This window comes from Sylvia atricapilla, chromosome 3 (assembly GCF_009819655.1).
Source record: "Sylvia atricapilla isolate bSylAtr1 chromosome 3, bSylAtr1.pri, whole genome shotgun sequence".
NCBI classification, from domain to species: domain Eukaryota; kingdom Metazoa; phylum Chordata; class Aves; order Passeriformes; family Sylviidae; genus Sylvia; species Sylvia atricapilla.
In genome coordinates this window covers 53,075,730-53,135,176 of record NC_089142.1, presented here as the reverse complement: position 1 = coordinate 53,135,176, position 59,447 = coordinate 53,075,730, and the positions used below count along the sequence as shown (strand labels likewise).

Genomic DNA, 59,447 nt, shown 5'->3' with positions numbered 1-59,447 from the left:
AGCCTGCTCCTTCCCCATTTGCGCTGTAATTTCACCATGTGCGGATAGATGAAGGGACGTAATTCTGCCTTCAGGCCTGGGCGGGGTTCTCGCCGTTTAATCTTTTCCTTTCTCTTCCCTTCGCTGCTTTCTTCCCTCCCCTCCTCCCCCCCCACCCTTTCCGTCTCCCAGGCTCAGTGAGGTCAGCTCATGAATATTGCTTCATTTTCCTGAGAGGCTCTGGCAGCGGCGGGTACCTCGTGTGCGGTGCCCGGCTCTCCGTGCATGCATTTCGCCAGCCGGGCAGCGGACAAAGTGGTGGTGAGTAATGCAGATGCTTTAGATTCAAGCCCTTTTTTTTTTTTTTTTTTTCTTCCTTTCTTTCTTTCTTTTTCTTTTTTCTCTCCCCCCCCCCTCCCCCAAGGAGAAACATTACTCCTGAGCCAGATGCAACAAACCTACCAGGTATGAGGGAGGACCTTTAAAAATCCTCTCCGCTCCTTTAAACCAGGACAAAAGGCAGAAGCACTCCCAGATCTTAAGCCGCGTTTGGGAATTCTCGGCGGGGCAGAGGCGGGCGCCGGGTGGGACGAAAGGGCCAGGGCCGGGAGGATGCCCTGCTCGAAGTTCCGGGCACGGGAGAGCCCCCCGCCGGCGCATGGAGCCAGCGGAATGCTCCCTTTTGTTGCTTCCATTTATTTACACCTTTTTCCGCCTGGACAGCTGTTCCCGACAGGAAAGCCTGCGGAGACGCCGCGTCCCGGCGCCACGTGGGTTTGACTCTGGGGAGAAGGTCGAGCTGCGGAGTTTTGTGAGGACAGAGATTTAGGACTTGGTGTAAACTGGGGCTTTCCTTGTGCCAGTTACAAATGCATATATATATATATATATAAATCGGCCAACTTAACCGCAGGCCGAACTTGGATTTTGGGGCATCCAGGGTAAGGGTTGTGTTCTGGCAGGTCGCGGTTGAGTCTTAGTTGTATTGAAAGTTCCCTAAAAGATTCAGGTACACCATAGGGTTCCCGACAATTAACTTGAATATCAATTCTTTTCTTTCGTACCTGTATAGCTCCAAACAACGGTAGGCTGGGAATTCTGTTTGTGTTGGCTAATAGAAATGCAAAGCAAAGCTTTTATAAAGTGCTGTCACGCAAGTTTTATAGCTCTACACTCCCATGCTTTCTTTTTACTAACTAATGCTTGGGAACTGTCTGCCAGATTGCGTCATTTTGAGCATTAATTTGCAGAACATTGGTTTAAATCAGGTTATTAATGACAGTGCATTTGAGAGGAAATGATGCCTGCCAGTGACAGCAGAGCAAGCACAGCCTCATTGTCTAGTATGTTCCAGGGAGTAAACCAATTGTCAGGGCATGGTATAGTCTCTACATTGATTTTGCCCAGTCGCGCTTCTTTCTTTATTCCCTGTTCTACCGAGGAATGGTTAAGCCATGTTCTAGGAGGGAATGGGCAGGCCATGTTAGGAACGCTGTCATTTTTGCTGATGCCCATATCTTCTCCCTAAGGAGAGTTGAATAAAAGCTGTGTGAAAACAGCTTGTAGATCATAGTCATTATTTTCAGAATATATTTGGGACATTAACAGCATGATATGGTTTTTAACAGCCCTTTTTCATATTCTATTGTGGTCATGAAAGCTCTGGTTGTGTCATTATAGGGATAAAATGCCAACTGAGCATCCTTCAGAGAATGCTACATAACATTTTGTTCTGGGTTTGGGTGTTTTCCTTGTTTCCTCTGTTTTGAAATTCTGCATATCTTAACCTATCGATCTGCATAACTGGTAACAAACATGAATCGGTCTTAAATCCTGGCAGCACCTCTGGATAACTAACTGGGGTAAATGTGTGTTTAAAAGCTGGTTTGCAGAACCCGTTTCCTTTATGACCCTCCATTCCCGAGTCACCTTGCCCCGGAAGAGTCGCTGTCAAAGCTGAAGGGGAATCTATAGCTGCTTCCACGTGTGCAGCCCTTTGTACAGTAGCTTTTCCCCACTCGGCTGTGATAGACATCGGGACGAGGCCTTTTGCCAGGCAGACAAGTGTATTAGCAACACAGGCTTGTTGGTGAGGACAAGGGCAGAGGGAAGTTTGTGTGTGGAAGGAAATTCATCCCCGGTATAGCGGCCCGGCGGGGGAAGGTTCGGCATCGGGGCTGGGGAAACGCCCCTAGGCGCGGGCGGAGTGGGAACGGGCCTCGGCGCAGCCCTTCGGGCGCTTCCACGAGCCGCTCCGGTTGGCTCCGGGCTGCGGCCGCGGCCGGGCTCTCGCCGGGGGACCGCTCCGCCCTCGGGTGGGCGCGGGTCAGGGCTGGGGCCGGCGGGGCTCCGCGGCGGCGGGGAGCGGGCAGGCCGGCCGTCGCCTCGGCCGGAAAGCCCGTCTCCCCGTCCTCCCCGTCCCCACCCCGACCGCTTCTCCTGTTCTCCCCCCCAGCTCTCGGGGCGGCGGCGGCGGAGGAGGCGCAGGAGCCCGCCGGTGATGGACGCGGCCCCGAGATAGCCGCCGCCATGAGCCAGCCGCCTGCAGGGGGCGCCGCCGCCGAGCCGCGCCTGCATCCCGAGGGCAGCAGCGGCAGGAAGCAGCCGCGGGCATCCTCGCCGGCCCGGGCCCGCGACACCGCCCCGCGCCCGCCGCCCGCCGCCGCCAAAGCCGCGCCCGCCGCCGCCAAAGCCGCCTCGGCGCGGCCGCCGCCCGGCCAGGCCCCCCGCGCCGCCCGCGGCCGCGCCGCCGAGAAGCCGGGGCGGGGAGCTGTCCAGCCCGGCGCCGGTGCTGAACCTCCGCCCGCCGCCGGGAGAGGAGCCGCCGCCGCCGAGGAGCCGCTGCCGCCGCCGGCCGCCGCCGAGGAGGCGCCCCCTGCAGGGGCCGGCGGGGGCGAGCGGGAGGGGGCGGCGGCGCCGCCGCCCAAGCAGTGGCGGGGGAAAGCGGGGCGGTCCCCGCTGAAGGGCGCGGGGGAGGCGGCCCCGGCGCCTCCATCTTCCTCGGGCGCGGGGAAGGGCCGCGGTGCGGCGGCGGGCGGCGGCGGGTACTGGAAGGAGGGATGCCTGCAAAGTGAGCTCATCCAGTTCCACCTCAGGAAAGGGCTGGCGGCGGCCGCCCAGATGCAAACCAAGGGCAGCAACCACAGCAGCAGCGGCGGCAGCGCTTCCTCCGCTGCCTCCGCCGCCTCCGCGGCCGCCGCCCCGGCCGAGCCTCCCCCGGCCGCCTCCGCCTCCTCGCCCGCTGCCATGGCGGAGGCCGGGGCGGAGGGGCTGCGGCAGGGCGAGACGGAAGGCGACGGCAGGAGCTGCGGCCCCGAAGGCGCCCTGAGCCCCCACCTGCAGGAGGAGATGGAGGAAGAGATGGAGAAACTGCGGGAGGAGAACGAGAGCCTCAAGGTGAGGTGCCCGGGAGGCGGCAGGGATGGGGGAGAACCAGGGCCGGGCGGGGGCCGGGCTGCCTCCCGATGCGAGGACCTTCCCGGCCTCCCTCTGGCGGCAGGAGGGCTGGAGGCAGCGTTAAGATGGCTCTGTGGTGGGGCGTGCGGGCAGTGCCACATCCCTGCTTCGTTGTGGTGCTTATAATGAGCTGGATTGTATTTACCTGCCGTCCCTGCGGGGCGGAGCTCCATTTTGGCTGCCTTCCCCTGTTCGTGCTTTTGACCCACCTGTTGCATCCCTGTCCTCTTCTTGCCCTCGTGCCAGAACGAGATAGATGAGCTGAGGACAGAGATGGACGAGATGAGGGACAGTTTCTTTGAGGAGGATGCTTGTCAGCTTCAAGAAATGCGCCATGAACTGGAGCGAGCCAACAAGAACTGCCGGATCCTCCAGTACCGGCTGCGCAAGGCTGAGCGCAAGAGGCTCCGCTACGCCCAGACCGGCGAGATCGACAACGAGCTCATCCGCAGCATGGAGCAGGACCTCAAGGTACTGACGTGAGCAGGTGTCAAGGGGAAGGGAGCATCTCAGATAGAGACATAACCGTGCTCTTGGTCCTCATGACTCAGGCATTTCCATCCATTCCACTATGCACCCAGTGTAGCTCATGGAATAGCCATGGCCAAGATATTCTTGGTAATAGGAGCCCTTAGTGTACCTAAATAGGCTATTATCAGCTTCAGTCCTTCTTTTTTTGTGAAGGTAATGTGCAAGGAGTTACTCAAAAGCAAATTAGGAGGGGTTTTTAAAAGGTTTTAGACTCTTTATGATGAATGCAAAACTAAACCACTTCCACTGCAAAATTAAACCAACCTCACCAAACAGCCCCATTGACTTCGAGGGGATTTTGTCACCCTTAGTGAAAGATTTTAGGAGGCAAGCAGATTGAATACTTGCAGTCCCAACACTAAATCCTTATGCTGTTACTGTCAATAAAAAAATGCTGTTATGTTCAATGAATCCAGGGCTTTTCAGATCCACCTGAAACCTTAGACAAAACTCATCAAATTTCAGTGTGTCATCAACTGCATTTCATCTGTAAGATCTGAACGAATCACAGTCTCTTGCTGAGGAAAAGTTTCAGTCCTTGTTTAAAGATTGTCAATGGTAAAATACCCATCATGTCCATTCTAGATTGGTCTAATTGCAGGGAAAAAAAACCCTGTCTTAACACAGTTGGAAGTTTAATTTCTTCCTCCATTCACTAGATATTGAAGGACTCCTGCTGAATCAGGACACCTAAACATTATTCAGTTGACTGGTCTCCCAGTCAACTGACCGTTTCTCATGGAAGTGCAGACCTCTGTACAGCAAATGTGAGCTTTATTGGCCACACTTTTGCCTAGGACTCTAGTTATCTATGGCACGTGGACTCTGTGGGCACAGTTGAAAAGGTGAATTTAATGCATGATTACAAACAAGGTTATTTTTTAACTTCTTTCTGACAAATGTAGTGGATCAAGAGCGTGTTTTTCCCAGGCCTAGTTTGGATCATCTTTTCTGAAAGTTTTCCACCTTGTCATCACTATTATTAAAATTTCTATTTGATATTCCTTTTCTGTGTGTATTCAAAACCCACTTTTTCTGCTGTGGCTGTGACATTTCTATAAATACAGGTGCTCATGAGGTTCTTGGCAAAATAGAGTCACACTGATCAGAAGCAAAAATGCTCCCTTTTCTTGGGGATTTCTGTTTGAAACAAGGGTTATTTGCATGCTCAGAATGATGCTTAAGTGACCAGTTGAGGCACACATATTTGCAGGCAGAATTTGAAGGTAGGCCTTCATATCCCAAGTGAATTGTGATTCCAGTTTATAGAGTTGGCTTCTTTGTTGGCTCAGTGTTAGTTTTATTAGCAAGTCTACAAATGCAGGCTGGGGAGGCCACCTCTGCTGAGGTGCTTGTCTGCCAATATGGGAGGTAGAAGCAAAGACCTTGGATTTAGCTGGACAAAGAGCTTGCTTTAATTAGCATTTCTCCCATGTGTTTCCCAGTGTGACTGACTCTTTGGAAAGGAGCAGTGTTCTTGTAGAGTGTTCTCACCGTTCATGAATGTGTTCTGCTTTGGAGTAGAGATGAATGTCTAATGCCAAATTTCTGCCTAATAGGGTTCTGAGTGCTGGCTAACCATAATTATAACTCATGTGTGGTTTTCTGTAGTGTTTCCAAGTCCTTTTCTGAAGAAAGACTATCCAAATTGACACAGTTCATTTTGCATTGTCCATTTCACAATATATTAGGGAACCTGATTCTTCAGAGATACAGTCTTGCAGCTAGCTGTCCTAAAATGTATCTCACATATGCCTGTATTAAAATGTATCTTGCATAAGTGAGTCCCGTTTCCCATGTGATCTAGAACGCTCTGTATTTTTTCCTGCATTAATAGATGTTCCACCAAATTTTGTGTCAAAACATTAGCTACCAGTAATGATATTACAATTTCGTTTTATTTACTGGTCCAGACTGTATCTATAGACTGAAGACAGGTTCCATTAGGTTGTTGTTTTAAATATTTCCAATGATTTTCCATTTACTTTGGTTGGACAACCAGATGAGCAGTTTAATACTACTAAGTGTAGGAAAAGACATCAAGCTAAAGCGCTGTGGTGTGTTTCTCAGCTCATTCTGCAGTCTCTTTGGACTATGGTTATAATTGAAATTCCCCTCCACTCACTCTTTCTGTTGGGCATTATGTGTCTTGAGTGCAGTGGGGGAGGTTATTGAATGATCTTGTGCTACACTGCAGTGTTGTATCTGTAGTTCACACACACACTGGGTTTGTTGTCAAGACAGGCTGAGTCACTAGCTGCTGCTGATTTCTGATAGATTGGATCTTTCTAGACGCTTGCTTACAGTTATTATTTTTTTCTTTAGAGTTTTAGTATGTCAAAGAACTTCTGACATACTAACATAAAGATAGTTTGAGTGAAACCCATGAAGGACAGCTTGTTGAACTCCCCTAGCTAATGCTAAGTAGGGTTAATTATGCTTTCCAGTGTTCTAAAAAAAGCAGGAAATTAGGCTTTTCAAACTATGTCTATGTGTGTCTAAATCACTGTCAACACAGTGATTAGTGTGTATTTAAATATTTTTGGTGTGTGATTATAGTTTCTGATGGTTTCACAAAATATAGTGCAAGTGGCTTGCAAGGCAAGATTCTCATTACTCTTCCTGAGGAAGAGGAATTAGATGTTGTTGTAAGCCTTTTAATTCTATTCCTTTGAAAATGTATTAAAAACCCTCAAACAACCAAAAACCTTAGGGTTTATTTTCACTGAAAATATCAGACATCATTTGCATGAACACAATGTCAGTAAGAATGCTTTTTGTTCATATTTTAATCTTAAAACAAGCCAATAGTAGTAAGTATTTTCATTAATTGTCCATCAAGGAGAGAGAAACTACTAGAGTCAAAATAAATGTCCATTTGCAGTCACAGGTAGACACAGGTAGGGAAAGCCTGGAGAAGACAGGCCCTGCTTTTAGATGCTGTTGCATGTTAAGTATTTGAAGAGTATGTGCTTTAGTGTATTGAAAAGTGTAGGTTAGGTGTGGTTGAGAGAAGATAGATGATGCACTGTCTCCAGGAATAGTTAAGGTCATGTTTAACTACTGATGTGACGGAACCTAAGAAGGAATTGGGATTTAATTTAGTCTGATGTGGTTTCCAGTGAAGTCCACAGGGACAGTGTACCATTTTTTGGGAAGGAATTGGCTTGAATTTGAAATTATTTAGAACTCTGTCTGTGGATATCCTTGTCTACCAGTTTCATTACATACCTCTTCCATCAAAACACCCAGAATTAACTTCTCAATCGTTGCTTACCCACTAAGCACTCCAGCAGTATTTTTTTTTTAACATTTCTTTTGATATACCGTTTCATTTAGGTTGCGAAAGATGTATCGGTGAGACTTCATCACGAGTTAGAAAATGTGGAAGAAAAACGTACTATAACAGAGGATGAGAATGAAAAATTAAGACAGCAGCTTATAGAAGTTGAAATTGCCAAACAAGCACTACAGAATGAACTGGAAAAAATGAAAGAGGTTAGTGTTGCTATTTACTTCTACACCAATTATTTGAAGATCATATATTCTTACTGATGAACTGTTTTTGTTTTGGGGGCAAGCAATATAGCAGTCAAAAGCTGAAAGTTGCAAGGAGTGCTAAAGTACAACTTGATGATTGTGAAGCTGAGAAGAAACTGAAATATTTGATGTTTTCTAGGCAAAACAGGAACCAAATGTTGTATTTTTTTCTCTCTCTACTAGGAGTGAAATATGAAACTAGTGGTAATGAGTTCAGAGGCTTTGATACCTTGTACCTACATAAATATTAGTACAAGAAGTTTGCTCAAGTGTGTCAGAGGCATCTAACTTTACAGATGATGTTTCCCACAGGCTTTTACAAAGACCAGTGTTTTTTGCCTTGCTAACTACTACTAGAGACTAGCAGGCACACTGGGACTGGGAATCTAGCCACCTCTCCCTCTTGTTCAGTCATGCTCTTTAGAGAACTGGGAAGTGAGAGACTCTACCTGGCTTTTCAATCTAAGCATATTTTTTCATTGTATCTAATTAATCTTCAAAATTACTCCAGCTGCCATTATATAGATACAAGATACTGTGCCATTAAGTAAGCAGAAAATTGCATTACAGCAGTAATAGTCAGGCTGACAGAGATAACAAAGCAGCAGTAAAAGGAGAAACTGTTGACTAAGAATGGCTTCTCAGAAGAGATTTTAAAAACAGCTCTCCTGTTTCCTGTTCAAGATGTAAAATTCAATGAATGCCCCCAATTTTCACTTTTAGGAATATTCTCTAGTAGTAACACCAGTGGCTTTGATCTTGTATGAAGCAGAAGAAATCTATTTCAGTTGTCAAGAAAGGCAGGAAATTTTCCGTTGCATGATGTTTAAGCATTTTTAGGAACTGCAAATGAGTTAAGTAGTATTAAAAGTTAAGTTATGTAGTATTAAAAATATTTTCTGTACAGGAGCTGAATTTCCAGCATGTTAGTAGAGGTTAAACAGGTGGTTTGTTCCTCCTTCTGCTGCTTTCCCAGATAACTGCTGATTTTAAAATGGCACGAAAAAAATCTGAGCCTTAGTCAGGTTTCCCTCCATCTCCCTGAGACTTTCACCTTCTGTTTTCTCTCTGGTTACTGCCATTAAATAGAGCTTGGTTTCCTGGACTAACCTCTTGATGAGAGCATGATATTTCTGTAATTATCCTTATACTTTGTCTTTAAGATTGACTTTACTACAAAGTTTTTGTTATTCTTGTCCATTCAGACTATACTTTCTTTTAGGTTCTCATCTCTGGTTCCTCCTTCTCTCCAATAGCTTGTATGACTGTGAAATTATTTTGGCTTGCTTTTTTGAACCATTTTCAGATTACAGTGATGTTTAGTGGCAATTTAATAGTTTGTGTTCATTGATATTAAGCCAGTTAATGGACTTCTTCATCCCTGTCATCACTTTTCACTTTCTCCTTATCATGGTTCTTCCCTCTGGGCCACCATGTGGAACTACAATTCTCCCAACTACAGTTGCTCCCACACTGCTCTCCACTTTTTGCTTTGGCTTAAGTGTTTAGCCCTTTCTGTTTTTGCTGTTGGTATCAATGAAAGGGTGCTGGACACTCCAGAAGAGATGGTGTCATGTTTAGGGTCTCTGTTACACAGTAATGGTTTTCATGAAGCTGCAGCAGATGGATGATTCCCATGGCACAGAATGGGGGCACTGAGCCAGAATGAAAACGTGAAGACTTGACACCATAGTAGGGCTGGAGTGGACAAAGAGTCAAAAATATGTCCTTATACTGAAGCAGAGAGAACTGCCTTGCATAGTCATTGTATGTGTCATCATAACTAAGCAGGATTTTATGTATTTCAGATAGACTGCTGAGTTGCTTTCAGCAGGTGAATGCTGCTTTTCAGGCCAGGACTTTCAGCACAGCATGGGGGAAGTTGCAGCATAGTTGAGGAGGTGCAAGTCAGAGAAAAACAAGTTTGAAGCAAAGCCAAATTATTATGCACACTGCAAATATACCATGATTTGGGGGACCCATGGAAACATGCTGGTAAAAAATACTAAATTTTACAGAATTGAAGTTTAGAATCTGTGAAGATGATGTGAAAATGTTAATACAAAAAAAAAATCATGAAAGCAACTGAAAGCAGTCTGCATTAGAATTTTTCCATGACAAATAATTTTTCTTCTTCTCTGGCAATTGAAGGTTTCATGCATTTTAAATGTCATTGTCAGAAAGTTATAATGTTAATTTCCTGTTTGCTTGTGAGTTATTTCCTCTAATTTCATGGTTTTATCATTTCAATTCAATAATGGATTCTAATGGATGCTCCTGCTTAAGGACGTTCTACTCAGCTTAAATCGAAATATGGGGAAGACCTTTTGTCTGGATTGTGATCTTTGCTTTATTTGGCTTAGAACTAATGGGAAAGTATCTCTCAAAAGACAAAGAAACATTTTTGTTTCACAACATAGTAAAAATGCTTGGAGATGTAATGATTGATTTCTGTACTTTTGTCATCAGATGTACTGCAGAAACCCAAGCATTTCCATTCTTAAAATCTATTTATGTACAACTGCCATGTGAAATTTCTTATTCTTTCATAATGAACAGTGTGAGATAGCAGAGAATTAAAATAAGACTTAATAGAAAATATAAGAAAGAAAGCATAATTTTTTGGTAGGTAGTCTCTAGGGCAGGACCAAAGCCAAAGTTTTCTCTGTGTGGATTCTCTATTGTTTCATAAAGCTGGGAGACTTGACTGAAAACATGTAGAAAAGATAAAAGCTAGCAGATGTGTTGGTTTAGAGTCAAATCTGGAGTTCTCCAGTGAACATTTGGATGAATATAGACACGTGAATATATCTATCTATTAATATGAAGAGGTAATTGCTGTTTGCCTTCTTGATTTGGAGCTTTTGGAAAAAAAATATGATTAATTCCGCAATAAGTTAGAAATTGTTGTTGATGTCAGCAGAAGCTTGGAAGCATCCAGGATTTGGAAGGTGTTTCAGCAATGCATACATTTTCTATCAGTTACTTTTGCTTTCAGTCCCCCAAACTGCAGCTACTTGGTTGAAAGATATTCCTGCATATGTCCACACAGACACACAAGATTTTTAATCTGTGTTGGTTTTATTTGTAGCAGCTGCTGCTGATTTCTTCTTTAATGTTGGTTGCTATCAACTGTATTGCTTTTTGGGAAGCCAAAAACAAAGTAGAGAAATTGTTTCCTAGCAGGAAAGAGAAACCAACAGCAGCTAGATGTAATTTTTCAGATATTAAAAAATTACCATGGTAATAGTAATGAACATGTTGTTCATTGATTAATTAATTAATCATTAATTTGTTGTTAACAGGTAAAGCCTAGTTAATGCTTGTAAACCTTTCTGTTATCGTGAACTAAAATTTAATTTGTTTGCTGTAGCTATGTAGCAAACACACAGTTAGCTGTGCTTCAGTGGTTTGTTGTGAGACAAATGAAGCAGGGGGAAAATATAGATGTACTGGGCCCTGGGCTTTACAAATCCTCATTGCAATGCAGACATGCAATTGCAGGAAGCACAGTGTCTTTTGGGGACCTGTGTCTCTCTGGATGGGTGCAGATTGCTCTTCTACTGCTCCAAGCTGGGCAGATGCCAGGCAGCTCAGTTCTTACAGCCACTTTAGGGTGATGTTGTCAAGCCACCATTTTCTTCCTCTAAACACTGACTTTAGCTCAGATACAGAATCTGTGATAAACATGTCACATGAACCAGAGATGTCTTTTGTCCCTTCAGCTCAGACTGCAGGCAGAGGACTCTATGCCTCCCTACATGGGTCTATGTTTTGCTGTAGTAGTGTCTGTCTTGTCAATCTGGTTCATACACTGCATGGAAATGGAAGAAGGCAACATCATCTGGGGAACTGGGCACTGGAGCTGGGAGGAGGAATCTGAATTCTGTTCCTTATTTTGATACTAACCTGCTGTGGGACCACAGAAAAGTAATTATGTTTTTCTGCTTACTTTTGCAACCTTTGCCTGCCCTGTTTAAGCACCGATTAGCTCTTTATACACCTCTGAGTGTCCAGGCTCCATAGATATCAGAAGGACAGCTGGAAATTTCACCACAAAAGCTGCTGTAAACCCCCCCCCCCCGCCCCCGCAAAATAAAAACTAAACAACAACAACCAAAAGCCAAACAAACACCACCACCATCACCCCCCACCACCCCCCACCCCCTCACAAAAAAAACCCCCAAACCACAACACCCTAAAAAACCCCCCACCATACCTCAAACCAGCAAACCCATGCTGCGAAAAATCTGGTAAGATTCTTTCCAAGTCCCCTTGATCATCAATACCAGCTTGCCTCACTTTTCTTGGATGAAAACCCAGTATCTCTTCTTTCTCATAACTCTTTCTTTAAGCCCTTTCCCCTGCCATTTAACCACAGCCACTTATTTAAAGTCTTTCTTCTATAACTCACAAAGTCTCACGTTCTCCAGATTCTTTCACTCACTCTTGATCCTGTGTCTCTTTCTCCTGCTTCCTCTCCTTTCCTCTCCTTTCCTCTCCTCTCCTTTCCTCTCCTTTCCTCTCCTTCGTCTCCTCCTTCTTCTCATTTTCCTTTCCCTTTTTCTCTTTTCCTTTTTCATTTTCTCTTTTCCTTTTTCATTTTCTCTTTTCCTTTTTTTCTCATTCTCTTCCACTTTCTTATTTTCTTTTACTTTTTTACTCTCTCTTTTTATTTTTCTCTTTTTCTTTTATGTTTGATAGTACTGGTTGTTTTGCTGTCTTCTGATTTCTGAGTCTCAGTCTTGTCCTTCTCCCTCACCATTCCTTCTTTCCCTGCATCCTTCCAACTCTTCATGGGTGTCCAATCTCTCCTCTGCATTTCAAGAGTTTTCTAGTTCATTTTGCTCTTATTCTGCTTGAAATATCCCCATTTCTTAGCTACAGCTCCTATCGGCTGTGAAATTTTTACTTTTTCCCTGCTTCCTCCACCCCCTCATGCAAATCTGTCAGCTTCCTTGGTTTGTTCTGTTCCTTTCCTTGTTTCCAAGCCTTAGCTCTTCATTTCTTCATTTTTGCATCTGGACTGAGAGCAGTGGAGGATCACTCCCTGTGCTAGGAAACAGTAACTGTGTCACTGTGAGCACCTGAAGGAAGGTTTCTAGTTCTAATGCCTGGCTTCAGCTTTATCCAGAGCCTCATGGAACAACAACAATTGCAGGACTAATTAGGCTTTGCCTTCTGACCCTGGAGTTGGAACATAATCTGTCAGCTGGAGAAAATGTGCAGATTGTTAGATGGTGGTGGGAGAGGATGAGATAATTCATAAATACTGAATTTACAGCAATTCAAACTGGTAAGCTCCAATAAATAATTATCTGTTAATACAAAGGAATGGAAAATTTCTAAAAGATTATGTCATCGTTTTGATGAATTAGGAAAGTATGAGGTATACATTGTATATAAACACAAATTGTTCCAGAACAAAGACTTAACGGAAAGTCTCAAGAGTTGCTAGAATAATTTACTATGAGCAAACAAGAATATTCTCATCTGAAAAAGAGCTGAATATTTTGCTGAAATTTCCCAAAATATTAACAGTGTTGGAATTATCCCAGGACAGATATTTAGTGTGGAAAACCTGCAATGTTTAAACTGTATAAAGTTGCAAGAAACTGGAAGCAAGTCTCATAAAGAGTGGTGGTTTGCAGTATTTCCAACAGGCAAGGCAACGATATCCAACAGTAGCATTACATTTTTGGATGCTTTCAGAACTTTCTCACCTGGTACTTGTCTTGGTCCCTTCTCTCAAGACCTTAAACTTCACCATCTCTCAGTCACTGCTGCCAGTGCTGCCATTGACCATCAAACCTCTGACCAGTGATTCCTTGTTTGCAAGAGGTCCATCAGAGTAATTGCTGTAGCTGAATTATTAATCACCTGTGGCAAAAAATCTGTCTTCAATCCATTGCAGAAATCATGTGACTGCTGGTTGTCTGAAAAATGCTTTATCTCTTTCCCCTTGTGCATCAGATGACCAGTAGGATGCAGAGGATCTACATTCCGGAGGATGCTTCTCTGTCCTCTGATTGTTGCCTGTAGCTCACAGCTGGCCCATCACCTGTCACAGGACACAAATTGAAATTGCTCTGTTCTTCTTAGAGCACAACCCTTCTTCCTCACCTTTAGAGTTTTCATCATTCCATTGCTGCACTCCAGGCATGTGAGCAACCCTGACAGGTCTCTGTGATTCCAGTGGGGTCATAACTATGTGGATGTTCATGGATTTCTAGCTTCTGTTTGTTGCCCACGCTGCATGCATTTGAATCACTGGAGCAGGATACTTGGTTCTTCTGCTTTGAAAAGGCAAGTTTAAGTCTCCTCCATCCTGCTCTCTCCCAAGCACATAATAATTGCACTTCGAATGTTCATTTTTTCCTCAGAGTTAGAATTCAAACTGTTTCAAACAACTGGTATTGGAGGGAGCAAGGTTAAGCAGAGTGAGATGAGAGACTGCTGTAGCTGCTCATCATCACAGGCTCAGTGCAGTTAAGTGGAACTCTTTGGAGAGTTACAGTAATTTACTTGCTCCTGGCACCAGATGGCAGCAGGGGAGGATTTAATAGGGCTCTCACAAGACCAGTTCCTTCCTGTGTCTTTTGGATACCCAGTGCTAAGTCTATCAGCAACACTTTTAGCAACAGTGCCTTTAAGATGACAGTTTCTGTGATCTGGGATTTCAGTTTGTTGTCTCACTAAAATTAAATTTGTTTTGATTAAGAGAACAGGATAATTATAAGACTTTTTAAAAAGAGATAAGGAACAATTGTCTGCTTGGGTTTGTACGGGGAAAAGTTCAAAAGTCCTCTCTCTCCAAGCACAGCTCAGTGATTTCTAAGCACCACATCCCAGCAGATGCATAACCCCAAGTCCGACTGGCTTGTGTGGTATTCTGTTACCTTTGGTATCCTGCCCAAGTATTTTGTTCCTTTAAAAACATTACTCAGCAGGGATGCTATTCACAATTTGTGAGGGTGTGATTCTGACATACTTGCTCTGAGCACACTTCGATTTCACAGGGAGTGGGATAAGCAGAGTTAGCTTCTATTAGGTTCTTTGAATATGAGAAAGTAATCATAATGGAGAAAGAAATTAATCTCTGTAACAGAATCTGTTGTAGTAATTCTCTGAATATCATGCAATATACAGGGAAAAAACAGCATTTGAGACGCAGCTGACTCTTAAACTTCATAAAATTAGATTTTAGTTTTGTATCAACAATTCACATGAGCCATTTGCTTCAGGAGAGTTACTCAAAATTGCATATAAACAGCCTGGTGGTCAATAATAATATATTCCAAAACAGAGGTAATAAATAGGGAATGATTTCAAAGGAATAAAGCTCTGTAAATATCTTAATGTGAAGAGATTTTGTGAGTAAAGATGCCTGGAAATGATGTTTTTCAGTCATTGAGGTTGGTGTGTTGCTTTGTGAATTTCTATTGAATGGTCTGAAAATTTACAAGGATTTATAAAAGGAGCGGCAAGATTGATGGCTGATTGGGAAGTAATAATGAAGGAGTGGCAGCTGTAGTGAAAAAAAGTATATGTGGAATAGGTTTAAAACAGAAACTAATTTACCAATCACAAAATAAACACTGATCAGTTATTTTGAATCCATAAACATAATGCTGCTACTCTGATTTCATGGGGACATGAGAATTCTTTCCTGGTGTCAGAATCTTATTTTATTTTCCTTCATCTCTGTGATAGATAGCAATAGCCTTAGATTTGCAAGCTCTCTTGTCAGAGGAGTTACTGATATTACATACAGTCTTCAGGTAAAATTAGAATCTCTTTGCAGAAAGGTGTATTTTAAAGGAAAAAAAAGTAATGAAAAGTAATGGTCATCTTAAAAAAAACCCAAAACCTAACTAGAACAGAAGCATAAAATAAAACCTGAGCTTCCAAACACATAGAAGCTATGTTTTACAGAAAAGACATCAGTCCCAACATTCTGGGCACCTGAAAGCTTTTTTTTTTTTTTTTTTTTTTTTTTTTTTTTTTTTTTTTTTTTTTTTCCTTGGATCATTCTTTTCAAAGTTGTCCTTTGCTACAGAATCACTTCCAGCAGTCAAAAACTACAGATGTAAAGTAAGTCAGGCAAAGGAAGGGCCCACATGCTGACAAGCAGTTGCTGGCATGTCCCTTAGATGGTTTTGACCTGGGTCAGTGCTTGGGCATGATTTGGGGCCTAGCCTGGGTCAGAGCTTGTTACTGATGGACAATTTGGATGTGATCCTGTTTGTTTGAAAGGAAGCTGTGGAGAAGTTCAGCTGTATTGTCATCACAGCTGAAAGGAGACTGAATGGTGAAGAGCCAGTTGGCATCAGGTCCTGAGAACAGTCTCTGACCATTTCATTTACTAGTGAAAAGACTAGGCAAAGGTTCTCTGACTTGATATGGAGCCAGATAAGATGGCAAATGAGATGTGGAGCAGCAAGTCCAGTCTGTATCTGCCATGTAATTTCCTACTGCTGGGAATTACTTGGCAAGGGGCAATTGCTTGGCATGCCCAGGTGTCCATAAAAGTAATGGACAGGGTAGGAACTGTGGATCAGGTGGTAGATTAACTGGTTATCAGAGAAAATGGTTTGTGAGCATGAACTCACCATAGGGCAGGCTGGAAAAGATATGTTTCTCTTAGTACAGACTTTAGGGTATGACTTCCTTGAGATACAAAGAAAGAAAATCTTTTGTATCTCTTTGCTGAGTAGGCAATCTCTCTACTGACTTCACTAAGGCTGCCAAAATAGGATACTACATTAACAAATGGAGGAAAGTCTGGGTAATACAGTATTCAAGGGCTGTTTAGTGGTCCTCAGAGACAGAAAAAAGTTGGGGGTTTTTTGGTGGGTTTTTTTTGTTTGTTTTTTTGTTTTTTTTTTTTTTTTTTTTGTACTTCCCAGTTTCAGTATTTCTTTACTCAAATGGACATTTGAGTGTCCTATATGCAATTTATACATAGGAGTATCAACTTGACTGCTCAATTGAAACAAAAAGTTGCCAGGCCACTTAAAAGTATAAAAATGAGCTCCCTTGTTTAGGTGATTCTTAAATAGCTTTATTATGTTTCTTTTCAGAGTATCTGAAAAGTACCTGGTTCTTTTGTTGTTGTTTTGTCTAATTTATGTTGTTTTTGGGGTTTTTTTAATAATACTTTGTGCTTTTCAAATTCCAGCTGACAGTTTATTTTTGCTCATTTTGTCATTTTTAGCAGCTCTCTGAAAATTTATTTTTTGTTTTAAGACACTCTGTATGATTTCTTTAGATCTTAAAGGAAAAGATTGCATGATACAGAGGACAAACTCAGTATCTTTGTACTTGTACAAAAATATGAATGGGAAAATAGATGTAGGCTAGGATTCTCTAGGAATCCATATGACTTTGCAAAATTGCTTTCTGTTACTCGGAAAGCTTTAAAGAGGCAGAACAGAGAGGTGCTGAATGAGAGGTCTGGATACATGTTTTTGTATGGAATCAATGTACACCAAATGTCATCGTATTACTGGAAGTCCCACCTGGGCTTTGATGAGTTACAGTTACACATCCTTTCTGTCCCTTATACCGCTGTATTTAGTCCTGCTTAAGTGCACCTGTCCCTTCAAAGAAACACCTGATATAACGGAGTATTTGCAATGTGCTGATACAGGTCAAAAATGAGCAGGTTTTAGATTGAAAGAAAAGTTGCCATAGCTCTGTTATTGTTTAGTGGATGTGGTCATTGCTGGGTTTAGGGCTATTTTTCTCTTATTATTAAACTGAGCTTTTCAGAAACCACACATGAAACAATTTTCTGTCTTTACAGTCTCTAGATGTTCTAGAAAATCTACAGTTCAAAAAACCTCCAGAGAACTCTGTAGCCTGATAGATTGTTCAGTTATTCTGCACATTGAATTTCCCAATGCATCCTTCAAGTGCTCCTGATAGGAGTTTGGCAGAGCCTCACAGCTGTAGGTAGTTTGTCTGCCTTTAGGAGAGTAAAGAGGAAGTAGCACCAAGAGGTAGAGGCTGCTCTGCATTTTGCCTGAACTCAGCTGTCAGTGTAAGGAAGGGAACCTTGTCCTGTCACAGTACAGATGGCTGTTCTGGAACATGTCATGGGCTCTCAGGGAGGGACCTCAGTGCAGTTTCCAGTGTAAAAACAGGTGAAACAAATTGGCAGGACCTCAAATGAAACATGGACAGCAGAGACCTACATCATAAAGCTATCACAGGATTCTCAAAATTTGCTATTTGATAGTAATTGTTCATCACTTTTTCAGAATAATGGTTCTGAGAATTTAGGTGGCTGGCCTGAATTACCCAGTACTTCCAGAATCAGAAAAGCCCAGTGAAGCAAGTATAGCTAGCTTCCTTGTGTGCTGCTGGTGTGGAGCTCCTGAAGTAGAGGTGATACTATGTGTTAACTAGTGTCCTAATAGCACATAGTGGGATGCAAAGGATGTACTATGATACTCTGGCCTTTTCATGGGCCTTGATCCTCCTCATTTAAAGCCATCTTCCCACATCCTTCTCGCTGCCCTTGCCATTACTCAACACCCCCGCCCCCAGAATCAACCCAACTTAATGTTTTGTTACAAGTGCTTTATAATGTCACCTGTGTTTGTCTGTGGTCCACTTAGAAATTAAAAGTTATGCAGTCCAGATTATCAGTCAGGCTCAAGGTGATGAATCAGGTCTAAGGTTCAGCTGGAAAACCAATGCACAGATCTATCAACAAAGTCTGTGACTCGTTACAGGAGCAACTGTGGTGAGCTGAAGACAAACTCAGACTCACTGCATCTCACACAGTTCAAGCAGGACTTGAAGCATGGGCTGAGCAGAAATGGAGCTCCTGGGCCTGTGGGCAGGGTGCCTGGGAGGCCCCAGATCTATGCTTCTATGGAATATCTGATAGGATGTAAAGAAGGAGGCAGACACTTTTCAGTGATGTTCAGCGACAGGACAAGAGCAAACTTTTGTGTGAAGGTGCTCAAACACTGAACTCATTGCCTATGGAGGATTCCATCTCTAGAGAAATCCAAGAGCGCACAGGACCCTGAGAAGCCTGCTTCAGTTGTCTCTGCTCTGAGCAGGGGAACTGGACTATTAAATGATTAATGACTCAAAACATTTGCCTGTTTGTGGAGGTGCCAGGGTGCTTTGCTGAGGCCAGTTGTGGGGGCTGGTCGTAACAGAGGTCTCTTTCAGCCTCAGCTGTTGTGATCTGTTCTTGTTAATAACAAACAGAATCTATTTTCCCATTTTGCAGTGGAGCACACAAGGAGTAGAAAAGGTCTCTTCTGGCTCGGGAGAAAGGAAATGGTTTCCAGGTTGCTTCTCCTAAATAGGAGAGCTCAGGGTTTTTCCAACCAGACTTTTTTTTTCTGAGGCAAAACACAGCAAATGAACAGGAGATGTGAGGCAGCTACATGCTACCAAGGAGGGGATTTTCCCTGTGGCACTGATTCTGCACAGTGGTTTGTGCCTCTACTTGTGTTCTGTGTCATACAGCTGTACATGTGTGTGTCTGTGTGCAAAGAACTGAACTCTCCATCAGGCACATACCTCCCATGCAGTATGGGAGTGAGGTAGGAAGAACCAAGTGCAGCAAGGGAAGTATTGTCCACATACAGTGGTGGGGAAAGCTGCCCAACAAACAGCTTCTGTGTGTCATTGTTCAAGGCAGCCAGCTGATTCTTCATAAACAGGCAGTATGCTGGTTTTGCTTTACCTCTGAACTGCCCTGGAAGAATATGACACTTCAGCGAACAGTGGCATGTTCTGACCCTTTTCTTTTAGACCCTGTCATCTTTCAGACCCTCTCATTTGCATACCTTTATAGCTATATGCTATAGTGTATGTCACTTGATAGGGAGAATGCCCAGCTATGGGTGTGCTGGGTTCTGGGCTCAGCTCAGCAGCTTTTCTGAATCATGTGGGATCAATGTTAGCCAGGAACAAGAGCACCAGACTTTTGATATTTTGGGTTTCTTTTTCACTTACTTCAGTGTTCATAGTATCAAGAAATGCAACCTTCTGGCATTTGAGAAGTTCAGATTTTGGTAATGTTCCATAGCTAAGTGTTCCAAGTATTGCATTTCTTATTTTGAAGGGCAATGGGTTAACCTCTTAGATGTGCAGGTGTGCTTTTTTAAAGTGTTTGTTTCTGCTTAGATTTTTTGACATATGGTGTGATTTCTCCCCTTTCCCCCTCCTTGCTAGTATTAACAACTGCATATACATCAAGATGTGTAGAATAAAACCTGCAGGTATCAAGTCTGTTTTGCTTTCCCTGATCCTGGTTGCATGATTGTTTTAATTGACTTTGGCTAGCTTAGCAATGAATCCAGGTTAGGATAACAGAAAAGCCCTTTGCTTAGGTCACAGATGAGTAGTTGCACTTAGAATGTATTTGCCACACATCTGTTTCCAACCGTGTTGTCCATAATGAGAGGACGCTACATCCCTGCAAAGCATGACTGGTGATGAAATCCAACTGCTCTGATTACCATCAGTCTTTTAAATTACAGGCTGGTCTAAATTTTTTTTAAATTTACAGATGCTAGCAGTTTAAATCTCTGATTAAATGATTAATTAGAAACACCAGTAACAGTCCTCCAGAGAGACTTTTGAACTGGAATATTGCCTTGCTGATATATATAGATGCACTCAAAGGTTTATTTTTCTTGTGATGTCCTTCCAGGAGTATTGTTGCTCAGTTCCCAAATTTTGGTCAAGTTTCATGTGTTCCAAAATTATGAGGGCAGAACTGTCTTATGTAGTAAACCAATCTGGTCTTCTGAATAATGCAGGTCATAAACTACCTCAGCTATTTTATTCAAACTGGTGCCTACTTTTCAGAAAAGAGTGCTCCTCTGTGTTAAAAAATTGACAGCTGATAACAGTCCACCACAGCTGTTCCTAAACTGTCCCAGAAACAGGTAAAAATTTGCACCTCCTTTCTCATCTGAATTTGCTGAAAGTTAGTTACCAGGTAGGAAACATACTTTCTTTCTACCTTGCTAAATTCAAGAGTCCGGCATCGATGTTTTGGTGTTTGTTTTTTCCTTTGTTTAAAATCTTCATGCTTAGGATTGATATCATTTGGCCATGTTAAGCATTTAACCTAGGTTAGGAGTTCTCAAAGGAGAAAGGTAGGCACTGCTTGGAAGTGAATTTTTTCCATTTGTCTGAGGCTGGTTTGATTCTGTGGAGATGCACATAATTTTTAGTTACTGTGCAGTGAACCTCAATTTTGATATCTACATCCCATATTAATAAACCTTTTGGTCACAAAATTATACCTCATATAATTTCAGGTGATCATTGCCTGTGACCCTGCAGGTTTTTTTTGGAGATGTGGCCTTCCAATAGATCTTATCTACTCTCTAGACTGTTCTCCTGTTTTCTTAGCATAGCTTTTAGTCCTTGTTCTTACATCTGTATCTTCATATTTAGTCATATAAAAACTGATATTATTTGATTGCACAAATTTGGTACTGATTTGTATCAGTGATCTTCCTTTTCAATATTTAGTGTTTCTCCAACCTTTACCCTGCAATCTTTATCCAATATTATTTTATGGGTCTTCTTTCCAGGGAGCAAGAAAAAATGTTAATTAGAGTAGGACCTAGAATTGATTCTTGCATAACCTCATTAGGGCTGCTGTGGTATTAATTTGCAGGTGATTTGCTGGTTCAGTGACATTTATGATAAATGCTGAAGAGCCAAATATTTGTTCATGATAGCTAATTAAAAATACATTCCAGTGATCAAATATAATGAGCAGAAGACTGTCAAGCTTCTTTTCAGAATGAGATTTTCACATTTTTAGCAAAGGGAAGATTTAAATAATAGTTTTAGGTCAACCTCTACGTTAAAGTTTTATGACAGTCTAAGAGTAACGGCCCCTTCCCTTGCTGGGAATAAACATTTCCCATAAGAACTGAGCAAGTTTCAGTGAGGGGGGAGAGTCAGTATTTAGGAGTACAGGATATGGGGATCCAGTGGTGGGTCTTACGGACTTCTGGAAGTTAGTGAAGCAGCTGGACACTGCTTAACCAGGGCTGCAATATCCCCCCTCCCCTCATCTCCATCTCCATCCACCCTCCCCTCATCTCCATTGTTGAAATACCAGGAAAAGTATTGGATGCAGGCTTAGGTTATGGCAGATCAGACTGGTACCAGAGTGAGAAAAGTAGGTGTGGGGCTGTCCAAACTTATGAAACACTTTCCTTCCACTTCAGCTTAGGCTCCATGGCTTATTTTTTCTAGAACACCTTCTTTACATGAACTGGTCATCAATATGTATTTAATTTGTGGCTGGATCACACTGGCATAACTTCAGAACACTGCAGAGCCTGATCCTCTGTTTTCAATGAAAACTTTCCAAACTCTGAAACTTCTCCTTATGTTGTATTACAGAAAATATTCTTCAGCCAATGTACAAAGAGTTAGCTTTACAAAAGAACTTCCCCAAGTTAACACAGACAAAAGAAGATACCAAGAGTAACAGAAGACTCCTCCTTATAGTCAGAGGACAGAGTAGTGATTGCTGAGAGTAGCTGGATTTCCCTCCCCTGTTAACAGAAAATCTTCTGGTCACTGCTCAGGCTTCAAGACCAAAGTCTGATTTCAGAATTTTTCCTATCTGAATTCATCTTCAATTATTGCATACTTTCAAATTAACTCTAAAATCTGATTTTTTGGTGAGATATTCCCATAACTGGAAATTGTCAAAAGTGCACAGTCTCAGAGGGCGAGCTTCAAAGCTCCTTTCTTTGCTGTGCACCTACAGATGCACATGGATGTGCCTGTGTCTGATGCTGTCCCACCCTGTGAATCCATGTGGGGGGCTGTAAGTGTTGTCTGTGCATTTAATGCAACTCTTGGGTATCAAAGAAGCATGAACACCAATGGACATGTGTGATCAGCCCACAGCTTTGCAGAACACACTTCTCTATACATTTCCAGTGAACAGTGTAGAGGTGCACACTATGTGCAGAATCATTCTTATTTCCTTTCTCACTATTTTTCATTTTGACACAAACCTTTTTAGTTGGGATACTGTAATTGTGCTTCGGTTAATATATATTATTAATATATATAATATATATATATATGGTCAATATAACCAAGGCAATGAACCTAATCTAGTTGCTGGCACTTTCCCATTCTCATGAGAATCTATTTGGAATCTCTTCTGACATATCCTTAAGATGACTAAAAAACTCTACATGTGGTGCCAGGTGTGAGAAAAAACACTTTACGTTTGATGAAATCTCATATATATTTAATTCATAATTGCCATATACATATCTGTGCCCGTGACTATTGCTATTGTTATGTGGTAGTGGTTTTAACTGTGTTGACGTGCTGTCTGTCATGCTGTCAGTCCCAGATAAAGGTTGGAGCAGTGCGTTGTACTAGGCATTGTGCAAAACCTGACAAAAAGACTGAATCTCTTCTCTCAGAAGAGACAAATAGCAGAGCTGGCAAATAAACACCTTAGGAAGCCCTGAGAAAAGTTCAACTACCATCAGTATGCAGTACAATAACTTATTCCTGCACTTGCACTTCAAAATATTCATGATGTTCTGAGATGTGCTTTTGCATTTCTGGATTAGGTAGCCAAGTGTAAGATTATTGTGATTTCTGTATCTATAACAAAGCCTAGTTGGATAGCGTTGGGGAAATAAGCATGTCTAGTTCTTCCATGTTTTGAAAAGTTCAAATGGCAGAAGACCTCTTGCTCCTCAGAGAAATTGCTTTCACTGTTTTGTGATATCCTGGTGGATGAAGGCGTGTGTAATAACAGAAAGCAAAGTATCAGTTTGGATGGCTGTTTGACCAGGATGTAAGTGAGAGGTTTGAAAAGGCAGCTTTCATCTTCAGTCACTTTTTTGAATAAGGAAAAGAAGAAGGAAGCAAATGTAATGCAAGCATAAGCATGTGGCTTCAGTTATGCACTGCAAAGAATGCTTTTCCCTAGTTATACCACAAGAGTTACTGTAATATGCTCTAACAATGTGCTTTTAGTTCAAACTGCAAAAGGTTTCTCTAGATAAAGTGCAAATATTGCATGTATTTCCCCCTTCTTTATATTTTTCTTATTTAATTGATAAATAAATAATGGTAAAGGATCTGAAATTGATAACTGAATAAATCAAATGAAATAATACAAATATTGGAGGTCAGTTTTCTTTTCTCTTCTATAATACGAAGTCATTCAAGTACATGAGAAGTATTTTTCTCTCTCTATTGAAGTAGTAAAGATTGATTCTGTTTTGTATTGCTCCTCAGCAGTGTTTTCGAAATAAACCAGTTTAAATAAGAAGAGAGTGTTGGTACAGCTAATAGGGATATGCTTAGTGTTTGCTTTGTGGTCAGGCAGGCTGTGCTTTTTGCATCTCAGTTATTCTCTGCTTTGTCATTTGTGATTAATTTTGCAAGCAAGTAGAATACAGAAATACTCAAGACTTCTGCTGTTGAATGATGGTGGAAGGAGTGAAGTATTGTATCATTCTGTGTTTTTGTGCCAATGACAGACAAAGCCAGGGGCTTGAGCTGGCAAATTGCACTAAGAGTTGCATAATAATGAAGACATTTTAAAAACAGAGATTAATTTATTTGTTGGGGAATATAAATTTTCAATTTGCCAAAATAGATAATGTCAATTTAGTTTTTACTACATTAGACCCAGTGGCAGAAAACTAAAAAATCTGTCCTGTCTCTGATTTGATCCAGCTCCATGAGCTACACAGCCATATTGATTAAAGGGAAAATGCAGAGAGAGGCTTAGGGCAAATTTACATGTCCCTGGTCATAGTCACTGTGCCACACTGAGGCAAGTTTTGCAGCCCAAAAATTGTTCGATATTCATCAACTTTTCGAGACGGTAAAGATGGTGTTAGGTTTACTCTGATTTTTGAAAGCCCTGCAGATGTTTCACAGCAGCTGGTAGTCAACTAACCATAGCCAAGTATAGCAGAGTTTTGTGCAGATGAGAAGGTTTGTGGTAGCTGTGGAAATTCAAGGAGCTGCACACCCTTTGCTCTGTTTCTTGAGGAGAGATAAAGGCTGTTATGGGGCCTCTGTGCATGCATAAGTCCCTTGATGTGTCAGGAATTCCTCCCCAGGTTGCCTACCATGATTTTTAGATAATATATCTCTAGATCAGACTTGAAATAATGAAACCTAAGCATCTTGAAAGATCTTGGTAGGTTTTGCTTAAGGATTCTTAATTATTTGCTGAGATATTTATTTTAGCTTAGAACCAGGTAGGAAGAATTTCAATATTAAATATTATAATATTATTGCTTTTCTGCTCCATGGAGTGTGACGCTGTTATCTCTGTATTGTGTTATTCTCAGAGTAGATTTCAGGTCTCTTTCCACCTGAGAAGCACTGAGCATGACAGGTGATATTAGGACTGCACATTTGGCTTGCAATTTAGGGCTGGCAAGAGAAGGATTATGCCATCTTGAGAAGTGCTTAGCATCTCCAGCAAGATATTGGATAAACTCCAGTGCAGGTAACTGGAGAATTAATGCTGCTAAGCACCGCAACAGAATTGCCCTTTGTGTGTGATCTGGTTTGCATCTAATACAAACCTTATCTGCAGCCTTATCTAGGCTGTGGATACTTCTGAATAGGATTTTTTTTAATTATATGGAAAAAAAAATATCTAAGTCCACAAACTGTCCTTCACAACAAATTCTCAAAACCAATTCTAGCATATGAAGGGCAGATTTTTTTGTTACAGTTGAGAAAGCAGCAGAGGTGACTTTTAGTGACAAGCAAAGTGCAGACAATTTTAGTAGTGTTCAGTCTTGGTTTAATATGAAGATTTATGCGCAGGAGTCTGAGTTGCTATTTTTTGGTTCTGCCAAATGTTAATTGGAACATTTTTTTCCTTTTTCCATTTTGCTGCAATGAATTTCATTGCTTATTTCAATAGCAGCAATAATATCTTCATGTTGAAAATTGAACTGGAAGACTGCAGTGGTACAAGGCTTGAGAGAATTGATAGAAAGAGTAGCCACTGTAAATTGTGAAATGCACATCTGAAAACTCTCAAAAAATTAGCATTTATAGCAAAAAATTGATATTTATTGCAGAATATACTCCTTGATCTGTGGCAGTCTTTGTTTAGCATGATATTGCCATTGCCTCAGTTCCCTGACATCATGTTAAGGGACACTGTGATTGTGAGGAGATTATCTGTCAGCTGAGTTGTGTGAGATCTTAACCTCTAGTGATCAGAAATTTTCTCATGGTATTTTTCATATGAAAAGAGATCATACCAGTTCCAGCTGGCCTAATCTGCTTACCCACATCATCCTGCTAATTGAATTGTGCATTTTCTTCACTGTTTCTGCTATAAAATTTTTTGCTAAATGCTGGGATTTTGTTTGTGAATAATACAAGCTCTGGAGAGATGGTTGTAATTCAAGTAGAGCAGAATAGAAAATTGTGTCTAATCATTACATAGCCACAACTACTGTTGTAACTAGAATGTTGCTATCCTGACTATTAAAAGGAACACCAAAAATATAGAGCAAGAAAGAAGAAAACCAGGTGGGTTTTGTTTCACATCAAACCTAGAAAAGTATTTTTTCTTACGTCTCTTATGTTCTGAAAAGTTGTAGGGTACAAAAGAAGTTTCAGCCCAGCGTTCCAGAACTTCATTATTTCTGGAGAGAAGCTGAGGTCAACAGGGTGTGCAAAAAGGCATTTAGGTAATAAAGCAGAAATATAGTTTAATTATAGCTTATGTATTTATTTATTTGCTTGATATTATTATCAGTGGGTGATATTGGCATAAACATGGGGCAAGGAGAAGTTTGCAGTGTAAACTGATTTCAAAAAGGTTTTTTCAAAGTGGTGATACATAGTGGTATAATTAATGGTGATACAGAGAAGGAACCTACTCCTTTGAAAGTTTAGGGCTTCATAAACTTGCCAATTCTAAAAGAAAACAACAAAACAACCTTTCCAAAAATCCGTGTACCGTTTCTACAACAGGATAACTTGTGGGTGACTCTGGAAAAGAAGCATTTTGTTTGTAGACTGGATCCCAAATTTGCTTGGATTATACTTAAAGGAAAAAATGAGATAATTGAACTGTTTTCATGTCTTTTCTGGATTCCATTAGAAGCCTGTGTTTTACAGCTATCCAGCTATGGTCTTTGATTTGCTTTATTGTTTGGTCTACTGAGAGCATTCAATGTTTCTGCAAGAGACATAAAAATTTGATTTACCTGTGAGTTTCTATGGCATGAACTTTTTCTTTTGAGTGAGCAATCCATGAGTGTAGGAATTTTTAATGGAGTTGATCTGGAGAAGAAAGAGGATGATTAGTACTAGCAGGCAAATGGTGCGCAGGATTGTTATGTGCAGCATACCCACTCACTGTACTCTGTTTCTTGAGGATTATGAACGTATTTTAATTCCCAGTCTGTGGAACTGGATGGCTTTTAGATAGAGCTGGATTCTCCCCCAGCTGGTGCAGAGAAATGTATGTTTCTCAAAGGACTTTTCTATCAGAGAGTAATCTCAGAGAGAGATCGTGTTGGTTCTGTCACTGTTCTGCCTTGGGGCCTACAGTTTACCTGGGGAACACAAAAACTGGGAACAGCTGCAAGAGGGGTGCTATATTCTCTCATTCATTTTCCTGTCTCCTGCTGTTTTCTTGATGATCAGTATTGAGTGTTGCCAGTGGGATGGTGGCAGTTGTTTTCCACTGCTGCTGCTTTTCCATAACGAAGTTTCTGCTGTCAGCAGCTCCAACATTATTGCTGGATGCACTAGCTGGCTTCAATCCCAGTGCATCCTGCTCTGAAAGCAGGAGTTTCTTGTCTACTCTCTCAGGCTACATAGCAGATGAGAGGAGACCAAAAATTCTCACTCGTATGGTTGTGCAGACCAGTGTTTGTTTTGTGTGTTTCTGTTCTTGAGCTGGTATGATTTGTTCCTCTTTAGAACTTTGTAGTCCAATCAGTTTTAAATGGCATTTATTTGAATATGATGTGAAAACAGAACGAGCTGTGACCAGAGTTATGTGTGAATTTGTCCCCAGCGTACACTTTGGGAGGTGTGACTGCAGTACACTGCAAGCTTGAAGCCTGAGGGTGGGACGCAGAGAAAGGTGTGCTTGTAGATGTACACTGGAGTCAGCTACAGCTCTCAGTGACTAAAGATTTTTTAAAGTGCTTTGGCCCCACCAGAGGGAATATCCAATGGGCAAGCTGGGTTTCACTGCCTGTCTCAGCTTTCCCATCTATAAGCTAGCACTTGAGATGCCTGTTTCCTTACCACCCTTGTTGTGTGTTAAACGTTTGTAATGCACTAGTCTTAAAATGTGTTGAATAAAAAAGGTAACAGACTGATTAAACTAAAATCTTATTTGTGTGCCATTGCTGTTTCATTTTTGGGCAATGGCATCTTTCCTCTATATTTGGTATCTCAAAAATTACGAGAAATTAATTCCTTTCTAGTTGCACTTGATTTGGTATATTTTTAAGTAAATTATATATATAATTTGTATACTAAATCTTTAGTATATATACCTTTAGAAAATTCAGTTCACGTCTTTTTGTTGCAATTGCAGCAATCACTGAAAAGGAGAGGAAGCAAAGACCTACCAAAATCAGAAAAAAAGTCACAGCAGACACCAACAGAGGTATGTTGCAGTAACTGTAGCCTTGATTCTTATGTGGAGACTTCAGGGAACTATGGAAATGGGGTACATGGTTTACATACTTGCACTTGGCTGGCTTTTTGCTTTGCCCTTTGTTTTCCTGCGTGTTGTGAAATGGAAGAGCTCTTACCCAGATCTGCAGTCAGACACCACTCATCTCAAGGACCACCTGAACAAACTTGGTGCTGCAACAGAGCCCACCAGCTTTCACCTACTCTGTATTTTAGGCAAAGTAAATGGCAGCAGCAGTGAAACAAGATTTCTAGGCTCTATTTACGCTGATTTCAGTATTTTTTTACACTGTAAAGTCTGATAATGTTGCAAACGTAGAAAATATGAGGTTTTTTACAAGGCCCCCTTTTCCTACACCCAAGGTACTTCTGGGGACTGTGCAAATTTTAGTCAAAAGTAAAATAGTATTTTTCCTCTTTTTAATTTATTGATCAATGAAAAAAAAATATTGCAGGAAAATATCTTAGTATCTAAAGCCATATAACTCTGATTGCTAATCATGTAAGTTAAGGCAATCCACTGGAGGTCTCCTGTTTGACTTCAAGTTTCTTCAAATATTGCTTTTTTCTTTTCCTAAGGATGACAATGAAGACCTGAAATGCCAGCTACAGTTTGTCAAAGAAGAAGCTGCCTTGATGAGGAAGAAAATGGCTAAAATTGATAAAGAGAAGGACAGATTTGAGCATGAACTACAAAAATACAGATCATTTTATGGGGATTTAGACAGTCCCTTGCCAAAAGGTGAAGCAGGTGGGCCACCTACCACAAGAGAAGCTGAACTCAAGCTTCGATTGAGGCTTGTGGAGGAGGAAGCTAACATTCTCGGGAGGAAAATAGTGGAACTAGAAGTAGAGAACAGAGGACTGAAAGCAGAGCTTGATGATTTAAGAGGAGACGATTTCTCAGGGACCACTAACCCACTCCTGGGAGAGCAGAATGAATCCCTGTCAGAATTACGACAGCATTTGCAGCTTGTAGAAGATGAAACAGAATTGCTGAGGAGAAATGTAGCTGATTTAGAAGAACAAAACAAACGCATAACAGCCGAGCTGAACAAATACAAGTACAAGTCTGGGGCCCACGAGAGCTCTAGGCACCATGATAACGCCAAGACAGAAGCGTTACAGGAGGAGCTAAAAGCTGCACGGATGCAGATCAACGAGCTGAGTGGCAAAGTGATGCAGCTCCAGTATGAGAACAGAGTCCTAATGTCCAACATGCAGCGCTACGACCTGGCCTCTCATCTTGGGATCCGTGGCAGCCCTAGGGACAGCGATGCGGAAAGCGACGCGGGAAAAAAGGAGAGCGATGACGATTCCCGCCCCCCTCACCGCAAAAGGGAAGGTCCCATCGGCGGGGAGAGCGACTCCGAAGAGGTGCGCAACATCCGCTGCCTGACACCCACCAGGTCTTTTTATCCGACGCCGTCTGGGTGGCAGAAAAGCTTCACCGACAGGCAGCAGATGAAGGACATTCGCTCTGAGGCGGAGCGGCTGGGCAAGACGATAGATCGCCTGATTTCTGACACGAGCACCATCATCACGGAGGCGAGAATTTATGTAGCTAACGGGGACCTCTTTGGGCTGATGGACGAGGAGGACGATGGCAGCAGGATACGTGAGCACGAGCTTCTGTACCGGATCAATGCGCAGATGAAGGCCTTCAGGAAGGAGCTCCAGGCTTTCATCGACAGGCTCGAAGTTCCAAAGTCTTCGGACGATCGAAGTGCAGATGAACCTTTGTCAGTGAGTCAGGTAGACTTTTACTTATTACGGCCTACAGGTAAAAAGGCTCTGCCAAGCAAATTAAACCTCAAATTGGATTTATGGCACAAAAAGAAAATTCTTTTTTCTAGGCAGTGGACAAAAATCACTGTTTCTTGTATGACTTAAAAATCCTCATTTGGCCATATGAAAACATATTCTACCAATAGCATTGGTTGTGAGCAGTGAATTAATATGCTCTCCTGGAAATTAAAATTGTGCTCTAGGAGGTGGAACATTTTACTCCTTTCTGGCTTTGCAATTGCATTTGACAGAGTTGGGCCTTCATTGCCACTAAAGGCAGTGCAAACAGTATTTTTGGTACATATGAACATGATTCATAAATGGACATGGTTGTTTTCTTAGGGGATGGGTTCCTAATAAATGAATAAAAGGAAAATTATATTAATTTTAAGCAGTAGGAAATACTAAATTTCAAAAATTTTAGAGAGTATGGCAAACCACAGATTAAAAGAAACCATACAAATCTACTTATGGAGTCACAGAGCCACACAGTAATGTGAATATTGGAATTGCTGTAATAGATTGCATCTTGTTTAAGGCCTGTTAATCACTGCTTGCATGCAGCAGTAATAAGCATCTTTGTTGTGGTTTGGTTTTGTGAAGAATTGTTTCAGAGAGGTTTTGGGGAGCAAACTCCTTGCTGACTCAAGATCTTTTGCCATGAAAAATGAAATTTACCTGCCCTTATCTTATCATGCAATCCTATAGTTGTTATATCTTGTTATTGCTAATGAAGTTATCCAATGTTTTGTAAGTCTCGTGCTGTGTTAATTTACTTTGTGCTGTCTTGCTAGTTTACAGTTGAAGTAGTTGCCAGGTGAAGCTGAAAGCTATTTTTATTCCTATGCTGACTAATTAGTCTTTTGTTTCCTTGTATCAGAAAGTCACAGACGCAGTGAGTTTAAAGCTAATCAATTACTATACATGTATTGCATGAAATCAAACAGAGACGGCATTTAGCATGCTCACTTTCTGATCTAGCAGTAGTTCTGAGCTTGTAGAGCTCCCATTAGCTTACAGGCAGAGAGCTGCATGGACTTACACAAATTTAAAACAAGCTAATTAGTACTTTCTCTAAATAAATAAAAACAGTTGAACATTTAACAATTGGACATTTCAGGGCTTGACCATGCAGAACTCCTACTGAAGTAAATGGGAGATGGGCACTTGGTCCCTCCACAAGCATAGTCTGATTCACTATTTATTTTGTTGAAACTTCGGACTTGCTATTCCATTAATTGACTGTTCTCTTTGTCTTTGTATTTACTTTCCCAGATGTTCCAGCCTATCATTTTACTTATTCTCATCCTTGTATTATTTTCATCCCTTTCATACACAACAATATTTAAACTTGTCTTCCTTTTTACACTGTTTTTTGTACTGTAAGTCATTCATCATTTACTGTTCATTGTAGTGTTATTTTCAGTTTGTTTATTTTGTCCACCCTCCAAGATAAGAAGTGCAAGAGACATAGTTTCTGTAATAGCCACTGCTGTAAAAACACTGAAGACTACTTGTTTGCCAAAACCAAAGCCAAGCCAAAAAAACCTGCAAAAAACCACCAAAAAGTCACCCAGTTGAATAGGAAACCTGCTCATCGCGGTATTCCCGGTAAGCAAACAGAAAATGGAATTTTTCACTTTGTCTGGTTTTATAATTTTTGAATTAAAATGCTCCAAGGACTGGAACCAATTTAATATTCATTAATTTGCACCAAATCAGACACAAAACAGAAATATGTGGAGTGGGTGTGAGGACTGTTACTTTCCTCTTCCCCCTCCTAGAAAAAGAATTTGTATTCTAGCCACATAGAGATAGTAAAGCCACATTCTGTGTGTATTCTGCAGTTTTATGTCAGAGCTTGTGTGTATATTTTGCATAATTGTCATGATAATGTTTTTCAGCACTGTATTATGTGAATTAGGCCCCACAGAGGGGACAAAATCAAAATGGTTGGTATATAGAGCACTATATCTGGAACTGTGGCCAGGAGCTGGAGCCTCTGAGAATGAGATAAATGAGGAGAAGGTATCAGAGTAGCTGAGGAGTCTTCTGAGAGATATAGGCTGGCTGCATTCTCTCTGTGCTCTAGGAAAATGGTAATGGCACAGTCTGACTTGAACTGATGGGAGTGGTTTAAGTCACCTTGGATGGTGTTGAATTTGTCAGGGAACTTTTCCCGATCTGTGGCTACCACAGCTCTACATTCTCTCTCCAGATTTCAGCATGAGTTCTGAATGGATATGGTAACTCTTGGTTTGCTGAGTGACCCCTGTCTAACTGTAGCCAGTGACCATAGTGAGGGAAGATTGTGTGCATCAGTAGCCACTGAGTATTCCTATCTTGCCTGTGAGAGGCTGAAATAGGAGCACAGGTGACTCCTTTCTTTCTTTCACACTTACATAGGCAGCACCTACAAGCAGTAGATCTCCCACTATGAAAACCTCATCTGAAATGCCTGATGGAGCTAACTTTTATGTTTTATTCAGCCCATGCTGGAAACTACTGAGTCCCACAAATATGAATTCTCCAAAGGTGAACAAGTATGTGTATTAAAAGCACTTCTTTTTCTGCAGTTTCTGTGTTGAACAATGTAGTAGTAAAGAGTGGTAATAATTAAAGCATCTGTTTTTCTAGCTAGTGGTAAGAATTCCCTTTGATTTATGATGTTACCTTTCTGTTCACTTAATTCATTCCCCAGTGAGAACAGTTCATCTCCATGCTTAGGTTGTGCTCTGCTACCTAAAGTAGTTGAGGCATCATTTTGAGGGAAAGTCCTCAGAGGGCGGCAAGAGATGGAGCAATATTTTTTTTATTATGAGAATGAAAAAATAGTAAAAATATTCATTATTAAAAAATACAATATTTTTCTCTCTGTCTAGCTTTCCCTCAACATACTCTACAGGTGCAGTAACCTTGATCAGCTAAATCACTCAACTCCTTGATTTAATCCAAATATCCATCATTATCAATTTTACAGTTGGTGAGATGTCTAAAGGAAATTATAATCAATATATGTGAGATTGATAGATAGCTTTGACTAGTTTCTCAGTTAAGGATAAAGTCAGGCATACATAATTCTGAGGAGTTTCTAAGATGATCTAATTTATGCAGTTACCTAAAATTAAGTTCCACATATTAAAACTATTATGGCAAGAGATGATCAAGCCATAATTCACAGTGAATTTCTGTAACTGGAGAAGACCTTTTGTTTTTCAGCATCTGCTGAAAATACTAGGGTTTTTTTCCCCCATAGATTTGCAATTTGGACATTAAAAGTACAATAATTTAAGGCTTAAATTTGTCATACCAAATCTTAGCACAAGATTGACTTTTTCAGTTTCTTTCTGCTTATTATCTCCTGTGGAGGAAAAACCAATCATTTGTGTTTTCTTAAATGTTACTGACTCAATTTCCATAAGATAGAAAAAGTCATACTTAATCTAAGATCTGAAGTTCTGGCTAGTTTTTAACCCACACTTGCTTGTACCTTTCTTGGTGTTGTATATAATAAAAATGAGTAGAGAATGTTTGATTTACAGAGAGGGTATCAGTAACAGTAATACTCTAAAGTAGTAATACACTGAATTCATACATTGAATAATAAACCTTGGAAAGTAATTGGGAAAGATTTGTTTCTTTCTCAGAAATCAGAAAAGGTAAAATGAGTTACTGAGAAGAGAGGTGGAAATAATCTCTGCACAGCACTGGCAATTACAACCCCATTGATTTCTCACAGTGTTTTTTCTTGCATAAAAGCTGGAGCTTTCCGTCAGGCATCAACAAAGCAAAATCAAAGCTGAGACCTTTTGGGACATTTAGGAAGCTATTGAACAGGCAGCAATCTGAAATTAAAGCACATCAAAGCATACAAAATTATTTTAGAAGATCCCCACAGCTTCTTTAAATGTCTCACAAGCAAGGAGAATGGTGAGGAGCCTCACAGAGAAATCTCTGAGAAATGAGATGTGTTTTTCTTGTCCTTTTGCATTCAGGTTGAAGGGAATAATTCAAGCTGTTGATCTGTTTCACACCAGATATTGCACAACTTTAAAAGATGCTGAGAAAGCTAATAGAATGAGTATGGACATTTATCCACGGCCAGAAGATAAGATCTAGCCAAATAAATAAGTGTTCTATGTCCTGCTAAATAGAAATAACTTGATATTACGAAATGCAGTAATTATACTTGCCAGAAAGGAAGCAGATTCTCTCCACTCAGTAACTGGCTTGCTGGGCAAAGGCCATCTCACAGGTGAGCAAGCAAATGCAGCTGAATACATCAGCATGCTCTAGCAGGACTGCGTTGGAGGCAGGCAGGGCAGAGACAGACAGAACACTGCTGATTCACTGATTCTGCCTGCTGCACAGCTCAGAGCTCTGAAGAGAAATAGTAAGAAGAATATAGATTTTGTTTGCATGTGGCAAGGAACTGGATATGCCAGGCTGCCTATCAGTTGAAATCTCATTTAGCAGGTTCACAGTTCCCATTTTGGAATATTCTGGTGAAATGTTAATGCTCCGGGGAAAAAAAGTCATTGAATTTGAACAGTGAGATTACCTTAATTTAGCACTTCCCTGAAATATTAAATTTCTGTTTCCTATGTTCCCAGGGGATTTATTCCGTGTTCTTTCAAAAGGAAAAGATCTTGCTTCTGTAGATCTAATTATGATATTTTTTTCACTTGTGGAAATTGGCACTATCTCCAATGAATTTTTATGTAATTTAGGGAATAGGTGTATTTTTTCCTTTAATGCTACCAGAAAAAATCAATTAAATTTGTTTCCTGCTTAGAGCTGGCTCTGAATACCCTGACAAAATCCCTTTACAGATATTCTCTTTTACTACTGAAAAATCCCCATTATGTTAGGATGGCCATTCTCTCCAGAGATATGTCTTTCAACCAGAAATATCCATGCCTGAAGCTCCAGTTGAGAGATAGAATAAGTGTTTGCTGACACATGTCACCAGTGCTTCAGAATCAAAACTAGAAGAGAGCAGGTGCTATAGTGCAGAAATATGCCTGGCAATTGGAAAATAGAAAATTAACAAAAACAAAAAATTGGCTGTCTAGATATGTGTTATAAAAAGAGATGAACTGCACATGAACTTCAGGAGTTGTTTACAAAAACAAGCAGAGCTTCAGGGTATTGCATGCCCTTCTCCTTAATCACCCCAGAATCTGATAGGTGAGTAGGAGACTTCTAAAGGCATCAGTATCAGGGATGTAGTTCCCATTGGCTTACATTTCTGTCTCTGATTTAATGCCAGGGGAAGTGATATTCAAATCCAACTTTTGCCATTACACATGCAGTTGCCTATGGGGAAAATTACGGTGGCTCTATTTAAAGTAAACATCTAAAGTATCTGCCACCGATTTCCAATGTAACCTTGAAGCAGCGACATGACATAACACTCTGTTGGCTCTGCTTCTCCACTGAGTTATATCCTATTCCAGAAGCACACAACAGTAAGAGCAGACAGAGTCTGTATTCCCTTCTCTCACTTCCCGTTGTATATGTCCACTCCTGAGGTGTATATACCAGGATTATCAAGGTGTACATCATTCAGGAATCTAATGGTGAGGTTGGGTTGATTGCAGTGACAGCATTGTTCTTCCTTCTTGTCACTGGCTTTTGTGGCCGTAGCAGAATTGGTATGCCATAACCAAGCTGGTGCAGCACAGCCGAAGATGCCATCAAGTGGTCTTGAGTAGATTTTGTTAGCCACTACCTTGAGTATATGATCAGATTATAGCCCATGCTGAAACTCATGCTGCTTTGTCTCTACTCTTGCGTGATGAAGAGAATTTTAACAGAGGTCTTGTTTAAAATGCCCTTGCAGCTTTTTTTTTGAGGTGCTAACTTCTGACACAAGCAGTGTTGGTACCAGATATGGACAAAGTATACTTTTCCTGTGGAAGCATTATGTTGGATGTAAAAAGCCTGCAGTAATCTTCCTGGTTATTTTATCTGTGCCAGATACCAAGAAGTCACATTTGCTGCTTTGTCTGCTGATGCTGGAGGAGGGACAGTCTCTGTTGAATAATTTCTTATCCTCAAAAGCAGAATTCTCTACTGCTACACTTAGGGATATGTAGAAGAATGATCCCATGTTTTTACAACTCACTTCATGTTTTCTTTGTCTCACCTTTTTCATATTAGGATGAATTTAACATGTCCCTTTGACTTATGAGGTGAGTCCGGAGCTTGTCTCCTAATGAGCCCCTGAATCTCACACATTTCTAATTCCTCACACTGACAGAAATGTAGGCTTTTGCCCAACTGAGAACTCAAGCCTGGGATTTAGTCCATTGTTTTATTTATTTTTACTGCTTTTACTTCAAAGAGTCCACGTAGCAAGACAAGAGACATGGAGTTAGCAATACTAAAGACACAAGAAAAATAGCCAATGTTGATGGATAAGAGTAAAACAATATGTCTTAAGAGTCTGCCTTCATGTGCAGTAGTGCAGCTGCCTGGCCTCCAGCTGCGGGCTCAGTTCTGCTCCCAATCACTCCAGCTTCACTCCCAGCCATGTCAGCTGGCACTTGAGACCTAACCTCACAAAAGAAAGTCATACTGTTTCTTTGGATTTAAGTCCTCAGAGTTTAGAGTCTGGGCATTTTTTCCAGGAACATTCAGTTGTGTACTTGGGGCATATTTGTTCAAGTTTTAGATCATCTTTACAATTTTCACAAATAGCCCAAGTCCTGTTATTTAAGTTACATGGGAACAGAATAAGCACCCAATTAATGTATTCACTGAGACAGCTAGACCATATAAGGAGAAAAAATGTGTTTTCCCTGAAACCTGGTTTGGTATTTACTATAAAATGCACCCAGAGTTAAAATCTTTGTACTGGATTTTATAATTAATTTTACCAGATAAAAGCTTACTGTTCTAACGAGGAGAGTGCTGACTAAGCAAAGGATGTGTGAATCCTCATATCATGCCCTTTTTCTCACTGATCCTCTTGTCATCAGCTGCACTGCCCACAAAAATAGGTTCCTGCTTAGGGCATTCGAAGACGTCTGTCTGACAGCAGGATTTGTCCAGTTTTATGCTGCCTGAATCAAGTATTTTGTGGCCATTCTCCAGGCACACATGAGGCAAAATGTTCCCTGAAAGGTGAATTTGCTGCCTGTCTCAGTTGTTGTGCAGACACACCCCAGCACAAGTACCCAGCAGGGCAGTGTGAGTGAAGCTTCCCCCCGGGGGTCTCTCTCAGGGTGCCAAAAAAATGAGAGCAGTTTAAGCCAGGGTGCAGCAGGAGAGTTACTGTGGTGCTCAGAGACCTGAGGAGAGAGCTGGGCTCCTCCTGCCTGTGGCTCAGCAGGGGGAGCAGCTGAATTTTGCTGCTCTGGCTTCAGGGTCTCCTGTGGACTTTTGCTTGCTGGATTGCTTTTGTCACACTCCCTTCCCTCATCCCATGCCAACATTTGCTATGGACACTCCCACGGATTTATATCCAGCCCAAGGTGTTTTTGGACCTTCTTTACTAGCCTTGTGCCAGAGATGAGTTTCCCTGTTCAAGGGAGATTCTTCATCCAATTTCAAGTGCTTTGCTTTGCTGAGATACAAAGTGAATTAACAGACTGTAGAATGGGATCCAGAAACATTCTAAAGTATCAGGAATATTTGGATATATCCCAAAGAAACCGTTGCTGCCATTTCCAGAATGCAAGACAGTAGGATTACAACAGTGCCCAATAATTCTGCATTTCATAAGTGAGAGCATATTTAGAATACAGAAAAGGATTTTAGGGAGGAGTGGTTTGCTTTTAGCTCTTTAAGATAGCAGTTAACTAACAAAACCACTGCTTTAAACAAAACTCCTTTTACAAAGCAGTTAAGGAGGATCAAGTTTCAAAGCTCAAAATGATCACGCAAAAAATATAGCCCTGAAAACTGGGTCTGGAAGATAGCAAAAAAATCTTCCTTTACGGCATGGACAACAATTAAAGAAACCTAAAATTGCCTATTGTCATAGCTTTGATATTAACACTAGCTGCTTTGGCAAGCTTTAAAGACTGGACTGCACTATAAAACCTAAAAATGTCCTGGACTTGGAGTTGTTTACACAAAATATGAGGAGATATAAAGTTACAAAGCTGGGGGTTGGAAGAGATGGCTTTAAAACCATCCTCCGTGCACTGACGTCACGTGGAAGCCAGCTGCGGGGATGATGCTCAACGGAACTGTTTTCCAGTTTGCAAAAGTTGAGGATTTATTCAAAGAGAGTTGCAAATGCTGCCCCAGTTGAAAGGTTGTGTCTTGCTTAGCTTTCTTACTTCTTTTAAAGATCAAGATTCACAGAACAGGATCCCTGCTAGCTGTGTACTTCGTTGCTTTCTCTGCTGCCTGGAAATGGACTGAAAAACTCCTAAAGGATTTCTTATTCCATGAAAGGTATGGTTGCAGCTTATTTTAAATCCGTGTTTTTGAGCAGTTGAGATTAAAAAAGGAGGCAAATTTCTGATGTGGCAAACAGTTATTTAAACATCCCTCTTAATGTTGTTTATATGTAATGTGAAGTTCATATATGTTATATATGGTCTTTATTCTTAAGTTCAGTTAGTTTTTTCTGGTTTTTCAATATATCTCAGACAGAGATATATTAATAGAATAGGGATGACAGCATTGTGTGCACTTGAATCTTTTTCTTTCTTTCTTTCTTTCTTTTTCTTTTTCCTTTATTTTTCACTACCTTTTTTTTCTCTTTCTTCCACTCTCTCCTTTCTCCCTCTTTTCCTTCCCTTCTCTCACTTAACTGTACTTTTAATATATAAAGTGCATGTTATCATGACACATGGCACACATTTATAATTGAAAAAATACATATGTTTACAATTTTCTTAGTCATCCAAAATACAGCACTTATTTGGAAATATAATTTGATTGCATTTTTTAATGTAAAAACAAGGGAAGATTTGTGTATCTGATTAGGCACATCCAATCTGATTAAACTCTGTTGAAAAATAACATCTCAGTTGATGTCAAGTAGATTATTTTCAGAAGTTGCTAGAGGTTGTTTGCAAACTATCTTGCATTTTTAATATCTGGCTAAAAAGGATAAGATGAGGGAATCATGACTAACATCAAATAGTTGCTTCAAACATCTTTTGCTTACGAGGAGGAAGGGCTAAAGGAAAAGTTTAGGGGAAATGCAGCTGATGCAGACAAAATTGATTATTTGCTTAATTTGATTGCTGTAATAAGCTTCTGACCTTGTCTAGGACATGCAGAAATTGCCAATACTGCAAGAGCACAGATATTGTTCTGATCCACAGAGCGAATGATAATGTGGCATTTTAAATGCCTTAGGTTGCTTTTGCCATGTGAAATACCCGTGGGGAAATCTCTCGACACACAGAAGGTGTATTACCAGGACTGCACATCGTGCTCCACCAAAATAACCCCAAAAAACCCCCAAAGGAAACACCAAGGAAAAAAGAAAGTGGGGGGAAAGAGAAGTGGAAATAGGAGTCAAAGTCTGTGAGGAGTTGATCCACTGTAAAATAGCAGCAAAGCTGTATAGTCATCCAGCTGCTAACATCAATAAACATGAGTTTTCTTCTCAGAATTTCTGTCAAGAGGAAATCAGAGAAGCCTAAGAAACAATATAAGCCTTTTGTGGATCTTTGAGCTACAAGTGACCATCTGTAACTTCTGTAACTATCCTCTTTCAAGACTCAATTTCCTTCTGTCTTCCGGCTTTTTTTGTAATCAGAGTTCCATATGAAACAATTTGAAAATTGTTAAGATGAATGCCAAGATGGCAATAGTAGTTTCCAGCATTAAGGAAACACCAGAGGCCTTTTCAATGCTATATCCATGCTTGAAAGGAGTACATACTATATCTATTCTTTTGTGTGCAAAAACAAATATGCCATATAGCATTGACCTTTCTAGTAATATGTGGCTGACTAAAGCATGGTCATTATTACTAATAGTGCACTAGCTAAATCACCATTTGTGCAAGTTGTTGACAGATTATGTCTGCCTGTCTTGTTCATGACTGTACAGCATTTACATATGGAGGTTTTAATTTTTTTTTTCTGACAGGTATTTGCATAAGGATTATAGTGGAACAGAGAGTTGACTTTTGTTTATTTCTCAGAGGTATCCTGAAAGGTTATAAAGACATAAATGTAACCAAAAGAAAAAAATTAAGTGACAGTGCTAAAACTTACAACCTTTGGATTAGCAAAGTGAGAAAGTACTGCAATATTCTTAAAGTTCATTAGTGATAGATGTTTAGATTGCAATAGATCTTAAGTATAATTGAATTTTTTGCAAGTTGTTTTTGGTCAACACTTACTGGAGTCTGGGACAAAGCTGAAACGCTGGCCTGGAGAGGTGCAGTCTCTGTAGCCTGGCTGCATTCCCTGAGAAGCCGTGAGCAAACCAGTACTTGGCTTCTTTCTTGATGAGAATTCTGTGCTGTCTTTCAGCAGCTCCTAGTTTCAAGGAGTTTTATGGTTTTATGGAGTTGCTCTGTATGTTTTTAGGCAGAGAAATGAAGAAGGGTGTGACATCTGTTTTTAGGTAGTTGAGGGGACAGATTGTCATTTCAGAGCTCCAAGGCAGGTGCTTGGAGTAAAGTGTTCTGCAAGCCCTGAGTGCTGGGCTGGGCCCATGATGGCCTGGGAGATCTTATGGGGGGGATTCCTATGACCCAAAGACCTAAGCAACCTGTTGGGTTTCATCTTCATCTCTTCTGCTTACTTGTACATGAAAGAAGCTGACTCTAAGTTTGGCATTGTCTTCCCAGTCAGCTGATATAAGGCAGACATTGCTAAATGGAGATTACGTGGTAGCCACAACAAGACTTGCCAGTGACATATGGGATGGGGAAGAACTTTGCTCAGGAATGAATTTTTACTATATCATAGAAAATGTGGGCAGTAAAATTAGCAGCTCTTGTGAGCTGACAATCACTGATCATCAGTCAGGGAAATGAAGAAATTGCAGAAAGGTAAACTGGGCTTAGTCCTAGTTAACTCTCCAATGATTCAATTGCCTACCTATTTGATTTCTAGCAGGAGAAGAAAGAAATGCAGAGATATTTTATTACTAGAGCTAGGTTGAATGACCACCTTGGTAACGCAACAACTGGATTTGAGAGCTGAGGTTAACAAACTCAAATATCAACACCTATGTACCAGGCATTGTATCATAGGAGCCATCATAACTGAATGAACTAGATTGGTGTTAGTGCTATTGGGAGAATATTTTGTAGTTTTCCCTATGTTGGTCCTGAAACTAACATTTATAGATTTAGATTTCTAAATCCAAAATTCTTGAACTCTTTTTGGTAACCTTCTGTCCCTTCTTTATAAATTATTTCTACGGTATATGTGTTTGTACCTGTTATTAGCTTTCCTGTCCTGTAAGCATCATGAATTCCAAAGCATTCATGTAGCCATGAGAATTCCCTGCATATATCAAGTTTGCAGTCTTCAATTGCCAAAAGAATGTACCAGTCCTTGTCATGCTCCTTGCATGTGTGCAAGGAGTGCGTGAGCAAACATGATGCTTTTACATTGGCAGTTGTCTTTTGAACAAACATGAAGATACCTTTCACCCTCAAGGGCAGATATTGCAGGATCCCAAGGTCCTGAAGTGCCGTTCAATATTATACAGACTCAAATTCACTGGAAACACATTTATAGTGAAGAGAATTGGCAAAGATGCAAAGTGATCATGGTACAGAGTCTGCTGTGGCAGATGTTACCGAATTCTGTGATGCTGAATGTGTTACACCTCCCCTTTCCAGACTGGGCATCTCTGCCTTTGGGTTTATGTCCTGTAATGCTTAGTTCATCCATATTTGAGTCACACTCCAGACAAATATCTAACAATGATATAATACTGTCTCCAGCAAGCTCCTTTCATTTATTAATTTTGGGAATTTTCTTGGTTGTCTTTGTTCCCTGAAAGTTAGAATAAAACATAAGACTTATTCTCATAAATTTCCAGGAAACATTCAGGGAAGAAAGAAAAGCAGCAGAGCTGCCTTTGCTGTTGCACAGACTTTAGCCATGGACCTGCGTGAACAACTGGAGAATACCGAGAGGAGCTGGAATAAAGAAAAAATGGAATTGCTGGAGAGATTTGACAATGAAAGGAAAGAATGGGAATGTCAATGGAAGGTCATGCAGAAGAAAATAGAGGAGGTACTTTTAAACAAAAATCTGAGCACTACCATTTTCGCTTGGGGTGAAGTGAGATGGGGTCACTTCAGGTTTTTTTTCTGTGTTTTATCCTATTTCATATGTGTCACTGGAAGTTTCTAACAGCTGGTAGGATGAAAATCCTGGGATTAAGCCGTATTTGCAATTGCTTATTTCATAGTCATGAATACAAGATAGGAGGTGAAATGGGGCTTTGTGAGCTGTGAGATTATTGACTGTACATGCTGCTGACAATTGGACTGGGCATGAGCCATGCTGCCTATATTACACATGCTTTTTTCAAGTAAATACTGAACAATATGGGGGTTAGGAAAATGCATATTTAGTAACACAAAATTTAGGTATCATAATTAACCAGCAAAAAGCCTTTAGATGGCACAGGCCTGCTGGAACAAATATTAAAAATAATGTATATATATATGAAATGCTGCATGACACAGAATTATTCAGGCTAGAACCTGTTCCTTTTATGGATGACTCTTGGGAGAGAAAACAGGTACAGCAAATAGCATGAAAGTTCTGAAACTACTGGTGTTTACACATACTAGCAAACACTCCCTGCTATTTGCAATGCATCTCCTTCCAGAAATACTCACAGCAATCATTTATTATTCTTTTGTCCCCAAACTGTCCCTGCAGCCAAACCCTCTGACACTCTCTAATGCATTAACTGAGTCTGCTTGGCAGCCTATAGAGGCAAATTTTTTCATTAGTGAGCTTTCCACACTTTTCATCTAATATACACATGGAGTAGTTTTGCTTGCTGTCTGCCAGCACTGTCCTGTGGCTGAGCAACACAGGAATGTATGGCAGAGATTGCTCACATGAAACTGAGAAGGAAAATGGTCAGAGCCAAAGGAATTGCAGCCATACACTGCCCATTAAACCAGCCTGCTGCAGAACTACATGATGTCAGCTCTCTTATATTTTACCCACAATTCTTGCAGACTTTGGTATGATGGTCTTGTGACACATTTTGTCTTTTGTGTTGGGACTTTTCTGTGCAGTCTTCCCTAATTTCACTGCCAAGCTGAGAATGCTTAAAAAGTTGGTAATGTGATCTGTATATGTAGTTGAATTTCATTTTCTTAGCTATAAGAGCTGATTTGGAATGGCAGTAATGAAAAGATATTCTGGCTATTAGTAGATCTGACACTAAACAGCAAGGACTGTTTTCATCATATTCTTTAATAGCACAGAGATTAGGAAAGCATGACAGAGACAGAAGAAGAGATAAAGGATGGAATGGGACTGAGGGGAAGAGAATGAAGCAATTTGCTGGCTACTGCAGGACCAAACAAAACTACAGGTTATACCTCAAGGTTACTGGAATCCTACGATCCCCTCTTAAACTGTGACTATAGCTGCTGCTGATTTCAGATGCCTGACATTTCTTCTCCACAAGCCACATGGCTGGAGAAAAGAAGAGATAGATACCTTTCAAATGCCATTATCTGTAGAAGGATATCCTCAATAAAACTTTTGCTCACTTATCAGCTTGTATTTCAATTTGGCAGTTTTCTCTAGCCCACCAAACTTAACCTAATTCCTCCAGGAAGACTTGTAGGGTTTAGGAGATTTTATTATGGGGTAGTATCCTTCTTTCCTACTGCTATGCTGAATCCAACTGAGGCTCTTATTTCTTGGAAATGGCAAAGTTCAGCCCTCAGTTTCCATGAACAGCTGGTCTTTGGGAGTGAAATCTGAAAACCCAGGATGAGGTCAAGTGTTAAGTCTTTGAACGTGAGAGTGCTTGTAATCCACAGCATTACCCATGAAATGGCCACATGTTCTGCATGTTGTTTTTCTTTTCCACTGTCCTTCCAAAAGCTGTTGTGATGGCCTTATGCATTGTGAGAGGGCAGGCAGATGGCTGTTCAGAGGTGCCTGTGTGCTTTCTTCATGAGAGCAAGTTAAGAATGAATGTTTATAAAGAGCTGTGGGATTCTTGGCACTGGAAATTATACTGTAAGCAGAAGAGATTTTTATGATATTGCCATTTTTTCTGATTTATAGTTTACCAAGTTTCCTAGTTTGAATGTGCTGTGTGACCAGAATTAACACCTTTTCATTTACTAATGAAACCACTCGATCTCAGCAGATAGCATGAAAGAAGAGGGTGACAGCATGTTGCCAAATAATACCATTCTGCAGTACTGATTTATCATTCCAGTCATAGGGAAGAATTCCACTTGTCTGAGAACTGAAAGAGTCTGGTCTAGTGCAGGCACTGTATTTGATGAGAATTCACTTCCTCTCCCTCAAATAATATGCTTTAATAGGTTGTAACATAGCCAGAACACTCTCTCTCTGTCACATTCCCCCACATACCCTATCCATCAGATCACACTTGTGTCCACCACACAGTGTGCTGATATTATTTGGAAAACAACCATTCAGCTTTTGGCTCAAGGCAGGGCCATTTGTCTCAGGAGATCTCTTCCAGTCCCAACCATGGGTGGAAGCCACACATTAAAATTATGGCAGAGAGTTTGAGAATGGTAACAGCCTTATCCTGTGACAATCATGTTGTTTGAATTATCACACTAGGTGACTCAGCACTTTCCTACTACCACATGTAGAATATTTCTAATCCATGCTACTGAGAGAAGCGTCATTCAAACAAAAGATAAATATGGGGGCTTTGCCATAAAGTTTGTTACAATATCATGATCTAATAGAAGGTTCTATTGTCTTTTCAGCTTTACCAGGAGGTAAAACTTAGAAGGGAGAGCAATATGACCATCCATGATAGCAAGGCCATTCAGAGCAAGATGCTGCAGCTGTCCATGCCTTCCCCTACTTCACAAGAGAGTGACACAGTGGAGCTGAACCATCAACACAGTGTGGCAAATGACAGAATGGAGAAAGGGAGTCTGCTTGGTATAACAGGACATGAATGGAAGGAACCCAGAGACAAGAGCAGAAACAATACTCTGTTAATGGACAATCTGGCCTTTGAGAACCACGAGGAACCTGAAGACAGCCTCACCATTAAAACTTCTGAGCAAAACACCAAGAATTATTTTGGTGATCTCAATGTAGTAAGTAAGACATGAGCATATTTCAGTTACAAGGGGGAGGAAAACACTGAGGACTTCGGCCTGCCAGGTTAAGCTTAAAAACTGATCTCCCTGATTTTAGCTTTCCACAAGTCACTGTCTCTACTTGCTCCTAGGCTTGCTATCAATTAGTGTCTTCTCACTGTTTAAATGTGTAAACAGCATGCTCTTTACCTCTGTTCATAAGGTGGAGACATTTTTGTATCTTTTCTCATACTACTTCCCTCTGCTGTGAATTTTAAATGCAAATGACCACAAGTTTCAAATTAATTCTGGAGATATCATTTTAAATGTATATGTTAAAGGACTGTTTTTATATTTATAAAGGCTCTTAAAGAACTTGCCAGAGTTAGTGAAGAATTATGCAGCTACCAAGAGGAAATTCGAAAGAAGTCCAATCACAGAAGGTAAAAACATCTTTGGACTTCTTATATTAGAGGAAGGAAATGAATAACGCTCTTTATGCTCTTCACTTTGAAGGCAGGTTTGCTGTTGGATTTATTAGTAGTTGGGCAGTTCCTACTCTCCTAGTGTTTCAATGCTCAGCATAAAACGTTCAAATGGAATATGCTGAAATATGATACAAAGACACATTTTACTAGAAAAATGGATTTTATATACAGAACCTACAAATTCAGATTAGTATTTATATGAGATGAAATTGTATTTGTTTCTAATGGCTGTACAGAGGATTGGGAAAGTGAGCAGATATTTCTGTCTGCTCTGTCCCTATTTCCACGTAGTTTTATAAAACACTGTATGGGTTTGTCAGGCTTGGAGTTTCTTACTCAAAGCCCAAATCTAGTATTGGGACACATGTCAGGAATTGACAATCCAAGAGTAGAAAGAAAGCAAGAGAGGGGATAGAACCACCATACATTTGTACTAGTGGAAAGATGGCCAGTATGAAAAGTATGGCAAGTGAACATTCCATCATCTGTTAAAAATTCCATTGTCTTCTCTAGCAAGCTAAACACCAGACTGCCTCTTGAGTTGTGCAGAAATTTTCAGGTAAACTGAACCTTCTCAGATGCTCCCAAAGATCAGAGGGATTTCTCATACTCCATCACGCAACCAGTTTATAGTCTGTCACTAATTCATTATTTTAGCTGGGCTACTGTTTGTATCTTTAGAGCAGATGGATTCATAGCTGATGCATAGCTTCTAGAGGTGCTTTTTTATCAGATATCAAAAGACAAATCTCATGTGTAAGGTTATGAAATCTAAACAAGGAATATACTGTGTCCTCCAGCTTTCTTCATTCAGTTCATAGTCAGGTAGACTCGTATGAGTCGTTAGAAAAAGATCCTACTGTACTTACTGTAGAATAGATAAGAAAACAGTCATCTAAAAAACTCAGAAGAAGAATTTTAGTGTCAAAGGAAAAGAATACAAATTCCATTTGTTGATCTTTCCTCACATTTTTTGCATGTGTTTCAATTATGCTGGGTGTATCAGCTGCAGCAAAACTGCTCCTAAACCCTTTTAAGTAGCCAGTGTTAAAACACCTGCTCCTGGGAAGAATTAATCCATGATGAGGTGCTCTGGAATGTCCCTTATTGCTCATCCCTAAAACACCTCTTCTGTTATTTCCAGAATGAAGTCACTTCCTTTCCTGGGGGAATTTGAGGAAACCCAAAACACAGTTATTCTGCCTGAGATGAACCATGCGTCCAGCAATGAATCACAGACTTCAGTTGCTTTTGAAAGAGAGGAACATAATAATAGGAAGAATCTGATGAGGTCCACCAAGGCTTTGAAGGACATTTCTTATGGTAGCCTTACTGGTGACATAGGAACAGATTTCAGACCTTGGCAAAAGAAAGAAGCTCCACCAGTTCCTCCACGGAGCACTTCTCGGCACCTAACAAACTCACTTTCTGCAGTCATACAGCTTTCAGAATCACTCGTAAGAGATCCAGGCATCAAAAGCAATTGCAAGGCTCAGGATTGTTGGAATGGGGGAAAACTGAGGAATGCTTCACCTGTAAACAAAAATAAATCTGCAGTAGCCTGTGCAAATGAAGGGCAGGCTATGAAAGTCCCTGTGATGGTAACTGCTGCAATACCTGTAACCAAAAATGAGTGCAATGCTCCAACAAGTTTCTGCCACAACACATGGGCATATGATATGGGCAAGCTTGGAAAAGACGATAAAAATGAGCCTTCCCCACTGTCAGCCCAAAAGAGTTGCTCAGATGGAAATATGGCCCAAAGCAACAAGATGCATCAGAAACAAAACACCAAGTCTCACAGCAGCTCTTTTTGCAGTAATGACTTTTATGCCCCTGCTGCCTTGCACAATGATCTTTTGGAAGACACCAGGTATCCTTTGGGAAAGACCCAAAGAAATGAAATGCTAGCAGCAAAGATTGATGAGTTTAATCGGGCTGTATTTCACACAGATAAACATAACAATGCTCTGCAGGAAAATCAGGTGCCTCAAACAGCATCAGAAGATCACAAACCCTGTGGTCCACTGAGTGACTCTGCTACTAGCAGGGCAGAAACTGTAAATATGTCACATGATTCAAATCCCAAGCTCTCTGCAGCAAAGGAGCAAGAAACTAACAACCCCAGCAAAGCTGTCAGGACAGCAGGGCAACAAAAGCACATGAATGGACTTCCAAATACTAGTGGTTATAGGCACATGCTTCACGAGCATGACTGGAGACCAAGTAATTTATCCGGTCGCCCGCGTTCCGCTGACTCAAGGTCGAACTATGGTGTTGTTGAAAAGCTTTTGAAAACCTATGAAAAATCAACAGCGACTTCTCCGTGTAATGCAAAAGGCTGCAAAGATAAATGGGCACAGGCAAATTCTGAATTCACCAATGGGGGTTGCGAGACACTGAGTCAGTATTTTGAAATGCTCCAGATTGAGCAAGAAAAGCAAGACTTTCCAAGGAATTCAGCCAGGCATATTGGGCAGCAACTCAAGCAAGGAAAAGAGAGACAGAAGTTACCAGAGGTAAGGTTCATAGGAATGACAAAAAAACAAAACAATTCCATTTCATAACAAGCCTCAGACTCCAAAATGGGGCAGACTAACATTATATGGTAAATAATTATGTAAAAATAGATACTTTAGGCCAGGATCTGGATCAATCAGGAGCATTTCCTCTGCAGATTATAGAGTTGTGGGAGGGCAGGAGCATGTAAGTAAGAATGAGCAGTGAGGACATGTGCCAGATTCTTATCCCTGCTGGTGTTCTATAAAGCTAGTTTTTTACTGCAGTGCAGTTATGCTAAGATTGAACTAGTGAGAACTTCAACCAGGTTTTAACACCCTCTCTCCTTCCTTTACCTGATGTTTTATGTCATGAAAGACTTCTCATAGGGCTGAAGCAGACTTGGCCATGCCCCAAACCCTAGAGGTCTTAGATAACATTCCTCAGTATCCAGGGTGCTGCTTGGTTCAGGATTCCCTTGGAACTGCCTATGACAAGGGCTGTTGTGACTCCATAAAGATTCCAGTAATAAAGTAACCTTCTCTTACTCATGTCTCAGGTTCCAGCTTCTTCTATATATTCAAGCATAGGCTCACAGAAACAGAAGAGCATTGCATGACTAATTAATTTACATTTGGCTGAAGTTTATTTTCAGAAGTTTAAAAATACTGCTTTTGCCAACATTCTTTCTTAATGAAAAGACAGATGGTTTGGAAAACACTCTGTAAGTTGCAGGTTCTGTGAAAGTCCACAAAGAACACAAAGAGATATGCCTCTTGGAATCTCAAAAAAAGATAAGGCAGGTGTGCTTTAAGCTGGGGAACTTAAATGGGTTCGGGCTGTCAGCTGGTATGCTTTAAACTGTCACAAATTCACAGACTTCAGTGGAGCTATATGGATTTAAGCAGCTGAGAATCTGACCATGCAGATTTTCTTCTGCATGTCTTCCTGACAGCCTTGCTGTGATGCAATGTCTTGCTTAACAGGCACATCTTTGCTTCAACACAGAAAGGAAAAGGCCATAAAGCTTCTTATTTCTTTTTCATCCAATAAACTTTTGACAGGCAAACAAATTTTCATCAATTAATATGGAGGAAAGGAATAATGACTTTTTCCACAGGCTCAAATTTTATATTGTCACTTCAATCTGTAGAAACTAAGTGTAGAATACTGCCTGACCAGGAGTTACCATTTTAGGTCCAGCAGAATTAAGGATGATGTAAAGAACTACATGTGGCTTGAGGCACTGGGTTTATTTTCATTATTTCCAATTTACATCAATGTAGCTATGATCAAAAACTGTTGAGTTTCCTCTGCATCTATGATTCTGCTGCTAGACATCACACTGTATTAACACATAACCATTCTGAATTAGTTACCAAGTTAAACAGCTTCACACTGAACTAATGGAAACAAAGTTTCCTGAAATAGGATCTACTAGAAAATACCTGAGAAGTATGTAGATCCTACTCTAGTAATATCAGATGATATTCTGAGTTCTACACTTGGAATATTTTACAGCATTCATTGACAAAAAAACTTCCAGGAGCGAAAAGATAAGAGGAAATGTCAATTTTGTCCTGCACTATCATTTTATATCTTTCCTTGTGTCTGACACTTGTCTTCATATATTTTAAACCACAACTGATGTGAGAATCCCTGTACATAGAAATAGCAGTTCTTTTGGATTCTGTGCATTGCTGCGCTCCTTTTAATAGCTTCCAACCACCTGTTGTGAGGTCACCGCAAATGTCTTCCTGCATTCCCCCTGCATTCCACAAAAGCTGCAGCTTGTTAAAGCAAGGACTTGCCTTTGTGTTCTAGATATGTGTGCCAGCTAAATATCCAAGTGAGAAGGGCTTCTCCCGTCCCGCTCGGCCAGCAAATCGACGCCTACCTTCCAGATGGGCATCCAGATCCCCGTCAGCACCGCCCGCTGTGAGAAGAACAGTGTACAACTCTGTCTCCTTTCGGGCAGAGACCTCAGTAGTCTGAACCCAGAGCTGAGTTACATGGTGGTGTGAAAGCTCTATGCCTCACTATAACTGTGTTTGGTATGTGTCATAGCAACCAGTTCCACACTGTTGTGTTTTGTCCAAGAGTGACCCCCACCACATGCTGGACAAAGTGTTCTGAATCTTAGGTCATTATCACCATGGTCTTCAGTGTTTTTATTGAGGTGAAATAGTGATATCCCTGGTTTTCTCTGGGTCTTTCTTTTTTCTTTTTTTTTTTTTTTTTTTTAATAGTTCACAAGGAATTTCTTTTGAACAGCATCTTTCTTAATTTGCCAATCAATTTTGAGTTGATACAATGTATAGTGCTGTATATTCTGACTCTTCTGCAAACAGCAGAACATAAAGCTGTATGCATGTTCATGTGTTTGTAGGTGCATGTGTTGGACTAGGAAGTATGCAGGCCTGTATTTAGAAGAGACAAACTGTGCTAATGTTGACATTGAAATTACAACCTATATGCCTACATATATATATACTCTGTGTTTATTTTAAAAAGTTTGAAATATACAGTCCTGATGACATTTATATTTTGTATATCTTTTACATAGGTTCACAGGTGTAGTATTTAATGTAAAAAAAACCTAAATATGCATTTTTTGTGACTGATCGCAGTGATAATGCCTTGCACAATATGTATCTGAAGCAGACTAGCTTGACTGAGTTGTCAGTCATGCTTCATGGCATCCTTGTTCAGTTTCCTAACCCTAATGCTAGGTCAAAATTCCCAAACATATTTTTTCTGAATTAAAATATTATATGATTTGTAATACATTAGCCTTTTTCAGCACCAGAGACATTTCTGAAATGTTCTAAACCCTTTAAAAAGCTTAAATGTGCCATTATATATATAGCATACTGTAAACACTTTGGTAGATTCAGCTACTGTAACATACAATTTATGAAGGGAAGAAAAGAGTTGTATATGCTCAATTCTGTAAAACTTATTTTTCCTTCTAGCATTATACTTTGAGGTTTGGCAAAGTCAGATAACAATGGACTTGTTTACTTTCGCTCAAGGCAGGAGAACAAGCACCGTTGTTCCCAGTGCTGCAGCCACACTTCTTTTTTACTCTTCTCCTGACTAGAGTGCCTGAGCCACTCGCTAATTCCCTGCTCCTGGACTAACTTGTGGCAGTCAGTTATGAAGTTTATTTGCACTCTGGCAACAAGCTGCATCTAGTAGGGAAATATCGCATCGAGGTATGATCACAATGGTGCCCGAAATGCTGACACATGGCATTGCAACTCTGCTGTTGCCATCACTTCAGACTTGGTATTATTTGCCATCTGAATGGCATGCACAGAGCCTGGCTTGTTCCTTCTCACAGTGAAACAAATATGGATGCTGCCAGGCTCTGAACTTTCAGAAAGACAGTGTCCTTCATCCTGGAAAATTTGCACCCTTTGTTAGGCTGTTGCTGGATACACAGTGCAGTAATGATGATAAATGTTACCTTTAAACAGCGTGTCTAGGTCAAAAGGAGTAAAAGAGGCACTTCTTCAACATCAGCCTGATCTTGTCTGGCAACTTCTTCTTCTGGAGAAACATAGTGCATTCAGAGGAATTTCAAAAATCATCCCAGGATTCATTAATGTGCACATCCTCTTATGTGAATGTAAAAAGGATTTCAGAGAGAGTATAGGCTTTTGTCCTAGTGAATTGTATATGTGGCAAAATAGGGAAAATTTGTGCTTTATTTGGTAGTGATCTGTTGTTCTACTCCAGTCATGTTGAGAATTCACACCTTTTTCCTTCCTTTAAGGACCTTATTCTTCTTTCCTCTGCACAACTTTGATTTTGAAGAGAGAGAAAACAGAAGGCCATGTGTTCTGAGCAATAGCCTGTATGGTAGTATTGGTAACAGCTCTGGCTTGCTGATATTGAACTGAGCAGGCATTAGAGCCAGAAACCCCAATTTGTCATGCCATTGTGGCTCTCTGCCTGGCAAAAAAACACACTCAAAATAATTTGCTCTATCTAGACTTTCTAGGTCTATCCCACAATACATGAAGACTTGAAGCAAATAAACAATTCATCAAAATTTGCTCGGAGATTATTGCAAAGTTATTGCTGGAAAAGATACAAGGACAGAATACCTTGAAGAAAATCCATACAGTTTGGATAGAGACAAAAATCTGTGCACTCAAGTGAAAAATTAGGAGTGACTGTTTGCCCTAATTTAGAGATTGCACTCCATTAGCTTCCTCAGAACTAGAAAAATTAGATATAATTTATGGTAAACTTGGAACATGGCTTACTATTCTACCTAACTACAGAAATTAGCAAACCAAAATACCTTGCAAATTGACCTTTTAAATGCCTAAGTAGCTGACCAGGTTTGAATGCCTAATGCTGAGGAAAGGATAATACAAGAGAATTGTAAAAAAATGTGGTTATCTTCAGTCACTGTTGACTGCAAAAAAACACTTTTTAAAATTACCTTTGTGGTGAAGTTAAGCAGTTTTGTTCTGAAAAATTGTGATGTACTTTTGTTTGAAGTATGTAACTACAAAAGCGTTTCCCTCAATAAGTCAGTGAAGGTGTTTCTTTAGTTTCCTTCAGTTTCTTTGGTTGCCTTTGACATAGACCGCATTGTTGAATCACAGAGAAAGGATCAAATGCCGACAACATTCCCTGATGTATGTAAGTTAAATGAACAGAAGGTTTTTGGAATAAACTAATAGGTCAAGGATGAGTCTGTTTTGTCAAGATTTTCTGTGTCCATCTAATTTCAGACATTGGTTCTGATGCCTAAAAGTCTCAAACCTGGTGATTTTGGTCTGCAGATGGCTAGTTGGAAAGCCTAACTTTAGAAAATTGCCCCTGTCACTGTTTAAATATTCTCTTCAACTGCACTTGTAACAGGGCCAGTGGACTGTGGTGATTTTTCTAGTTCCTGTAACTGTGGTTATTGAACCATAGTAAAGGCTTTATTCACTTATTTGCTGTAGGGGGAAAAGCTCCACTGGGCTTCAGGTTCCCCTGTGTTGTTTCTGACAAGGAAATCCACACATATACACACATTTGTGCAAGAAACACAAATGATCTAAGCATAACTTGACCTTCCTATTAATCCTAGTGTCACTTTGGAAGCAGTGAGTTTCATAAACCTGTTTCTAAAACAGGTATTAACAATTTTACTCCTCCATACTCTGTCTGAAGTCCTAATGCAGATATATGTTCTTTTTACTTGCAACTCTGAATTAGTCTGTCTTTATTGCATGTTTATGGGTTGTAGTAACTCCCTGGAGACACAGAGTCAGCTGCCCAGGGAAATGGGGTTGTCACTAGGAATCAGATCTGGTATTTAGTTGACAGAAAGCATCATTCTCCCTCATGCCGGGACACAGGGCCATATTCTTACCAGACTCTTTTATGGAGGAGTGTGGCAGGGTAGAGGCATACAGAGGAGAATCACTTAGATCTTACTTGCATATGTAACAGGGTTTCTGGAGGCTAGAGAATTGGCCTGACTCAGACCCTCTGCTGGAGGCAAAAGGAGTAAAGGAAAAAAATTCCATTCAAAACCTCTGCGTATCATTCCTCAAACTCAGAGTACACTTCCATTAGGTGTTTTGTCTTTACAATGTAAGTGACAGATTTATGTATTTTTAAAATGCTGCTGAAAGAATTAACTTTGTTTTCCAGCAGCAACACAATTGTCCTTCACTATTACACACACTGTAAGGGAGTTGGCTGTTATATGTAGGAAAGGTTTGGCAAGCAGTGTAATAGAATTTTTCAGAGCATTCAGAACACAAATTCATTTCTCCACTTGTCTATTTTAAAAATTGGGATTTTAAATAGGGATTTTGCATCCAAATGTCTTCAACAGCATTTTAGCAAAGATCTTCAGCAATCCAGAAGGCAGGCCCAAGTACTTACACAATTCTCACAGTGATGCTATGCAAAGAATTTCTTTGGCTTTGAGATCTGTAATATACAACTCTCACCATTATACTGCTGATATTCTCAGTAATGGTATTCTCATTTGTAATGGTGTCTTTAGTTGTGTTTGTGCTCTTTCAGCTGGGAGGTTTAGTGCTCTAAATGCACTAAATCAAAGCCCCTTGTTGCCTCTGGCCTTCCCACTCCTCTTTGATTCGCAGTCTGTACTTTTATGTGATTTATTGTCATTGGTCTGTATGTATATGCCATACCATAGGACTTTCTATCTGTACTGCAGCTGAAATATTTTTGGACAGGCTGTTTTAAAAAGTGCTGAAATTATTATTGCCATTCACAAATATATTAGATCTTGATCTATTGTTTTGGATCACTGAAAATGCATTTTCTTCATCCACTGTTAATGGCATACAATATACAAAACGTGTGCTTTTGCTTTTTGAAATGGCAATTCATTTGCTTTTGCACTTTGGTTTTTCCCCTCTCCCTCAGACCTATTCTAAAGTTCTTGTATCAGTAGAGATGTGTTTCTGATGTGTCCAGTTGATCCAGTTGCTGTGTGGCCATGGCAGCTCATTCCTAAGGGTGCCTTGCTAACTCTGTTGCTCTAAAAAGAATTGTATCCGGAATTTCCATGGGCAAAGAGAGACTGAACTGTCAAAATGATCAAAGTGAATGTGTTGTTAATGACTTTTCTCTAGTACCTGCTGTCAGCAATGTTTCTGTTAAAAGGTCTGGAATTTGTTTCCTCCTAGTGGTACATGTTTGTGTGTGTGTATGGCAAAGATTCACTGAAAAATGACACTGTAGGGGAGTCCATATATGTTATATTTTAAAATCAGATTATCTAATGTGTGAGCCCAAAATACACTGGTCTATCGCATGAGATAATTTTTCCCTTTACTACGGAGTAGATGCAGTCCCAAAATGAATGGTGGGAAGCAAGCAGGCCCTCCACAGGTATGTCTGAGGTATGTAATAGAAGTAAGCAAACTGTGCTGGCTGATATTACCGGGTGAGTTAAATCCCTTGACTAGTTAACTCATTAAAGCCAGAGATTCTTTAATATTAGATCTGAGTGGATGCACAGACTTCTACTAACCTGCTAACGTGTCACACAGGGATTGTAATGCCAAGGAGTCTGATTTTGATTGCCCCTCCACATGGAGGTGGATGTGCCTTCATAATCTTCTACCAGTGCCCCTCAGATTTCCCTAAATGAGTTTACTGCAGCTAGAATAATTTCCAAATCATATTCACAGTAGGAAAGGACTGTCATTAAAGAAAATTGCACTCATATGTGACCTCTGCAAACATGACACTGCCAGCTGGCATGGTGACACAGAAAATCATACTGAATTTTACTTCTGTATCATGAGATACCTGCAGCAGGTCAGCTCTTCTGGCACATAATGTGATGTGGAGGTGCTTAAGATGTTGTTGGAAGAACACCACAGCCAGATATGTGTGTACATATGGCATGCTTGTTTCTTTGCAGAATCGTTCTAGTTTCCATGAAGATATTCTGATTATTTTGGGAGTTTGGGATTTTTTTTTTCCAAATTCAGCTGAAGCCACTTGACCAACCCATGCTGTTGCTGGTAAGAAGTCTCATAGGAGTTCTTCTGAAGCCAAAATATCTACTCAGAGAAGTAGCTTCCTACCAAATGAGGTAAGATGGTGAGATATAAATTGAACAAGCCAGTTCAAAAACTGTCTCATCCACTCTTACATTTTTGTGTACACATACACACAAACGTGCATCTCAGGAACTTTTCTCCCAGGAAGTCCCACAATGTCCAGTGCAGCTGTTTTTTGCTGTAAGACACTACTTACTGCATATATGAGCACCACAGTCAGCACATAGTACATATAGAAAAATGATGTCTAATATGGTATGTAAACAGACTCCTCCCAAAGAATGGTACTGAAATCTTTACATAAAAATAACACATGGTTTACATAATAATAACACTAAGTGTTATTATTATAACTGTGTTATAATAATAACACTTAGTGGGATCCAGCAGTTTCTGAAAGCCCAGTTTCATGTAAGTAAACACAATCAAATCTTTTAATGAAAGAAATGCTTATGCATGTCATCTTTTCCTTCAAAATATTATAAGCCTTACAGCTCTCATCATGATTTTGCCTCTTGTACTGCGGGACAAAGAAAGAAAGGAAGTGGAAATAGAGATAATAAGAAAAATCCTCAAACATAGGCACTGAAAAATGTCTGTACTGGTCTCTGTACTGGTACATGGAGGAGACTTTGACAGTTTAAGATTAACAGTATTTTCCATGCAAAGGTCTTCCATTTCTCCTCTCTGTAGTTATACTTTTTCCTTCCCTCTCCTTCCATCAGAAGGGGACCATTCAACCACGTAAGGAGAAGAGAAATAAGCCTGGTAAAAATAGCTCTATGGAGGCTTCTTTTCACTTTCCAGCTTCTCTTCCACAGCCCACCAGACATGCAAAACACATGATGTTTCTACAGACCAGATGAGAGAAAACAGAGAAAGATGGCTTTTGTTATCTTTCTGCAACAGGCACTGCATAAACCAGTTTGGAGCTGAATAGTTTCATGGGTCTTTTTTTCTACTGTAGTGTGGAAAAAGCTTTTTCTTTTTCTGTGCAGGAGTCTGTATTCCTTTCAACCACCTTTTGGATGGATTTCTGCAATTTTAATTCATTTTGCAGTAAAATTTCACAGCAGTTGGGACAGAAAGTGAAGAATCCCTCATTTACTATTGGAAGTTGGCCAAAAGCTGAACTAGATGTACAAAGGGCCAAGACAAATTTAAAACTGTTTAAAAATCTCCTGCCAAAGTGATCTGCAGTCAGCCTACCAAGGTTTTTAGAAGTGAACTGTCTCTTTAAGCTTGGCTCCAACTTCTTTCTCCTGTAGTGAGTGGAAAGTGCATGATGAAAGTAATTTGCAGCATTCAGAAATGAAAATAACAGTGGTCTGGTGATTATGCTGCTTGTAAAGCCTTCTGTGACTTATATGTTAGATATTCTGTTTTTCCTAGAATGCCACTTACTGCCAGCCTAGATGTATTTTGGCCTAGACTGCTGTCTCATAGATTGTATACATTTAGATATGTCTGGGACAACCAGGCTCATGTAATGCTGGAGCCATCACCTCTGTCATCATTTGAGAAACATTTGAGAAAATCAACACTCACTAATTCCGAGTGCCTGCTTTTCCTTTTTTGTCTCTATACACACGGATATGCACACATCACGTGGATATATACACTGATTTTTTTTTTGTTTGTTTGTTTGTGGGTTTTTGTTTGTTTGTTTGGGGTTTTTGTAGGGGGTTTTTTGTTGTTTTTTGGGGGGAATTTTTTTTCTTCCTTCCTGTTTTTGTACTGTATGGAAACAAGAGGGGTATCTGTACATAGTTATAGTCAGTCTTAGCTAAAATGGAACAAGTAAGGATGTTATGCTTGACTTGGGATCCCAACCAAAATCCCAATGAAACGAAGTGTTGAGACATTTTGGGGTAGGAAGTTGAACCAAGTAATTTATCATTTCTTTCAGCTAAAGCAGTCCTAATCCTTTCTCATGATATTTTGTTCAAACATTATAGGTTTGCATCTGTCTTTACAGGACCAGTGTGAATATATATATATATTCTCCTACTGACATTGTCCTGTGATTTGAAGAAAGACAGGCTGTAGATAAAGTGATGCCTTAAGTTTTAGCTTTCATATTTCCTGCATTCTGTACTGCGTTAGTATATAACTCTGAATGTCATATAAAGTGCTAGCAAGTTCTCTTCACAGTGTAGTTAGACAAAACAATCCTTTTCCAGCCCTAGAACCAAGGACACCATTGCAGCTTCAGTCCCCAAAAATATAAAAATGTATAAACAGTGAATTGAGGAGAGCAAACTGGGAGGATGGGACTTCATAACCTGAAGCTGTAATTGGACAATTAACCCAAATATGTAAATGGACCAAAACTTATAAAAGTGTGAAAACCTGTGATCCACTGTCCATCTTGGGTGTAGCCTCAGCCAGGCTCTTGCACTGCCCAAGGTGTGTCCTTTGAAGGCCTTTTTTAATAAACACCTACTTTATTCCTTTAACTCTGTCTAGCCTCTGTTCTGTGTGGCCTCTCAAGGCATTAAAAGGACTTTGATTAACAGTGAAGGTTTCCCCAATTGAGGAAGATTGGATTCAGTTAATTCACTCGGCACACAGGGCTCAAATGTAAACTGTTTTTGACAGGAATGTATCCAAATCAGAGAGGAACTTAGTCTTCAAATTCAGACTTTTGGTTTTGTTAAATTGCTACTTGAACCTCCCTAAAATCCAAAATCAAATATCAGATTAATCTGCCAGTCCTGATGCCTCCCACAGAGTTTGACATTGAAATGACTGAAGAGAGAAACTTCAAATTTTACATGCATTTATAAGTATTAGCAGTGTACAGAGACAGTAGTAAATCTCACAGCACTTCATGCAGGCTCAAAATTTCCTGGTAGTATTTCACATTGGTGATCACTAGCCTGTAAGACCAACTGTGTAAAAGCCATGAATCCACAGAGGAAGCTACAACAAAAGCCACCAAAAGAGCACAAACAAAAATCACTAAAACCAACCAAACCAAACCAAACCAAAAAAAAAAAAAAAAAAAAAAAAAAAAAAACAAAAAAAACCAAAAAAAAAAAACCCAAAAAAACCCCAAACCTTGCAGAAAAAAAGCCACATGTAGGACATCTCAACTAAAACAAGGAAGCAGATACTACCAGCTTTGCTGCACGGGCTTCAATTCTGATGACATATTGAGATAAATGGATATAAAAAAGGAGTGGTCTCTCTCCTGTACAGAGGAGCATTAGATGGACTTCTCCGTCTTCATAGCTGGGTTCCCAGGTTTGCACTAACTTTCCTGAATGAGCAACAAGTGTCAGAGCTGAATTGAAGTCAGGTCTCATGGCATAAGTAGGTACTGATGTCATTAGTTACCATCTTTGCTCCAGGACCGCTTGCTGCTGCTATTAACTAAGAAAGGCAGGAGGAAGGGTCTTCCTGACACCCACAGCAAGTTAAGGGTTGTTTGAGGTTGGAACTCACAATGTTACTTTTCCTAAATACTGTAAAAAGCCCAACAGCTAGCTTCTCCTTCTGTAACAGTGTGCACACCCACTCACTGCTGACTGAAACTGTTTTTCATGACAGTGACATTACCCACCACCAATTTTCCATATTACAAGAGAGGCCAGCTGCTGCAGGTCCAGAGTAAGGAAATGCCACTCTTGGTTTTCTTAATTCTTTGGCAGAGATACAGACAATTTGGTTTTC

The 59,447-nt window shown here is 40.4% G+C and overlaps 2 protein-coding genes across 4 annotated transcripts; both read left to right on the top strand.

Annotated features, from left to right (window-relative positions):
- Positions 1-225: 225 nt before the first annotated feature.
- MTCL3 (MTCL family member 3) lies at positions 226-38,368 on the top strand. 3 transcript variants are annotated; one of them, XM_066315358.1, is made up of 8 exons: positions 226-300; positions 2,435-3,375; positions 3,682-3,906; positions 7,306-7,464; positions 28,103-28,174; positions 28,783-29,949; positions 31,267-31,602; positions 38,297-38,368. In XM_066315358.1, the coding sequence occupies exons 2-7, from the start codon at positions 2,509-2,511 to the stop codon at positions 31,375-31,377; spliced, it is 2,601 nt and encodes an 866-aa protein (XP_066171455.1). In that variant the 5' UTR covers positions 226-300; positions 2,435-2,508; the 3' UTR covers positions 31,378-31,602; positions 38,297-38,368. The 3 variants fall into 3 exon arrangements, with proteins under 3 accessions (XP_066171455.1, XP_066171454.1, XP_066171453.1); XM_066315357.1 differs by having other exon boundaries at positions 28,783-29,958; XM_066315356.1 differs by lacking the exons at positions 31,267-31,602; positions 38,297-38,368 and having other exon boundaries at positions 28,783-30,096.
- KIAA0408 (KIAA0408 ortholog) lies at positions 38,155-54,816 on the top strand. The gene is made up of 6 exons (XM_066315360.1): positions 38,155-38,403; positions 41,977-42,173; positions 44,894-45,235; positions 45,581-45,660; positions 46,850-48,224; positions 50,029-54,816. Exons 1-6 carry the CDS (start codon positions 38,397-38,399, stop codon positions 50,197-50,199), a joined length of 2,172 nt encoding a protein of 723 aa, XP_066171457.1. The 5' UTR covers positions 38,155-38,396; the 3' UTR covers positions 50,200-54,816.
- Positions 54,817-59,447: the final 4,631 nt, after the last annotated feature.

Coding starts and splice junctions, on each gene's coding strand:
- KIAA0408 (XM_066315360.1), top strand. Junction 45,661..46,849: donor AAGAAGTCCAATCACAGAAG/GTAAAAACATCT, acceptor TGTTATTTCCAG/AATGAAGTCACTTCCTTTCC. Junction 48,225..50,028: donor AGAGACAGAAGTTACCAGAG/GTAAGGTTCATA, acceptor TTTGTGTTCTAG/ATATGTGTGCCAGCTAAATA.
- MTCL3 (XM_066315356.1), top strand. CDS start 2,509: ATGAGCCAGCCGCCTGCAGGGGGCGCCGCCGCCGAGCCGCGCCTGCAT. Junction 3,376..3,681: donor AGGAGAACGAGAGCCTCAAG/GTGAGGTGCCCG, acceptor CCCTCGTGCCAG/AACGAGATAGATGAGCTGAG. Junction 28,175..28,782: donor CACAGCAGACACCAACAGAG/GTATGTTGCAGT, acceptor TCTTTTCCTAAG/GATGACAATGAAGACCTGAA.